This window comes from Tachysurus vachellii, chromosome 10 (genome assembly GCF_030014155.1).
Source record: "Tachysurus vachellii isolate PV-2020 chromosome 10, HZAU_Pvac_v1, whole genome shotgun sequence".
Taxonomy (NCBI): domain Eukaryota; kingdom Metazoa; phylum Chordata; class Actinopteri; order Siluriformes; family Bagridae; genus Tachysurus; species Tachysurus vachellii.
Window position 1 is genome coordinate 24,559,002 of NC_083469.1, and position 60,948 is coordinate 24,619,949.

The following is a 60,948-nucleotide window of genomic DNA, read 5'->3' on the forward strand; positions in this document are numbered from 1 at the left end:
ACGTGAATCTTACGCTTGGACCACAGGAGCACAGAGAACGGGCGTGACGACCCGCTCTGGTGATGATGGTGATGATGGTGGTGGTGGTGATGATGATGGTGGCCACGGAGAGGGAGACACTGCCCCACTGCATCCTGGAACTTCTGTCTGAGAGATCGGCGAGACAGCGCTTTTCTGCACATGGAGTCTATGTCTCCATCTCCGATTGCTGTGCAGCTGCATTTCCTTTCCCTCCGTCTCTGGGGACAGGAAGTTGAGCGGATGTTCTGCTCATCCGGTGTGTCTCCTTCCTCTCCTTTTGCAAGGGCGTCATGGCGCGGACCACGAGAGCGCTTCTTAACGCTGCGGATGTAGCTGTCCACACTCCAGCTACGCAGGTTTTTGGGACGTGCGTCTGAGGGTCTGGATTTCTTCTCTGACATAATGTGGAGGATTTACTTCACGTGCAAAGGAGGACAAAATCAAATATAGAGAGCAGTTTATAATAAAATAAAATAATAATAATAATAATAATATATATTATATATTAATATTTCAAAGTCATTACTCAGATCTCAAAAATAAAAGAAAAAACTAATATATTTCCTTATTTTCTTAAGAAATATTTGCTATGGTAAACTTTAATAATAACTTTAATAAATATACATGTTTCATTTATTTAAAAAGAACAAATTTAATATTAAATTTAGCAAATAAATAAAAAGATGCCAGGGGTTTGTTTAACAAGGAAATTAATCAGTCGTCCTATTTTACAACTTATTTAACACCTGAAATAATCTATAAATGTATTTAATATGTTTTTTCTAGTTTCCCGATAAAGAAAAACAGATAGAAAAACTCTGTTTCTTTTTGGTAATATATGTAATATATGAAATACTTTTTGTAAAGCTAGAGATAATGCAGCTCTAATTACTTCACAAGTTGAAAATAAGACAAAGGTCTTAAAAATAAAATCAGAAAACAAATCCACCAGTAATATAAATAGCAAAATGTCCCTAAATCAACAATAATTAAAAAAAGTCTTACCTTCAAACTCAACAGTGGCGTGTAAAATACTGTATAAGTTGTTAATATTTAGTCCTCAGGCTGTGAATTGTCCCATGGCGTCAAGCAGCTCTCCGTGTGCGAGTGTGTGTGAGTGTGTGTGAGTGGTGAACAGCGCAGAGAGAGTATAATGAGCACAGAGAGAGAACGTCTCGCCTTTAAAGAGCTCTCATGGAGCAATTCCTCAGAGACACGCTGACCCTTCGCTGAGAGTGCAGAAGGCACAGCAGCCCCCCCAGACACACACACACACACGGCGATAAACGTAACACACACACCGTGAACAATTAACAGTTAAACCGTGGAAGTACAGTCTACTATCTGTTTAGAAATCTATTCATTCTTAGAAAATAAAGATGTTTATTTCATTACTTTTTATTTTTATAACAGCAGCTCTGAAAGTAGATCTGGCTGCAAGGCAAATCACAGGTTTATATTAATACACTTCAAATGTTTTATTGTTATTACAGTAACAACTTACAACTATACTGTACTTGCATGAGGACATGTTTATTTAGCATTTATGGAAGAGTCTCCAGCGTCATTGATTTGTAACAGTTAAAGGTAAGGCTTTCATGTTAAGTTTCCCAAATACAGGAAAGTCGTTGGTTTCAAGAAAGGTAAGAAAAAACTTCAAGAAAGGTAAAAAAACATATTTAACAGTTATTTCTACCTGCTGTGATTAATGCTATATGGCTGTAAATGCAGTCTTAGAAATACTGTATTAGAAATTTTGTAATTGTAAATTTGTTATTTTCCTGCCTTGTGTACTCTATTCTTTTCTTGTGTGTTTAATTTATGTCATATTCACGGTGTAAGAATTTCATTGTACTGTATAGTGTTTACTGTCTGTTTCCTGTACATATGACAAAAAACTCTTGAACTCCATAAAATTCAGTCTTTTAGCCTCAGAAGTGACTTGATAATTTGTGGTCTCGATCTTGACTTGCCTCAATCGATCTCGATCTCGATCTTGACTTGCCTCAGTTAACTTAGTGTTGAATTTAAACTTTAGTGTTGACTTTCTTGTGTGTGTGTGCGACTGCGATGGGTTGGCACTCCGTCCAGGGTGTATCCTGCCTTGATGCGCAATGACGCCTGAGATAGGCACAGGCTCCCCGTGACCCGAGGTAGTTCGGATAAGCGGTAGAAGATGATTGAATGAATGAATGTTGACTTTCTTGCGGTAAAGCATATCCACAGTGTCACGTTAACGCCTAAAACTTCCACATATACAACGTAAATAAGTAAGTCCCTCTGGATAAGGGTGTCGGAAAATGCCATAAATGTAAATATGTTCCAACAGCCCAAGTCAAATGCCTATATATCAGCCTTTGTGTTCTCTATTTAACATGTGTTAAGGTACATTTGTGACCTCCAGTATAGCCTTGGCTAGCCACCAGTTTGTCTTCTAATGAGTCGATAGCAGCAGCCGTTAATTTACCCAGGCAATCTTGTTAGGACGGAAACGGAAAGAGCTCTTAACCAGCATTGAGCGCTTGATTTATTGATTTTCTGGTCGATATGAGTCTTCCTCAAAGCCGTGCACATCCGGCCAGTCCTGCTCTGTCCTTCTGCTCACCCATTAGCCATCACAGACGTCGTCCAGGTCTCAGATGCCATTTCCAGTTCCCGAAGCCTAAAAAAAACCTTCTCAGTGTCAGATATCAAAGCTTGAAGGACAGCAGCCTAAAAGGCCTCCATGATCAATTCAATAACTCCTTAGGATTTAGGGGTAATTAGGTGATGTCATTTTCAAACTTTTTTTTCCCCCTGCCACCACATCTCATGTTTGACAACCTTCCTTATTGCAATGAAATATTGATGTGATTGTTTGGTACTAACACACATTTGGGCATCTCAAGAGGCTGCAAGTTAATGATGTTGTTCTCAGTTAAAAGAGGTTGAGGTTCAGTTCATTTCAGGTTGTCTACATTTTATAAACATCAAATATGAATGAAAAAAAATTGTTTGTACCATTTTGTCCAGATGGAGTCAATCAGGCGACGTATTTTGATATTTTAAGTTCCTTCATTTTGCTCACATGTAGCTAAAATACACACCCTCACTTCACAAGAGATCTAAGTCAAAAAACATCTAAATCATAGATGAATGGATGGATGATAGAATGGATTTTTGGTTTGATGGAATAATGTATAGATGTTTGGATACACAGTTGGCTGGATGGAATGATGGACAGATGGGTAGAAAAAGTAATAAGTCTTTAAATGGATGGATGGATGGATCGATGGACAAATGAATGGATCTTTGGATGGATGGATGTATGTATGGATGGACGAATGGATACTTTGATAAACAGTTGGAAGGTTGGATGAATAAATGAAGGGATAAATGAATGAATTTTTGGATGGACTGATGGTTAGGTGGAAAGATGGATGAATGTATGTATGTATGTATGGATGGATGGATAGATGAAAAAATGAATCGGTCTTTGGATGGATGGATGGAGGGACAGACAGTCGGACGAATGGATCCTTGGATAGACAGTTGAAAGGATAATTGGATGAATGAAAGAATCTTAAGATGGTTGGATGGATTGATCAATGGAATAATGGCTCAATGGTTGGATAGGCTGTGGGAACGATGTATGAATAAAAGGATATTTAGATGGATAAATGAATAGATAGATGGTAGAACAGGATGGACCAGGTCAGAATAAAAAGATTCATGTCTAAACTGTTCTAAAATCTAACATACACTAAAATCAATAGTTCCTTTCATGTAAAGATATTTATTTAATTTCAATTGGCTCACATAATAGGATCCTGGACCCACTAATCCATAGTTTATTACTTATTCATTTCCATACTCACATATTATTTGGCTTCCGGGAAAGCCAGAGTAGGACAACAATAAATGGATAAAGTTTCAGTTTGATAGAGCCCAATGCACATAAATAAATGAATAAAAAATAGATAAATAGAACATAAACAAATGAATAAAAAAAATCAGTAATACATGTTATTTATAAATAAAAAATATATTTAAAATATATTATTTATTTACTTTATAATTTAGTTATATTTTAATTATTTATTACCCGTTGTGGTTTTAGATTAAAATGAAAGCGTAGGCATGTATCTATGCTTAAAAGGCTAGTCTCAAGATCATTTCTTGTGTATTGCATATCAGACTACAGAGAGAACAAATCTTCTCTTGTCATTGTAAAATGCATCCATGTCTCTGATCTGCACGTGATCCAGCTACGCCCAGGAAGTTGCTGTAACTCAGTATTCCCATTAACATGGCACAGTTTATCTTGGCAGTGGAAGAAATTGGGCCAAGGGGGTTTCACATATGCCAGCTATTACGCCGCCATCGATCTAATGAACAACAGAGCCTTCAATGGCATCATGAATATTTTATTCTGCTGTGTAGTCAAACGGGAACATGACAACCGTACAATGCCTCGCCCTCTTTTTATGACCACTTCCCTTTGTGCTGAAGCCTTAACACCTCCCGAATGGCACGTTTATGGCATTTAATGAGGATCATTCAGGAAACCAACCGTATAGACTATTCTCGTCTGCCTTGTAGACTATATATAAACAGCTGACTCACTCTGTCTGGAAGATAATATCATGTGACCATCATTCATTCAGCTCTTCTCAAGAATGGTGGCTCTTTCAGTGATGGAAAGAGGATAATTAAATCAGCAGGAGGTCTCTGGCTCTGTAGATCCCACCACATGCCCTCATTGATCCATGTCTTTGGATGCAGAGCTGAAGGAACTGCTGTAGGTGATTATGCCAGTGTACTGAGTCAGTAAAATCACATTATGGGTGCATATTTAAAGCTTATAATTGGTTACTGGGAAGTCTGCAGAGCTGACTACACATCAGGCAAACCTTGGAATTTGGTTAGCTGTTAGCTAATGTTTAATATTAGCAACAAAATCAAAACTTAACTAAATAAAACTAGGTAATTTAGCTAACTAATTTACAAAACTAGCCAATTTATCAAACTTGCAGTTAAGGCAACTTAAATTACTTATTTAGATTTGATTTTATCTTAACTGCAGGCCCGTAGCCAGCCTATTGAAAGGGGGGGTTCTTTTTTCAAAAAGTGGACCTTTTTTGCAGTTTTTCTCCTCCTTTTGTATTTAATTATGAGATTCAAATACTTCATTTTGGTGACCTTTTCTGCACTAATCTGTGCTGGATTAGCTTGTCTGCTGGTATCTTAACGAGCACGCTTTTTGATGCACCTAAATTATTTACTGCATTGTTGTAAAATTGCGTCCTCATGTACCACCTTTGTCAGTCCATACACAGTTCATAAGTTTAAAGACCACAATAACAACAGAATAGATTTAATGAACTTTACTGAAGTATTAATAATAATTATTTTCATCATCATTTCTTGACTCTCTGTCAATGCCTCTTTGCTTGTTGCTGTATTTGTCTTGACACTTATGGATTTAATACACTGGTCAGTTCCAATCTTCTTGGGTGCAATTATTACGTAACTAGTACGTCGTGTGTTAGCTGGGTAGGCATCGTAAATCAATTAATACACTAATCATTCCAGTTAATTTACCTCAAGCGGTTTCAGAGGAATAAAGACGCACACCGAAGGAGAGAAGCATTTCCAATGGCTCCAGTCTGCCGGTATTGGCCAAACACAAAAGTCGATATTGCACAGCCAATATCACTGAATATCCCCCTATGTTTTATTATTATAATTACGCTACGTTTATATGCATATTATATTGTAGACTATTGAGTGGATAAAATATAGAAATCCTTTTAATTAAAATATATATATATATATATATATATATATATATATATATATATATATATATATATATATATATATATATGCTTTGAAAAGTGTATTGCGAGAACTCTCTCTGAACTGCACGCTCGGCACACACACACAAACACACGTCCAGCTACAATAATGTATCATGTATCATATTAATTTGAAACAGCAACCCAGAACCTGGACCTTTGGCAGTGAGGGGGGTTCGAACAAGCTTATATATATAATACAGGTTTTTCCATCCCTGATTAACCCAGTGATAAGACATTGTCATTTATGTGTAAAGGTAAAAAAAGCAAATTTAACCAATAAACAACAATCAAACAAATCTTAGAATATATTGGTTGCTTAATTACACATGGCATATTATCAAAAGGAAAAAAGAACATACCTACCTAGCAATTTTCATTCATTCATTCATCTTCTACCGCTTATCCGCACTACCTCGGGTCACAGGGAGCCTGTGCCCATCTCAGGCGCCATCGGGCATCAAGGCAGGACACGCCCTGGACGGAGTGCCAACCCATCGCAGGGCACACACACACTCTCATTCACTCACGCACTCACACACTAGGGACAATTTTCCAGAGATGCCAATCAACCCACCATGCATGTCGGAGGAAACCGGAGTACCCTCCTAGCAATTTTAACTAACTAATTTAAAACATATAACTAGCTAATTTACAAAATTGACTAGCTAGCTAATAAGTCAATTAAAAAATACCTGCCTTGCTATTTTAACAAACTAATTTACAAAATGTAAATGATTTTAATAATTGTATTTTTTTTTTGCAATTATAATTAGTTTTCAATTAATGTGAGTAATTTGAATACAGTTGACATAACTTTACAAGTCAATTTGACAAAACTTCACAACTGGCTCGATATTTTTAACAACCTATTTACTCGCTAGCTATTTTAACTAGCTAATTTATTCAACTAGGTAATTAACCAAAATTTTACTTAACATACTACTTTAACTTTGACTGTGAATTTATCAAAGTATCTTAACTATAGTAATTAAGTACAATTAATAAAGAACAATTAATTATATATTTCTAAAAGTAATAATGGAAACAAACAAAAAAAGCCCAATTATCTGAAAATACAAGCATGTGGTTTAGTGTAATTTACTCTAACCTATAGACATGAACAAAATTCCAGTGTGTAGTTGAACACTGTGACTATATAGGGACTGCAGTCTTGGAGAACCAGGATAATTTTGTCTTTAGTACAATCTGGAATCATTGCTATCTCAATTAATCCCTCAGGCCCCAGGGAGACATTTTGCAGCCAGCGACCCCTTAAAGTCTTAACTAACCTCCAGGAACATATTCATAACATTGTTTCAATGTGTACGATAACATTTTGTTTATGCGTTAAACCCATAGTGAACTTTCCAGGATCTGGATACATTACCTGGTAAATAGGCTAACTTTTAAGTATTAGTATTAGTAAATAAAAAATATAATAACTTTGATAATGAAGAATTGTGTAATTTCAGACGTTTTTAGGTTTACAAAACAATTAATTATTCCTTGGTTCAAATAAATGATTTAAACGTATAGAAAATATAGCAAACTGTGAAAATAAAGCGTTCAAAAATCTTAAGACAAGCACTTTATATAAAAGCCCACGTTCCTTTTTTAACACTTTACCTTTGTTCCAAAACTACGGATGTGGTATGACTAGACAAAGAGATTTAGTTTCATAGTCTGGCCATTAGGAATAGACCCGCTGCATCTCCTCGAGTTATATCCTCCACTCAATGCAACGATCCGTACCGGAGTCATGTAAACTATTATATCAGCTTTCTGCCAGGCAGATTTTTCCCCCCCGCTGTGAGCTGAGCCATTTCCCGGTTCATTCAATACCTTCTGTCTGTTGGCCTGCAGCGCCGGTAACTGAAGATGAATTATGGAATAACTGTTATTGCTACATGTACTACTGCTAGTTTTTATGTCCTGACTTTAACTTCTCTGAATCTGTTCTTCCAGTTCGATCTTGTAAAGCTGAAAACCAAACAGAGAACTTTTCTGTTTATTTGACACTTTTACCTTCATCTGTTTTTCACTTTTTTATGAAAATTGGTTAGATTTTGGTTGTGAATCTAAAGAGAATTGTATAAATAGTTATTAATACTATTAATATTATTAATCTGGTACACCGTGCATACAGTGGATTCATGCATACTCCAAATCCTTACCCAAGACTCAGTTTACACCTGGTCACTTCCTGTGTCTTGTATCTACAGTATATTGTATTCTGAAGGATTTTAAACTCTTGCATTTACACGTTATCAAATACCATATGTCCTCACTCAGACAGACTCAAATATGATTTCTGAATAATTTCTGAACAATTATAGGAATAAAGCTAGTCAAACTCCACACATTTCATCCATCCATCCATCCATCCATCCATCCATCCATCTAACCATTTTCAAACCATCTAAAAAGTTCACTCCAAGGAAACAACTGGTGAAGTACTTGGAGACATCAGGTACCACAGCATACACACACCATTAAGAAAATCTTACATGTACAAAGCCTGAAAGGCTTTTACACAAACAAGAAGCCCCTTCTCAAAGCCTAGAATGTGCCCACCAATTTCAGAGGTGTCCAGTCTTAACCAAAAAGGGCCGCTTATGGGTGCAGGTTTTCATGCCAACTCGAGCAGAAACAGTTTTTTAAAAGCCATGATGGTATCAGGTGTAGCTTCTGCTTGACTGGAATAAAATCCTGCACCCACTCCAGTCCTTTGCGGATAAGTTTGGACACCCCTGGCCAAGATTAAGCCATTGGGAAGAGCAATTTCTGATTTGATCACAGCAGAGCCTGACTATTTTTTGGGAGCAATGGGAGCTCAAGTGGTTAAGGCACTGGGTTGTTGAGCAGAAGTTCAGGGTTCATGCCTCAGCAGTGCTGGACCCTGTGCTGGATATGTGAAGCAAGACTTCACTGTGTTGTAATGTATATGTATAATAATCACACAATGATTGGTGGAAAAAGAGTGAATCAGAAGAATATCAACCCAGGTGGGTGACACCATCATTCTTTGAAGGATTGTCTAGAAATACTGAAACGTAAAATCAAGACACGAGGCTGAAAGTTGGTTGCAACTGGGAACAAAATTGCATAAATATGGCTTGGAAAAAAATATATCTATTTATTCTATTTGTAATACCTAGATGTATGAATTGTCTCACAAAGTTGAATTAATCTGTCTGGCTCAAATATAACCGGTCTGGGTTATTTTTTTATAACCTTTGTTTCTTATATTTATACATTATTCTCTATTCTTACTATGCACCAACACACCAAGACAATTTTTTTGTACATGAAGACCCTACAGGATCTGGAAATAAACCTGATTCAGAACCAGAATCAGATTCAGGTGTATTACCAGGTACTGTAGGTTCCACATGCAACTACTTTTAGTGTTGGTTTATTCCCTTAGCCTGCGTTCTACAATGAAAAAAATGTGTATTCACACATGCACACTCCTTTTTTTCATTGTAGAACTGTTTATACTGCAGAATTGTTTATACTGTTGACTTCCAGGTCTCGCCACCTAGCGCTTGTGTGCCACGTCATTGCCCATCGCCCATAGTGACGGAAGCGGAAGTGCGCTCCTCTAACTCACTCACTCACTCACTCAGTCACTGCATCTGTAAACACTTTACTTTTACAACATTTGGGTTATAAACCGAACCTCGCTTCTGGTCGACGTATGTTCGAGTAAGTAACCGTCTGAATGTCATTGTTACGTTCGTGAAATGAACGGAGAACAGACACAGGTGGCTACTTTATTAATGTTAGCTACTTTATTAATGTTAGCTACTTTATTAATGTTAGCTAGTAGTGTTAGCTACTTTATTAATGTTAGCTACTTTATTAATGTTAGCTAGTAGTGTTAGCTCCTTTATTACTGTTAGCTCCTTTATTACTGTTAGCTCCTTTATTAATGTTAGCTACTTTATTAATGTTAGCTAGTAGTGTTAGCTACTTTATTACTGTTAGCTCCTTTATTAATGTTAGCTACTTTATTAATGTTAGCTAGTAGTGTTAGCTACTTTATTAATGTTAGCTCCTTTATTAATGTTAGCTAGTAGTGTTAGCTACTTTATTACTGTTAGCTACTTTATTAATGTTAGCTAGTATTGTTAGCTACTTTATTACTGTTAGCTCCTTTATTAATGTTAGCTAGTAGTGTTAGCTACTTTATTAATGTTAGCTAGTAGTGTTAGCTACTTTATTAATGTTAGCTACTTTATTAATGTTAGCTAGTAGTGTTAGCTACTTTATTAATGTTAGCTAGTAGTGTTAGCTACTTTATTAATGTTAGCTACTTTATTAATGTTAGCTAGTAGTGTTAGCTACTTTATTAATGTTAGCTAGTAGTGTTAGCTACTTTATTACTGTTAGCTACTTTATTAATGTTAGCTAGTAGTGTTAGCTACTTTATTAATGTTAGCTAGTAGTGTTAGCTACTTTATTAATGTTAGCTAGTAGTGTTAGCTACTTTATTACTGTTAGCTCCTTTATTAATGTTAGCTACTTTATTAATGTTAGCTAGTAGTGTTAGCTACTTTATTAATGTTAGCTAGTAGTGTTAGCTACTTTATTAATGTTAGCTCCTTTATTAATGTTAGCTAGTAGTGTTAGCTACTTTATTACTGTTAGCTCCTTTATTAATGTTAGCTAGTAGTGTTAGCTACTTTATTACTGTTAGCTCCTTTATTAATGTTAGCTAGTAGTGTTAGCTACTTTATTAATGTTAGCTCCTTTATTAATGTTAGCTACTTTATTAATGTTAGCTAGTAGTGTTACCTACTTTATTAATGTTAGCTAGTAGTGTTAGCTACTTTATTAATGTTAGCTAGTAGTGTTAGCTACTTTATTAATGTTAGCTAGTAGTGTTAGCTACTTTATTAATGTTAGCTAGTAGTGTTAGCTACTTTATTAATGTTAGCTAGTAATGTTAGCTACTTTATTAATGTTAGCAACTTTATTAATGTTAGCTAGTAGTGTTAGCTCCTTTATTAATGTTAGCTACTTTATTAATGTTAGCTAGTAGTGTTAGCTACTTTATTACTGTTAGCTACTTTATTAATGTTAGCAACTTTATTAATGTTAGCTAGTAGTGTTAGCTACTTTATTACTGTTAGCTACTTTATTAATGTTAGCTAGTAGTGTTAGCTACTTTATTAATGTTAGTTACTTTATTAATGTTAGCTAGTAGTGTTAACTACTTTATTAATGTTAGCTACTTTATTAATGTTAGTGTTAGCTACTTTATTAGTGTTAGCTAGTAGTGTTAACTACTTTATTACTGTTAGCTACTTTATTAGTGTTAGCTAGTAGTGTTAGCTACTTTATTAATGTTAGTGTTAGCTACTTTATTAATGTTAGCTACTTTATTAATGGTGTACATGACAGAAAGCTAAAGTAATTTGTCTTAATAATAAAAGAAAAAAATGCATATTTGGTTACTAATAACTTATTTCTATGGTTTATACGGTTGTATGATATAGCTAATGTTCGGTTAGATTGATTACTAAGATCCTTTTGTAGGCTTTTATATAGAACCTCTATGTTTCCTTCCATTAGTACAAAGATTTAGGATGTGAGCTACAATGTCTGTTTAATAGATAGATAGATAGACTGACTCTTTGGTTAAGAGTTGAGTTTAAGTGAGTGAGTGACAGAGGATGGATGGGTGGAAAGAAGAAAGGTTAAGATGGTTAAGAATTCTAGCTTTTTGAAAAGCTCCTGAAACCTTTTATAAAAAAGAAAAGAAGTTTTTAATAAGTGTTTTAAAAAAACCTATCCTGGAAACCCAGGACATGATGCGGGAAAAAAAACACACACACACATGCATGCCATTCCATGGCACCACGCACACACCTAGTTATACTAAAATAATCTGGTATTGTGGAAATCTGACCCTTCACGTCTGTCTACATTACTTTACACACCCTGTAACAGGCTGACATAGAGATGTGTAAATGATTAAGAGATTATGATTAATGCTGTGTAAATTAAGAGTCCCAAAGAGAACACTCATGATTTCATTTTCTGTGTACACACAGTGTTAAATATGTGACGTCTGTATAGAGCTGGATCCTCATGCAGTGTGTGAGTTATTTGACCAGGGAATGTTTGAGGATCATAGTACACTGAACAGAGTGGTCTGTGTGCCAGAACACACTGCCTGACTCATGTAAAGTTTGTGGGTGTGTAAGGAATAAGTTAATCACTGTTTCCCTGCTGAGTCTTCAGGGATTTCTAGAGAAAGCATGTTTGCCTCACACCATGTTCTCCCCATGGTTTGGGGTTTTCTTTCTCATTCCACAGACATGTGATGTAGGTTGTCTCTAGTGTGTGAGTGATTGTTCCCTGTGATTAGTTAGCATCCTGTCTTGGGTCTTCCCCACTTCTGTGACTGTAGTTGAATTATTGCTGTTGTATCTCAGGTTTTAAATTAGTGAGGAGCCTCACCACCTCCTTACTAATTTCTCATACTTCCACTCAGGGCCTGTGAGATGTTGCTCGACGAGACGCCACTCTTTGACCCTTCTGTCCTCCAGGAGTTGGACTGGAACAGCAGCAAGGTGTCCTTCTCTCCACCCATCTCACCCTTACAGCCTGGAGATGGACTTGTTCTTCGTCCTCTCCGCCCTGCTGACTTGGACAGAGGTACGCTCTCTTGTCCATCTTTCAATCTACCCTTGGTCTGTATACCTGCATGTGTTTAACACACATGTTTTTGTGTGTGTGTGTGTGTCACCTTGCAGGGCTGTATAAGGTACTGTCGCAGCTCACACATGCAGGAGACGTCACAAAAGAGCAGTTCAGAGGTACTGATGCTTGTTTAGTAGCTAGCTTGGTACCTTCTTTTTATACGGATTGGTCGGAATGTTAGATTTGTAAACTGATTTTATGGCAGTTATTAAAAAAGTCATAGAGCGTAGAATAGCAGTGCATTGTGGGTAACACCCACCGACTAAGTCTTGTTGAATGCTTTGCCGACAGCAAATTTTGAACACATGAAGAAAACGGGTGACTATTATGTCATCGTGGTCGAGGACACAAACCTAGGACAGATTGTTGCCACGGCGACGCTCATCGTCGAGCACAAATTCATCCATGCATGTGCAAAGGTACAGCACACTTTCTACCATTTCTACCACATGTGTGAGGGGATATAAGTGAAAATTGTTTACATTCCTATTCCAGTCACAGGAACCAATACAGTGATTGACTACATATTAAAACATATTTTGCATTGAAAGTACAATCTCTGAAGTGCATTTTTATGACCTGTTTTCTCCTTAGCGAGGGCGTGTCGAGGAAGTGGTGGTCAGTGATGTCTGCCGAGGGAAACAGTTGGGAAAACTGTGAGTTTACAACAAAAATTTTGTTATTTTATTAGCTTTTAGCAATACTAACTAACTGCAGTTAGAATGACAGAGGCCACACCTCCTCTACTAGTGCATATCTTTGTTCAGACAGACTTTGAAATAGGCCACGCCTCCTCCACTGAGACTGACATACACTGAGGCCATGCCTCTTCCACTAGTGCACACCTCCTTCATTGAGACTGACTTTCAGAGGCCACACCTCCTTCATTAGGAAAAGGGCAAAGGCCACTCCTACTTTATTGTGACAGGCACAAAAACCACACCCCCTCCACTAGTGTAAACACTCTTCACTGGACCGGTTCACAAAACACAAACTAAGCATTTGTGTTTCTATTTTAGACAAAATAATTGTTTAAAAGCACCTAATCCATTCAATGATTCGTGCAGACTCGTCGCAACGTTGACTCTGCTCAGCAAAAAACTGCAGTGCTACAAGATCACGCTGGAGTGCTCACAGAAAAACGTGGAATTCTACAAGAAGTTGGGTTACACGCCCTCAGAGGAGACCTACATGCAGTGCCGCTTCTTCGAGTGAGTCCTTCAGGGCCGTGACGGAGCGTGCAGCTCACAGTGACGAGACTTGCCGGTAGTCTGGGACAAATTAAATAAAGAAAAAAATGTATAAAAATCGAATTCTACAGCATGATGAAGGATTGCGGATTGGAAAGTAGAAAATGAAGTAACGGTTGCTTTTACTCTCAGGTGTTCTCTTCACTTGTTAGTCCATTTATGCTGGAAGATATCTTAAAGAAGAAGGTACTTGAATATTTACTTTAAAAAAAACAACAAAAAAAAAAAAACAGAGGTATACTTTTCTATTCTATACAGTAATTTATATTTTATGTATAATAAAAATTACCAAAATATTCTGTCGGGGAATGAAGAGTCAAAGCTGGGTTACAAATTCTCAGTATAGTTTCCTATCGCTCTTAATCTTTAGTTTTTTATTATTACAGTGATCATTTTCTTTGGGTTCATGATCACACTGCTCTTGTACGCGCTGAACGTGTATGTTGTCATATACTGAGCATCAGTACACGTCTAGGAATTTTCTTTTATTATTTATTAGCAGAATGTATACCAGAGAAAGCTGCAAATAAACCAATCAGATAACGCTACACTACTTATATTTTTATATCAAGTGTACAAAACTAATGTACAAGCTCTTAAAGGGAAAAAGGGTAAAATATGTTGTTGGTTTTTTTTTTAAATCCAATTAAATGGATTTTTTTCTGTTTACATGCATTATTTCCTCTTCACACCACTGTACAGAAAGTTACAGAATTTTAATCGCATTTAAAATAAAACTTCTCAAATTCTGACCAATCAGATTGGAGATTCCACTTTCTTTCCTGTCATTAAATGTTCGGGGCAATTAAAATAAAGTCAAAAGAAAATGTTATATAAAATATTTCGAAAGCAATGGTTCTGACTGCATTTTTATTTATTTATTTATTTATTTTTTACAAGAAACATGCTGTTGTAACACGTACTGCTTGTTGGTCTAGCCAATGGGGAGATGATGATCCTTTTACTCGGCATGTTACTGCAATTTTATTTAATAACTGTTCAGGGAAAATAGAATAGAATCTTCTAGAACTGATCTCAATGGACTCTGGTTAGTGGTTGTTTTAGATATTGAAGGTAGTTTTTTTCATTTTGGTTAATATATACATGGCCACAATAATTCTAAACTGAACCAAAATCTACTTCAAGAGGTTTCTTCTGTAATCTCTTGATGGTTTTCTAGGTTAAGACCCAATCGGCTTGTTTCGGATAACTTACTATTTGTTAAAGACTGAGCTGTTTTGGCTACACCTTTGGTCAAATCACGAAACTTTAAGAAATAAAGCATGTCGGAAATCATATTCCGATTTACTTAATAACGATAGATTCTGTAATAAAGTAAAAGATTTCATGTTGGAAATCAAGGACAGTAGTAACTTTAATTCTCATAAAGGTAGAAGGGAATTTCTCAAATTTAAAATTGGCGAATTTTCAATGAATTACTTGCCAAAGAAATCAGACAAACGGAACAAAATATTATTTATAAAATGAACAAATGCTTTAATGAAGGTGTATTAAATGATGCTAAATAAATGTGGCGTATAAATGATCTCTCTAGAACCGGACAGTCTTTACTTTAAGAAAAGCCAAAGGTTCATGTATACATTCTAAAGCTAAACGGATAGAAGAGGGTGAGAAAAGAACCCCGTTACGTTGTAAATTAGAAAAAAGACGACAATTCAATCCTTTCGCTAATGATAAACGGTAACGAATGTACAGATCCTATGTTAATAAGCAAGGAAATCTATCAACCTTACAGTGACTTGTATTCTTCCCAATAGAGTGTAATAGTTTCTTCGATAAAATTTGAAATTTCCGTCCTCACATTGATGATGATCGGGAAAGATTTTTTTACAAATTCTTTTGGAATGATACACAGATTATTATTAACCCGTTTAATACTTTTGTTGAATCTGGGTTTGATTGCATTTATACCTAAACCAGAGAAAGAGATCTGAGAGACGTGGATAACTTTCATACAATCACGTTGCTTTCTTAAAGGGAAATCTTTTCATAATAATATAAGGCTGGTGATGCCCATTATGCCCGCTTTGTCCACTCTGGTTAATCATGATTTATGAAATATATTTAGAAAAAACATTACCAGTCAGTCAACTAGCAGATTATATACTATTTTTTTTTTTAAAAACGAAGACCAAATTCCCTCTAGCTATATTTCTACTGTAGGCTTCAGAACTTCAACTAAATTTATGGCCTTACACTCCAATCAAATCACGACTATATTTAACATCCTAGTTAATGAGACGGTGAAATATCTAGGCATTTTATTTCAAAAAGATTTGAAGATTAGTATGAAAATAGGCTACACAAAGCCAAAGGAATATGCTGGTTTGGGAGGATTCTTCAATCTAAAGTGGAATATTTAACTAGACTGGTCTGTCCTCTTGCTTTGGCCACCACATCGGATATTATAAAAACAAATATACGCTTATTTGGAGGCACAGAACTTGTTATATTAAAAATGTTTTATGAAAACGATACGAAGAAGGTGGTGAGATAGTAATTAAATTTGAGAGTATGAATATTTTGTTGGGGGGCACGGTGGCTTAGTGGTTAGCACGTTCGCCTCACACCTCCAGGGTTGGGGGTTCGATTCCCGCCTCCACCTTGTGTGTGTGGAGTTTGCATGTTCTCCCCGTGCCTCGGGGGTTTCCTCCGGGTACTCCGGTTTCCTCCCCCGGTCCAAAGACATGCATGGTAGGTTGATTGGCATCTCTGGAAAAATTGTCCGTAGTGTGTGATTGCGTGAGTGAATGAGAGTGTGTGTGTGCCCTGCGATGGGTTGGCACTCCGTCCAGGGTGTATCCTGCCTTGATGCCCGATGACGCCTGAGATAGGCACAGGCTCCCCGTGACCCGAGGTAGTTCAGATAAGCGGTAGAAGATGAATGAATGAATGAATTAATATTTTGTTAAAATTGAAGTAGCTTCAAATGTCTTTAGGTCACACCGAGCTCTCGGTATTCGCTTTCTTCTCAGATGTGACTGATTTACTCAAACTTCTAGTGAACCATTCCAACAAGTCTTACTATGGTGGAAACTGGCACGCACACAACCCCACCCCCCCACCCCCCCCAATACACCTACCTGAAAAAAACATATATATTTTCCATAGACACAAATCAGTGTTTTATGAGGACCGGGTAAACAAATATCTTAGTGCAGGACCTAACGAAAGAATGCTAATATATTAGCTTGCATTTGATTAAAAAAAAAAATACTGTTAAATATTTCAAAACAGCCGCTTTAAAATATTCAGTGACAAATTTCTACATTTAAAATTTTGAATTATGAAAACATTTCTCTGAAAACAATGAACATTGCAGGAGAATTGCAGGACTGGCTGTATGAGAAGCGTGAGGTAGCTGATAATTATAATTATTAGCAAAATACTTTATACATAAATGAGATCTCCTTCTTTGTCTATTGTAGATTTATATGATTTAGAAATTGTATTATTTTGTTTTTAGAAATGATCGGAAATAATTTTATATTAACCTTGAATTTTTGTCCGATATTAATCTTTGTATAATAAACTTTTTGTACCATATTTATTTTCTGTAAAACTGCTTTGAGACAACGTCCGTTGTTAAAAGCGCTACGCTGATAAAAACTGAATCGAATTTAATTATTTCTCAGATGCCCTTTAGTAATAAGAAAAATCAAAATGCTTTGAAATTCTTTGATTGGTTTGTGTTGTATAATTTTAGATTTAAATTATATTTTCTTTGTTATTATTTTAAGTTTCGCCTGGAATTAATATGGTTCTACTGTGCTGAGCCTTCTATGTTAGAACTTTATTAATTAATTTATTTATTAATTATTATAATTTTTTTTGTAATATAAGAAAAACAAAATATATAGATAGTTGAGTGCGTGTGATATTTGGTTTTAGCTTTCATTTCTTACTGAATTTTATACACAAATGCATACATTCGTTGTTATTACTATGGGGTTCGGTATTAGGAATGTTTACCGGTGATAAAAATCGCTGTGTGTGTGTGAAACATGAAGACGAAAGCTCCTGAATGATTCCGCCATCTTTTTTTCTTTATTGAGCAGGTTGTTAATTCTCTCGCAAAAAAAAAGCATCGATTTTTTTTCCATCCCAAAGTCTTTCCCCACTGATGCACCGTTCTCAGCCTAACTTTCACGTTCTCTTGAGCAAATGCAATCATCTAGCGAAAATAAGAGTAGTTTCAAGTATCAAAAAGAGCATTATTGCAATACTGTCCCACTGCAAATGCAAAAATGTGTTAAATATTATAAAACTGCAAAAAACATCAGTGCATACGGCTCAAAAAAAAAAAAAATCCCCCAACAGATATTACATTTTCCTCGTTTCTAGGAGCAGCCCCTCCCTCCCTCCGTTTTCAAAAAAAAAAAAAAAAAAGAAAAGAAAAAAAATCCACAATATTTACAGTTTTAAATCCCATAAAAATGTAAAACAAAACAAAAAAAAATTCCTAAGCTTTAAAGTACGGTCTATCCGTTCTGCGCTGCCTGAACCTGCATACTCCCAAATTCATCATCGTCTTCTAGTGTTCGTTTCCGACTCCCTGTGAAAACAGACCGGATTTCTGTTAACAGACATTATCTCTAAGGGAAAATAATCCTGTAACATGCTATACAAAGGGCTTGATGATATAAAGTTAGAATAAATCTCATCTCTAACTATAAAACGTATCTCACTTATTCAATAACAGAAATGTTCGAACCAAAGCGTCAGAACCCGACCTGTCGTTCCTGCTTGAATGGAGAAAGATCGACCCAGCTGGATGGGTGACATCATCTTGATGGTTAGTCTGGCGAGATAGATCGCTTCATATTCCTACAGATACAAGATACACACCGACAGAACCTGATTTCTTATGTCTTCTTATTACAGCTCCAGTTCTCTTCATTGCTAATAGTGTCCGTATACCCAAAAGTTCATCCAAATGATCCCTTATTCTCTTTTTATCATTTACTTAAAAAAACATAGCGAGCCACATTAAAGGTGGGGTCTCCGACGTTTGAGAATGCTTCAGAAAACTGAGCTGGGCCTAAAAACTAAACAAAAAATCAAAACAAACGTGTAGCCAATGAGCAGAAAGGGGCGTGTCTTGTAAATGTGGGCAGAGAGTGTTCACTGCGCATGTGTGACATTAGCAGAAAGCGGTTTTAACATTGACATGGAGGATAAAAACAAAGAAATAAAACGAAGAAAGGCTTACGATAAGGCAAGAAGTAGGACGTGTTAATATAGGATCAGCTTTCCAGCGCTGGAGAGAACTGAAGGAGCAGGAAGTTGGTCACATATTCACAGATTGGAGTTTCCTGAGTCAATAACTCCTGAGCTAAACACTGTTACTACACAAATAACACCTCTTTTCTATCGTAGTAATGTAGAGACGCAGCTACAACCGTGTTTTGTGTAGTAACAGCGTTTAGCTCAGGAGTTATTGACTCGGGAAACTCCAATCTGTGAATATGTGCCAACTTTACTTAAGACGCCGAGGCGCTTTTTTCCTTCTCGATAGGTGAGTAACGTTGGTTTTGCTTTGTTACACAGAACTAATATATGTCTTTGTCCTTTACATGATTATGCTTGTGTGTCATTTTTGCTTGTTTGTTTATCTGTAATCGTATTGTTCTTCCCTTCAGCTATGATAAAGACATTTCTTTCCATTAGTTGCACTGCTTCTCTCTTTTTTACACTGTTTCTCTCTTTTTACACATCCCGAGGCATCCAGACATTGTACCAGCTCCGATCGTCTTCCGTGCGATGAAGATCTCGGACCTCCACTGAGATGAGGCCGACTCTGTGAGAATCCTGAGACATCTACAGATCTACCAGCTCCAGTTGGACTCTGTGATACTAAGAGGAGATCTGAACTCCATGTGATCCTTACACCAATACAGCATTTGTTGACTGTATATTTGTAATCACACCCTCTAGTGTCACCCATGAGGATGGGCTCCCCTTTGAGTCTGGTTTCTCTCAAGGTTTCTTCCTTACCAATTTAAGGGAGTTTTTCCTTGCCACTGCTGCCCGAGTCACCTCAGACTTGCTCATTGGGGATAAATACATATACATACATACACACTGTCAACTATATATAGCTTGAATTTTTATTATATTAATTCTTTATATTTCTCCTTATGTTTACCTTCTGATCGATGTTTATGTTCTGTAAAGCTGCTTTCAGACAATGTCCATTGTAAAAAGCGCTATACAAATAAACTTGAATTGAATTGAAAGTGAATAGTTCCCTGGGTTACGCATGTATGTGTGGGCGGTGCTATCAATACAGGGGTGGGACCCATTTGGGTTAGGGGCGTGTTTGTTTAGGTGATTTCAAATGTCAACATTGGCTTTCAAACAACGGAGACCCCACCTTTAATGGACAGCTCTCTTGCTTTATTCAGTGAGATGTTTATGAGAGATTTAGGATGAGGCACTCTTCATACCTGTAACTGATGCACAAAGCCTACGTTAGGGTTGATGCAGAATCTCCGCTCCTGGACGTGACTGAAAGCATCTCTGTGAAGAAAGACCGGGGATTGTAAAATAAATTAATAAATAAATAAACAAAAATAAATAGCACAAAATTCAAACACAGTCTTTAAATAGTACATTTTTGCATCATTACCTGTACTTCACGCCAAACGTTTCCATAAGGTACGCGATAACTAAGGCAGCACTGAAGGAAAAAAATTTACATTTATTTACATTGAATGTAGAAATAAACAAAATACTATACTAGAATACTAAAATCGTACCTTCTGGAAATCCCTGCATTTCCATGAACAAGAATCTTTCCTGTGGGGGAAAAATAAAAACGAGCAGCTATTTAAGACAAGAGTGAGATGATGCAGTACTATTGTTTATTATAACTGTTGTTATAATCAATCCCATAGATAAAACACATAACTGAATCAGTATCACTATGAATCATCAGTTACCTCCAGTCTCTAAACAGCCATCGATAAACTCTTTAGTCTGAGAGAGAGAGAGAGAGAGAGAGAGGAGATATGGAGGAGATATGAAGAATACACAATCATAATACACAAAGAGGATATTCTACATGTAATCGGATCAACAACATACCGTTTGGAAATATTTAATGATGTTCTCCACGGGGTTATCCGCAATATCTAAAACAAGGTATCTGCGAACAGTAAGAGCAAATTTAGGAATAAAAAGTAAGAGTGAAAATTGGATTACTGAAACTAGCATGAATCACACAACAAGCACAATGTTATCAAGAGTAACATGCAGAGAGGCCACGTCCTGTATAAGAGATACTGCTATCAAAACTGACAGGATCAAATGCCACGCCTCGTTTACTTTAAGTGACGAGCATGGAGGATATTCCTCCTTTACGCCAAGTAGCCACTTCTCATACAGAGTGATAAACGCAGAGGCCACGCCTTCATTAAAATCGACAAGTAAAGAGGTCACACCTTCATTAAGAGAGACAGATACATAAGCCACACCTGCTTAATTAAGAATGACAGATACATAAGCAACACCTTCATTAAGAGAGACTTGTACAGATGCAACACCACCTTCATTAAAAGTGACAGATACATAAGCCACACCTCCTTCATTAAGAGACTTGTACAGATGCCACACCACCTTCATTATGAATGAAAGATAAAGAGGCCACACCTCCATTATGAATGACAGATAAAGAGGCCACACCTCCTTCATAAAGAGTGACAGATACATAGGCCACACCTCCTTCATTCAGAGTGACAGATACAGAGGCCATGCCTCCTTCATTAAGAGATATACAGAGGCCACACATCCTTCATTAAGAGTGACAGATACAGAGGCCACGCCCCCTTCATTAAGAGTGACAGATGCATAGGCCACACCTCCTTCATTCAGAGTGACCGATACAGAGGCCATGCCTCCTTCATTAAGAGAGATATACAGAGGCCACACATCCTTCATTAAGAGTGACAGATACAGAGGCCACGCCCCCTTCATTAAGAGTGACAGATGCATAGGCCACACCTCCTTCATTAAGAGTGACAGATACAGAGGCGACGCCCCCTGTACTGGGACTGAAACTTATTTGTACGCATCTTATCCACTTTGTTTTATGATACAGCAGCATTTTAACCTACTATATAAACATACACGTATAGCAATAACTTTAGTGTGAATGACATACCTAAATCGGAGGGGAAAGTTAGGTTTGATGAAGTTGGCCTCGATGTCTTGTCGAACACACACTATGTGAGTTATGCCCTGCTTCTCCAGCATAGACAGCTATTATTAAAAAAATAAATACAAAAAAAAAGTAAGAACTATGCGATGATTAAGGAAATGCATACACACAGAAGCGGTTTATTCCACAAAATAATGCAATTACTATTTAGTCCCGAATGACAAATTGCACTTTTATCCATTTCTAGTTACCTGATCGTCCCTTACACTGTCGCACCATCGAGTGCATTGACGTAAACCTGTGATTTGAATATTCAAGCTGGAACTTCTGTCACTAACACTAAAATAACCCACACCCTCTAACCATTTCACTGTTCGTGTTACCTTGCTCTTCATCGCAGCAGAATAGGGCCCTAAGAAGAGTCCGGGGAGAATTTCCTAGAAAACAATGCATTGGGTTGTTTTAGTGACACGGCCAATATTTGTTTACTGTAAAACCAATAAGAGCTTGGAATTAAGATACACAATCATTTTCATCACCTGCATCTCTCTTCGCATGGGATATGACCAGTCCTGTAGGAAAACAAAATAAAAAACAAAATCATACAGGAAATCTTTGCCAGGTTAAATAAACAAACTGTAATGCTGCTTCTGAGACACTGGCGGCCGCGTCCCAATCCACTCAGTATCGACTACATACGGGCACTTCATCGAGTGTCCCTACAAATCCAACAGGCAGTGGTTTGGGATACGGCCATCTGCTTATCAGGTTAATAAACGTGACTAAACAGACGTGTAGCGAACAAACCACGCACTTTATCACATTCCAGGAAATTCCGACTTGTTTTTAAGACCTCATTGTCTTATCATACAGGGAAATATACACACGTATGTGTTTTATTCCTGTCAGAAACTACCATTAGCTCACCAAGCTAACATACCAGTTGGTCCTCCTTGCATACAGGAAGGGACGGAAACTGTATTTTATTTCCCTCGTCCATGCTGCAGCTTTATGAGGAGCGTCCGGTAGCCAGACCTCGACTATAAGATGTTTAAAGAATGCGCTTGACGTTAAACTAGCGTTAGCAGTTACACTGTAGTTTGTCTCGGAGCGCCACACGCGTGGCCGCCATGTTTGCTCCCCGTTTAGAAAACTGGTCACGTGGTACAGCGCTTAGGGAGTGTCTGACGTGTGCTGGTCTTCTTTTGGCCGTTGACGAAGAGTCTGAAGCTCAGCAAATTCGTGTCAAAAATCACGAATGCGTTCACACTATAACTGCAAGAGACGATCCGAATCCGAATCCGAATCCGAAGCTTTGATTTCCTTCACAAGGATCTGCTTCTGATTGACTCAAATCATTGGTTCTGTGTATAACTAGTTGTTAAAGTTGTTACACTTTGTTTCAGTATTTTGTCTTTCTAATAAGATTCGTTTTTTTTTGGATTAAGTAGTTAAGAATATAAACATATTCCATGACTGTTATATACACATCATATACTGTAACTTATTATAGATGTTTATTAGACTCAAAAATGCTCTATAAAGAATTTCAATGTATGGCTGAATAAATTGCCCAGACTCCAATAAATCCAAAAACTATTAAACAAACTGTGTTATTAGTTCTATAATTAATTGATCAAAGATGATTGGTTGAGATAAGGTAATGTTTACAATAGCTCTATGACGACAAAGTGTTTTTTTTTTTTTGTTGTTGCTGTTTTTATGACATCATAGGTCAGATGTAGTACAGATATGATCAGATTGTATTCATACATTGTATACAAACTAAGTATGATCTCATAATTAATTACAGAACCTTTCAGTATTAAACTATAATGTTTAATTGGAACACATAATTTGTGTTATCAAATAAATATGGAGTTTAAGAAAGTGCATTATTTCTAATATCCACGAGGAGGCGCTATGTAGCAAGATTTTTCTGCCTCTTTTCACCACAGAACATGATTCAGGCCCTGCACCTGAAGCCTGAATACCTTACTGTATCTCATAGATAAGAGGTTGGTAAACACGTTGATAATTTCATGTTATACAATGGACCGTGGGTTTTTTATTATGGTCATTAATCATCATAGTCTGTAATTTACATTACCCCTATAAGTTTAATGAAACAGGAGGCTTGAAATTTCTCTTTGGATAATAACAATCAAAATGAAAATTTATCTTGTTTTCTGCTTAACGAGATAAATTAAAAAAATGACAATTTATCTCCCGTGACCCGAGGTAGTTCGGATAAGCGGTAGAAAATGAGTGAGAGTGAGTGAGTGAGTGAGAATTTATCTTATCTGCTTAACGAGATAAATGAAAATGAGAATTTATCTCCTCATCTGCTTATCGAGATACGTTCTCATTTTCATTGTTATTTTCCGAAGAGAAATTTCAAGCCTCCTGTTTCATTAAAGTTATAGACCTCTAGATTTCATAGCATTAATAGTGAAGTGTTTTTAACCATACAACTGACAAGAGCGCTTTTATTTCTGAGTATTCTGACATTTCCAGTATGTGGCGCATGTGTTGATGGTGCATACAGTAAATACAATGTTTAATACATTTACATGGCTTATACAAATAAGCAACCTTGATCAGTGGTCATTTCTGCTTTTTTGCTGCTGATAAAACCAGAGAGTGTCTTTCTTCATTTGCATTTCATTGAGTGTGGTTAGAAACAACGGGTGACCTTTACTGTTAGGGCTTGTTTAGTGTGCTGTGCTGGAATAGGAAGTGCTCTCACCAAACAAGGGAAAGCTTTTATTACTAGATGCATGATATTAAATTCATTATGACATCATCATTATGGCCTCTTATCAGCCAGCTAGCTATAAATATTGCCAAGCAGAGACATTTAATCCACAGAATATCTCACAATGGGACTGTGAACTAATTAATAGTCCCAGTCATCTCAGTACCAAGCTAAACGTGCCCAGATGTTAGATTATGACATTTCAAAATGTCTTTTCTGGCTATTTGATTTGAGGATCTAACTCGGATAATACGCAAGTATAATAAATTTAAAACGTACATCAATCCATATAAATGTATCTCATCAACTGCATAGCAATATTCTCACAACCAGTTTAACAGGAACATCTGTACCATACATTATGCATCTAACCATCCCATCCATTTCTCTGGCTCATTTATCCTACATAGGATCACAGGGAGCATGGAGTCCATCCTAGGGGACCCATTTATACAGTATGAACAATTTAAAGATACCAATCAGCCTGACATGATTGTCTTTGGATTTGGGGGAACCGGAGAACCTGGAGGAAAACTCCATGCATACAGAGAAGAGGTGGGAATCGAAACAACAACCCTTCCAAGGTCTGAGGTTTCCATTCCCTCATAATTATGTGTCAGAATTGGGAAAAATGTGATCTTATAGAACCAGTTGTGGATTGTTTCTTCATTTTGGATAATCATTTTCATACAGTGACTCTAATTTTCTAAAAATCATTTTGCCATCTGTACCAGATCCCCTCTCGTGATCAGCCATATGCACTTACTTGGACTATATTACCTTGAAGCACCTCAATGATATTTTCATAATTTTGACATGAATGATGTACAAAAAATGATGTGTATCTTATCTGTTCTTGAATCAAGGGAAGTAATGTGTAAAGTGGCACAAAACATACCTTAATAATAGTTATAAAGTAAGAAAAAATGGTAAAAACTAGTTAGTTTCTTATATTATGCACTTGGACCTTCATAAATTTGAGCTAGAATTTCTCTAAAAAGTTAACTTACAGATTGCAAACACCATTTTTGATGTTTCAGATACTATGTAGAAGCAACAATTGTAAAATTTAAAAAATTGTAAATTTAAAGCTTCAGTTCAGGCAGATCAGTGATATGAGATCCTGCTTGACAGTTAACAATTTGTTGTTTCCATTTACTGCAAAACACTGGCAATGTTTCGACCCTACAAAAATCCAGTACTGGATCTACATCCGGTACACAAGGTATGGTATCATATTATTGTGCACAGAATGCAATACAAGACAATCAATTCTTGGCATAGACATAACAGGCCATGTTTTCCATTATGGCTGGCAAGCCTCCAGTCTGTAAAAGCCAATTATAAATACAACCGCCATTCCTTCCTGCTGAAGTATTAATGAGTGCAGATATAACATGGACCATGAACATACTGTATGGTATGTGATTACGTGCCTGTATCCGTTAAGCATAGCAGCACCATCACGTCTGTGTTCTTTTTAAATGAAGAGTATATGGATTTCCACAAAGCCACTGCAATCGTTCCATGCTCGGTGAATCAGACAGATATTTCTGAATCTGCTGGTTTGAAGCTTCCCTGAGGTGATCTTATACTCGTACTCACTGATGAATTGATTAGAAGTCCTCATCGGTTTTGATACGAAGAACATTTTTCCTGGTTCTCTACCTCGTAGGATGAGTTCATTTGTCTTTTCAGTGCTGTACAGTAATGTACACAAACAGGACTGTTTGGGATTTGGAGTGTAGATGTGATACGGATTTGAGAACAGCAATAAAACTTGTAGACTGTTTTCACCGGGTCGGTCATCCACAACTATGTGAAGCAGGGTATATTTAGGGTGAGGTGGATTTGTGAGAACAAAGAAAACTTATTTTGGGAGACTCTCAGTGGAATTGATGGAATTGGTGAGGCACACACACACAGACAAAGCACACTAAGAGGCAAGTTGATGCTAACATGATTGAAGCGATATACTGTAGAAAACCATCCGTATCAGTAACACACATCTACCTCTTCCATCATAGCCCCGCTCTAATACACACTAGTCACTAAAACACACTAGTCTAATACACACTAGTCGTACTAAACGCTATATGAGATGTGTTGGTTGTTAGAAGTTATCTTGCAGGCATGTGTCGATTTTTGGAATCAGGGTGAACTTTTTTTGATGGATAAAGTTGAACTCAAGTTGCTAATAGATAGACTCTGAGTTAATGATACAATGGTCACAATTAAACTGTGGTCATGTAAAACAAAATTCATTCTGTAACAAAAAGGCAGTCCTTATTTATGTATACTCGAATAATACACAGCAGAATCAGTTTAGTCTGATTATTTGGGTCAGGCTTACAGGCAGATTGGGTCAACCCCAAAGGGAGATCTTTTATTCTTATTCAAAGAGGCATGGAAGGGAAACAATCAGAAGACAGATGAAAAATGACTTAAAGTCATCAGGGAATCGGATTAGGAAACCAGGTGACTTCTAGGATATCTAGGATATCGCTAGAAGAATAGGCACAAAGACACTAGAAGATTAGACATCCAAGGACTGCTGAATAAATGCAATAATTCTACAACAGAATCCTGCACACTCGTGTTAAAGATGGTGTCCATTTAACAGACTATAACCAAACAGAGATATTTCCTCTCTTTTCTGCTTTTAAGTTATTGCTATTAATAAATCAGTGGAAGCAGGTACAGTATGCTGGTAAAACATGAACCAATGCAAGAATATACAGTATATGCACGAAATGCCAAATACAGGCTACATAAATATTCATTAATAAATATACTTTCCATTTCAAATACATTGCTGCTTTCTTATATATCTGAGATTCATTTACAGTCAACAGCTTGAAGGAGCAGAAGAATTTAAGGAGAATAAAGCCTGCATCAGGTATAGGTGAGTAATGCAGGCTGGCACCTTTGTCACCCATGGGTACTGTAGCTGTTCAGTTTCACAAAGGTCACAGAAACTGTGTGGGTCGCCCTCTTCCTGTTCACGCTGTGACTTTCTCCCTCCCCTTCTGTTCCTCGTATAAACCCAAACGATAAACTGTTCTGCTCTGCTCTCTAGCTCGAGCTTGTAAGTTCTGATCACTTCTGTTCACCTTTAGCACCTTACTTCACTTCTAACGGTAAGAAAAACTTCATTATGTCATTTGTACTCTTCTTATATCACTGAGAAGGACAACGGTATTCCTATTTTTTTTAAATGTATAACAAACTGATCGATCTCTTCTGGATAGATTTAATATAGAGCTCGGTGATCAGTTGTGGAACAAAGTGCACATTGGTGAACTACTGAACACCCTAGTAGTGAAAAATACCTGTTTATAAGAAAGAATATAAATATAAATATAAATATAAATATTAAAAGTCACCTAATTATAAGGAAAAGCACATATGAACACTGAGAAGCATTTGCATGTTGTAATAAACCCCCTCTGGTGAATGTCTTTTATTCAAATGACTATACAGCACAAAGTCAGGCTTTGTAAACACTGAGGTTTGTTAGTCGTTATTGTAAACCTGGCAGGACTGTTATATAAAGAATGTGTGCTTTTATACTGTAATGTATCTAATCTATTCTAATCTAATCTAAAATTAGTGCTAAATATGCAAGTTATAACAACTTTACTAATTTTCATCGGTTAAAGAATGACACTTTTCGAGTGTATTGTTGAGGAAACAAGTTCATACCGGTTACCTCTAAAATGAAAGCAGCTATAAACAGTATTTCTTTCCAAATTTCTGAAATTTTCCAAATCTTTCCAAAGTTCAGATTGTCATGTTACTGAAAAACCACAAAGTCATCTGTCAGGAAATCTTTCTCATGATACTTGCTAATAGACTCTTACATCCTTGTGTAATTTACTACATCAACGATAAGGTATCATGTCGAGCGCAGGCTTAAATTTACAGAAAAAGTCATGAAAATCTTTTTTTCGCAATCCTGATCTACATTTCAGCAATGTTGGAGTCTAGAAAGAACTGTAAGTATTAAACGTTTGAGACAATATCAGATTCAAAAAATCTTCTGGAAGCAGTCCATGGATAAAATATTCATATATTCACACATTTCAGTGATCACAGTATAAATTGTAAATTTATCATTCGCGAATGTATATTTAGCCAAGATACAAGGGCATCTAATCTCAGACCATTAGTCTATAAATCATATTATCAAGATATGTTTGATATCCAGGAATTTCTGCAAGGGCAATACGGTATGAAAACATTGTTTGAAAAGCTTCTGAATTGTATTCACATAAAATAAAAAGGCACAAAGCGGTGGATGAAACTTATTACTGTTATCCCCGCAAGTGGACTAGTCAGTTAGCAACCAATGCAGTAGTCGAATTTATGTTAGCTTTATTTCAGATGGATGGATTATTTTGGGAATGGTGGCTTAGTGGTTAGCTTGTTCGCCTTGCGGCTCCAGGATTGGGGATATGTTCCCCGCTGCTGTCCTGTCTGTCCATCATGCATGCATCCCTGTGCATAGGGGGTTTCCTCTGGGTACTCCAGTTTCCTCCTCGAGTCCAAAGACCAGCATTGTGCTGATAGTCATCTACTGTATAAATCGTCTGATGCATGCATGTGGTAGCTCAGTGGATAAGGTGTTGGACTACAGATCAGAAGGTTGTGAGCTCAAATCCCAGGTCCACAACCCTACCACTGCTTGACCCCTGAGGGGGGCCCTTAACCCTCAACTGCTTAGTTGAAGTATAAAATGAGATGTAATAATGTAATTTGCTGTGAAATGTCGTAAATGTATGTATGTAGTATGTGAGTTCCCTGGGGTAGAAACCAGTTTCCTTGCAACAAAAACCATCTAGGGCAAACAAGCTTTGTCTGGACTTAGGAGATAATCTCTCTATAAAACTAATCTTAAAAATACCCAGGATAACCAGCCTCACAATTTATCTTAATAATAATCATAATATCTAAAGGACCTATCTTGCTTCTGTCTCAACAGGATAGTCTGGTCAACGTGACAGTTATTTAATTTCAATTCTGTCTTAAAAAATTCTTTGTCAATCATTTGATTCTAAACTAAATTCAGCCAAGTTGTGTAAGGCTAAAAAGATTGCTGTAAAGTTTTTAAGCTAAAGTTGCCAAGAAGTAATGATTCATATACGCGTTTATCATCATGTAAACTTGGTTAAACGATCACACTAACCTCACTATATTTCTTAACAATACCATGTTTATATATGAATTTTCATAAGAGCAGGAATAAATATTTAATTTGATAATAAAATTTATTCCTAATACACAAATCTGAAGGCCGTCCTGTAACTGTGGCACGTTTCAGCTTCAACTTCAGCTAGCATTGCTTTAAGCTACTGTAAGCAAGCTATGAATAAATTTCTCTATTTTTATAGATAACAGTATTCTCAAATACTGTACATAATGTGTTTCGAATACTAAACAAGTTAAAAAGCAGTTTAAAAAGAGCGTGCAATGATCGAGTCACGATTAGCCAACAAATTCTTAGAAATTTTAGTGTCGTGTAAATTATTGCTTGTATTAACTAATTATCTAATATATTATCTAGATATATAGATTTGCTTATTTTAAAGAAAAAATACAGCCTGGGAGAATTAGCATTAGATTTATCTTTTTGTACTATCTTCATCGTTGGACTATTTATATTATACTTTCGTACGTTACCCACAATGCCTTTCAATTACCTACTAAAAGTGATGCCAGTGGTATCCTTAGTCCTTTATCAGAACCAAAATCACTAATATTTTATTATTTCATCAAGACTGTGTTCCTTTTTAACATGATTAACATGATGTGCCCCTAATATAGGCCTTCTTTACTACTCCCTCACCACATAATCTCGCTTTACTATAAATACCCCCAAGTATTTCTAGTATTTATTTCTTGTCATCACTTTCACACCTGCTCAGAATAGCTCAATGATCCCCTCTTCTCTTTCTGCTTTGATGAAAGACAGGAGTAAGCGCTAGCAGCTGACGGTAGCGTGGCTCAGTCCCTCAGGCGGTCTATTCTCCTCCTGTCCTTTCGTCCCTGACCCTCCGCTCACAATGGAGAGAGTTCAAAACATCACCCGCTCGGCCATACGCAGGGCGTCCGTCATCGAGGTGAACCCGCAGACCAAGCGCAACCTGCAGGAGCTCTTCATCAACTTCTCGCTCATCCTCATCTGCCTGCTCCTCATCTACATCATCGTTCTGCTGTTGTGAGGATGGAGGACGACGTGTGGAAAAGGAACCCGAGGACCCAAGAACAGGACTTTCCTCACTTTATTGCTAGCTTTCATCACAGTGTGTGATCATATTTCGAATTTAGGATTATAGAATGTTCTAGATATTTTTATTTCTTACCATTTTTCATATACCTTATCACTACTCCAGATGTCCATACTGTATGTTTATTTTTCACACACATTATTATCCTTAAAAAGAAAACAAAACAAAATTTCATTATAGGATACTGTCTCAAAAATAATAGGATCAAGTAAATAAAATTAAAGGTGCAATGTGTGATTTTTAAGTGTATACTTTTCTAGATGTATAACAATATATTGAATGTTCAATGTTCACAATATCGCTGTGCAATGGATCTCACTCATTTTGGTATCTGGCTTCTGCTTATGCAAATTTTTTTTTCTGACCCGAAATTGACCATCAACCTCATCAAAGAGCTGCTTAAAAGGAAACTTATAACAGGAGAAGGCTGGTCAATGTTTTAATCACTTTTGGAATCTCTTCTCTCCCAGCAGAAAAAAAATTTCAGCTATTAGAAAAATGATTTTTACACAATAATTTGGCTTCCAAAAAAAAAAATAAATCCTGTTTTGCTTTTGTTTCCTACTTTGTAAATAAAGCATGTACAAAAATCACATTGAAACCATATAGTTTGTGTAACCCTTTCTTTAGTAACCATATAAATCTAAAATAAAAAAGAATTACTAATAATGGATCATTGATCATTGTTCCAGTGTATCCCTGACTCTGAAGTTGATTGTTTTCTTATAATTACATGGTCTGAAGTGTTTTGCTTTGCTCATACATTATACACGTACACAATAATGATTACATTTAAAAAATACTAATAAACTTTTTTTTTTTTATCATTTTATAGTTACATTTTATGGTTTAATTCTTATTATGACTTAGGGTTAATGTTAGGGCTATTTTAAACAACTATTTAATAACTGCATTTAATTCTGTTTAAACAAAATATTGAATTAAATGTTAATTCTTAATAAAGGTTTATAAATACAGGCCACGCTACAGTATACTAACTGAATGCATTAAATGCAGATTCACACTTATTTCCTACTTTAGATTTAAAGATACAAACATAATTTTATAACTGATGGTTTATTGTTTGTAACAAGACAATATAATACAAATATAAACAATTAATTGTGCAATTAATTGTAAATAAAGTTTCTGGCAAGACAGTGTAATTTCGGTCCTTCAAGAAGAGATGATCTGATCTGATCTGACTAAATTGTATATTCCTCTCCTCACATATTGCATTAATGCCCAAGTCAAAAGTATGATAATAATATTATTCTTATTATTGTAATTATCATAATTATTATTGAAATAAAAACAGGAAGTGAAATTCACAGTGAAGTGCATAACACAGACTAATGGACGACTGAAAAGTGCTGTTTCACATGCTCTTCAGGTGGAAAGTGTCAGAACGAGAAGTATTGAGACGAGAGTTCCTGCGGCTCTTCGGGTGCTGCTGTCTGATCGTCGCTCTCACGAGGGCTGCCGGAGACACAGAACACACCGGGGTTAAGCTGGAAATAAACTGCTGGACAGTGAAGCGATAAGCAACCCAAAGCGTAAGAAGTAGAACAGAGAAACGTTCGTTGATCACAAGGTTGAATTTCACAATGCCACAGACATACGTTATCAGGAGTCCCAGAGAGCAAACCTGACCTTGCTGTCAAGTCTGGGGTGGAATGCTCTCTCATTCTCTCTCTCTCTCTCTCTCTCTCTCTCTCTCTCCACTGCCAACTACAGCCACACAAGCCTATTGGTAGAGTTTATTCCTCCAAGTTTTTCATTCAAACTCCGGAGTTGGCAGATGTACTAAGGGGATATGTCTACTGGGTGGGAATTGGCAGGAAATAATAGACAGAGAGAAAAATAGTTCCCCATTATTTACACTGGGTAAATGGAATCCTAGGGTTAGAGTTATCTTGTTTGAGACTTTACTCTACCCGGGGTTTATAGTTAATCCTGACTGTTCATACCCTAATCTTTGTGTTGTAGCAAAAACCTTGATTAGATAAATACAGCGTGCGGCGGCTTTAAATATCGGCTTGTTTCACCAATTTGTGTCACTGAGGAAAAACAAAAGGCAGGTCTGCCCTTCTACACTTAAGCTATCTGTCACAGCTTTTTAATCGAATCTTTGTTAACTTCCGCTATTTTTTTTACTGTAGTATATTTCTTCCTTGCTAAGGTGCACAATTCTGTGATGTTCAGTGTTTTGTCATCTGACTCTACCTACTGCCCCATTTTGTGAAGTGTTTCTATGTCCTGGTTTTCACATGATATGAGTCATGCTCTGGTCAGTTCCTGATTAGGTGTCTGTTAGAATTTAGTTGTAATGTTTTAACATTGCATTATTTTACAATGTACAGGATTGGCAACACAATGCAAGGGCAGCCCAACCCCAACCAATAACTCCAACACTAACTCTATCCTCAACCCTAAACCTAACCTCAACTCTATCCCCAAACCTAAACCTAACCTTAACTCTAACCACAACCCTACCCTGACCCAACCCTAAACCCCAACCCAATACTAACCCTAAACTCAACCCTAATTCTAAACCCAACAGTAAATCTAACCCTATCCCCCACCCTAAACCCCAAGCCTAACCCTACCCCAAGTCTTACCACAACCCTAACCCAACCTTAACTCTAACCACAACCCTACCCTGACCCAACCCTAAACCCCAACCCAATACTAACCCTAAACTCAACCCTAATTCTAAACCCAACAGTAAATCTAACCCTATCCCCCACCCTAAACCCCAAGCCTAACCCTACCCCAAGTCTTACCACAACCCTAACCCAACCTTAACTCTAACCACAACCCTAACCTGACCCAACCCTAAACCCCAACCCAATACTAACCCTAACCGCAACTCTAAACCCAACCCTAATTGTAGCCCCAACCCAACCCTACCCTACCCTACCCCAACCCTAGCTTCTTGGAATTTCTTTATACAGTACTGATCATTTTAAAACAGGTAAAATATGGCATTTTTTTTCCCAGAAGCATGCACATGAAATTTGTAGGAAGGATATAATACATTCAGACAGGATTAAAGTCCCAGAGATTTTCATTTTCAGTTTCATTAATCATTATATTATCCCGCATCCAAATGTTAAAGGAATCCAATTTGAATAGCCCAGGGGTCGGCAACCTGCGGCTCCGGAGCCGCAAGTGACTTTCATCCCTCTGCTGCGGCTCCCTGTAGATTTGGAAAATCAATATTTAATTTAAATTTATTTTATTTTAGTTTGTTACTTTAAAAAAAAATGTAATTCTAAATCCTAAGATTATGATGCTCTTGTAACATTAAAATAAACCGTGTTTAATTTTTTTGTTGCTCAAAATATGCGTCATAACTGCCGACTTGCGAAATCCGACACACAGAAGCAGACGCATTTTTTTGTTTTTTTGTGCATTTATGGTGCAGCCGGCAAGTTAAAACATTGAGACTGACAGTCACGCATTTGGGTCTTTTGTCACGCTCTCCTGCCACACATCGTATTTCTCTCGCAGAAAAACCTTTTGACTATTTATCATATATTTAATAAGCCTCAGCGCCCAAAATGTATCAGTCCGCACCGCTGTCTCTATGGAACCGGGCAGGAATCAATCGCGTCTCCCCTGGAGTTCTTAGTCGAGCCTGACACTTATCAGCCAATCAAAAAAAAGAGGTTACACAAAATCAGAAAATACCACTATCTGGGAAAGATTTAACGCAACATCCAATGAAAAAAATAGGGGTTGCGGGGGGGGGTTGGAGATGTCAACCTTGCCTGTCTTCAAAACTTGAGAGCCCTGGTCATGAATATGATGAGGACTCAATTAGACATTGAACATTTTATTTGAAAGTAACCTTCAACCCAGCGTATTTTTTGTTAAGGTTAGTTCAAATTGTTCAAAATATTTTTGTTTGCCTGAAGAAATAAAATTTAGTTTACTCTGTAGAAGTTCATTGATTTCATAAACACAACACACTACAGTTTTTTTTCTATACTTTCCATAAAGGTGAAAAACGATATATGCAGCGTTATCTTCATTTTAGATGTCAAATGGGTTTTGTGGCTCCCTGTGTTTTTTTTTTTCTGTGGGAAACGGGTCCAAATGGCTCTTTGAGTGTTTAAGGTTGCCGACCCCTGGAATAGACCATACTTTGAACTTTTTCTAAACCCTGTATTTAACCCTGGGCTAAAGGGTAAGGTTTTACACTGTTTACACACATTTGGAATCCTGCACAGACTCAAGGTTCTTTGTCTTATGTATGTTTTTGAGTTCCTAGTACAGGTATAACCTACATACATGTTATGGTCATGATCAAGATTGACATAGATTTTCCACAATTTGGACACTGCCATGCAGTTCCCACCTATTAGCTTGGACTACTCTATTGTGTCATGGGGCAATGTAATTATCTGATTGTGGGAAAGTCAACCTAAGCACACGCAAAACCCGCCTGAATGCCTGAATTATTGATGTAGCTCTAAAATTAAAGGCTGAACATGTAAACCTCCAACTTCCCATGTTTAACAAAACCTCCTTTTAAAAAATGAAAAGCAAAAACACAGAAGACATGAGAGAGAAAAGGAACAGACACACATTAGTATTGTTATGCATCACACATCCACAGCTAGAAACATGCAAATACTAAGACAAAAAAAACAATGGACACAAGAAAAGGAGGATATCTACTCTATGGCATGCTCACTTTTCCATTCCAATGCCAATTTTATTTTTTATTTAATGAGGGCGTTAAATTTTATTTTCGATCACAAAGTGTGTATGTGTGCTCCAGTGACTAGGTGGAGTTTAGTGAATGTGCTACACTCTCTGCTCATACTGCACATGATAGTGAAATAAATGGCCAAGAATGTCCATGCTTCAATTCAGTACGCAACACAAACACTCTTCATGTGCATCGTGTCAACAAGATGCCTTGAAGAGTGAAAAAAAAATGAACAGCAAACACAGTTATGGCTGTGTGATCAAACCAATGGCAGGTACGCCTCTCGTCATGGTGAGCGTGTGTGAGAGAGGACGGACGCTGGACGAAGAGGCGGGGCTCACCTCTGCGTGGGCAGGGTCAGGGACGGAGCTTTGTGCTCTGCGTGCTGATTGGGGGAACTTGGGACAGACTCTAGGCTGGTAGGCCCTTCCGTTTCCACAACACTTAGGTTTGGAGAGCTGACGAATCGGATTGCAGCTTTTCTACTCTTATGCTACATCGAAAGGACACAAACAAAACGTTTTTTTTTTCCCGTTTTTTCCCCCACTAATATAGGACTAGCTTTTAGCTTCCAGCTTGGTTAGCTGAAAGAAAGAAGACACCACTCGAGAGAGAGTGGCTTGGAAAGCAAAAGGCGAGATCGATGTAGGAACTAAAGGGTTAAAAGTATATGCTGACAAAGGAGATCACATGGACACTTCATGGAAATGAGAGATTAACAGTTAAGAGTCAAAAATAAAAAAGATATAAAATAAAAATAGAAAAATCTCATGCACAATAATACATTCCTATTTTTTTAGGAGATGGGATGCATCAGTATTTCAGGAGTCAGAATTTGGCTTAATGCAAAAAAGAAAGAAATAAAAAAATTAATAAAATAAAAATAAACAAACAAACAAACAAAAAAATCAGGGTGTTAACAAAAATGGCTGTGCATTTGAAAAATACATATTTTTGAAATAGGGACATGAACTAAGGGTTAAAAGGCACAGATTGCATTTGTTACACCTTTCTGTGTTTGTAATTAATTCCAAGTGACTTTATTATTATTACCTTTATAAGCGGATTAATGACCCCCACGTTAGGACTGGTGTTAAACACTTTATTGAAGCTCGTATCCCGATTCACCAACTCCAGCTGGTAGAACTTCTTATCGTCCTGAAACAAAAGAGTCAGGATGTAAAACCGTGTGTGAGAAGAACGTGTAAAGGCACGCAGCACTGAGCGCCCACTCACCACCAACTTTTTAACCAGAGACTCTCTTTCAGCCACCATCTCTCTAAGATCAGCGATCCTCTGCAGATCCTCCTGCCTGCTCTCGCGGTTTCGAAACTTATCCTCGGTGCCGTCCAGCCTACACAAACACACACAAGGGCTTTCGCATGTCATGCATTGTAAATGGAATAGAAATTGTTAAAAAAATATCTGTTAATATCAGTTGAGGTGAGGATGGCTTCGAGACCAAAACCAACAGAACTAGACAGCTAAAGTAAACAAAATGAAAATGTTATGACTGAAATCTCATTCACTCAGAAATAAACCCAAACATAAAGTATATACACTTATACACCTGTAAATAAACGTTACTTTATTTAGCCAGTTGCAATTAAGCTAAATTCAAAAATCGATATTGTAAAGTGCAATTAAAAAAAAATAAAACAGGTGATTTTTAGCTTACAGGATTTGCAGAGCGGAGATCTTGTCTTTCAGAAGCTCCTGAGCTTTGTTAAAATCCGACAACATGATTTGCATTTCTCTGTTATGGGTTGCGTTGAGCTCGCTGATCTCCCTCTCATGCCTTTTAGACAGATCTTGTTCATGCCCTCTGCAAAGACATTTAACTAATTTAATAAAGCAATCTCTAGATAAGTTACTACACTCAACATAATTACTTTAACCGTTTCAGGAAGTTCTCCTTGTGTCCATGTTCTCTAGTTTCTCCGGTTCCTTTCCACCCCCTAAAACATCTTTGTTGCACTATTGCAATACCAGCAATAAATAATACTACTGTACAATGTACAACCACAGTGACAAGGAAAACTATAATTTAATAACGAAAACAGATAGCTGCCCATCAACTCTGTGTGTGTGTATGTGTGTGTGTGTGTAAGTAATGAAAGATCTGATGAAAGGTTATTTTAATGCACTCAAAAATTCAATGTAATACAATTTCCAGCTGTTTAAAGAATCAATTTTAATAAATGGAGGGAGATGCTAGTAATGTTGTGAGCAGAGAAGGAGAGATGGAGCGAGAAAGAAATCTACAGTGATAAAGGAAAATCATTTGATAATGTTTCTAACTAATAAAGAACTGATAGCTGAAATAAGTGGGTGGGGGTGAAAGAGAGATAGAGAGAGAGAGACAAAGAGAGAGAGAGATCAGTCTTTTACCTGATACATGCACTTTAAAGCTCGAAAAACTTACATAATACCTGCTCATGTGGTCAGGCTTATGAAAAAAATTCTGCTAAGAGCAAAAGAGAGAGAGGGAGAGGGAGAGATAGAGAGAGAGAGAGAGAGAGAGAGAGAGTGCGAGAAAGAGCGCTTTACTCCGCCTCAGGCCTGACAGGGAAAATCACTTCCTCTGCCCTCCTAATGCCTGGTGAATTAACCTTTATCGCTGTGCTGCTGGAGAGTTTTTAGAAAAATAGCCCTTCAACTAAATTACTCCTCCACACAAACGCTAGACTTGCAAATTTATCCTTTTTTTCTTTTGCCCGAATACAATGAAAACATTTCATTTCACTTACGATTTTTCCCTCTGTACTTTTTACACGTTTGATTTCTCAAACCTACTCCATTTTATTCAGTTTTTCTCCTATATTATGATGTGCAAAAAGTCCCCTGTACAAAGAGTTTCTCAAATGCAACCCGATTAGCATTAAACTAGTGCCATAATGACGGTGGCTTATTGGTTAGCACGTTCGCCTCACACCTCCAGGGTCGGGGTTCGATTCCCGCCTCCACCTTGTGTGTGTGGAGTTTGCATGTTCTCCCCGTGCCTCGGGGGTTTCCTCCGGGTACTCCGGTTTCCTCCCCCGGTCCAAAGACATGCATGGTAGGTTGATTGGCATCTCTGGAAAATTGTCCGTAGTGTGTGATTGCGTGAGTGAATGAGTGTGTGTGTGTGCCCTGTGATGGGTTGGCACTCCGTCCAGGGTGTATCCTGCCTTGATTACCGATGACGCCTGAGATAGGCACAGGCTCCCCGTGACCCGAGGTAGTTCGGATAAGCGGTAGAAGATGAATGAATGAATGAATAGTGCCATAATGAATAATTAGCACTCTCCGTCATTAGCATTTTGTAACAAAGAGGTAAAGCTCTACCTAAAACCTTTCCCTGCCTCGTGATTGTTTTGTTACGTGATTGTGTTCACCTGTTCCGTGTTCAGCTCTGGTTAGTTTGCCTACTGCTACCTTGTTGCGTTAAAATATCATCCTAGAATGTATAATGTTAATATATCATTCCTAGATCTGTCTTTACTTAACAAATTGATTTTCTTTGAATTTTAAAGACAACCTGTGTGTTATTTTTCATCACTAGCCTATTAGCATAGATGAGTTATGTCATATTAGCGAATTACTAGCTACGAAGTATGACACGAAGTGTTTTCTTTTCAGACTAATAACACTGTAGTGAATCTCAGGAGCTGCCAGTTGGTCACTTTATTGTCTCTTTAATAACGACTGCTGAGAAGAATGCTTTTCATGAATGGCTGCCGTGTGTATTAATCTCAGACAATGAACCCTCTGGATTTTGTTCTATTGTTCCAATGTCACGGCTGGAACGTGTAACATCTGAGCAGCTGCTTCCAAACATGAGCTTTTTTTAGATCCCTCCATCTTGTTAAAGTCGTCTCTCATTGGTTCCTTATTGCTTTCGATGATACCAGAATCAATGTTCAGTTAGCAAATAAAGCAGCTGCTTTAAGAGTGTTATTTGGATGTGAGTGGGTTTTGGATTACTGTTTAGTAATCAGACCTGATCTGAAGATTGGCTTCGCTGCGGACACGCAGGACTTCTTTCCCCTTCAGCTCCAGCTCTTTGGTTAGCGTGCTGATGGTTTCGTTCAGAGAGTGAATCTCATGGTCCAAATCAGTGACACGTTTCTTTCTGCAGTTCGCCTCCTGCTGCAGGTCTGTGAGCTGAACCAGTAGATCCTGCTCCTGAAATTCATGCCACCAAAATCACAAAAGTGTCAGAGTCTCAAATGGGATAAACCATGACTGCAAGATGTTAGATGCTAACAACTAAACCTGACTGCTATTATTGCAATGGTGACTTACTTAAAACAAAAAGTAGATAAAACCTTTCAAATCTGTTTATTTCAAATCTGTTTATTTCCACATTTCCATTTTAGATCTATGTTGAATGTTGTTTGTCTAAGAGATAAACTAAATAAATAAATTAACAAGTAATGTCTAATTCATTGCTTATGTAAAATTCATAAATGAATTTTATTTCCTGAATTGAACGTAGCACATTCTTAAAAAATATTGCGTATTTTACTGCCCGTTTGCATCTTTAAACAGCCTTGCTACCATTTTTTGCAATTAAAAAAACCCCATCACATTCCCTATATTATATACTTACAAGTCTATAGTTAATTAGGGCGTTATAAATAGAATCAGAGCGCAGATCTGAGTCGGCTGAATTTTATATGCAAAATATTAAACAGGACAAAGACTAAGAGAGAAATGGTAGACAAAGACTAAGAGAGAAATGGTGAGAAATTTGGAGAGGAAAAAAAGGAGAGAGAGAGCGAGAGAGAGAGAGAGAAAGATTAATGTGAAAATGGAAATCTGCGAAGGACACTAACTTCTCCTATTCTTCATTTGCATCACTCACTTTCCAGTAAAGTGGGGCTTATCCCCAAGGCAAATTCATCACTGTCATGAGCCAGCTCAGGCTCCTGGGGGCTGCTGGGAGATGTATGGATATGTCTCGCTCTGTTTTTTAAGAAATCCAGCTTGTAAGATTCATCAAAGCTTTTGGAACCGAATCAGCACACTCGCTCCCACTAAACGTCTTTATAAGATTTACATGTTTCTGTCTTTATATCTTCCATGAAATATTCTAAACTCAGGTCAAAAATTCAGTAACAAAACCTACTTGTGCAAACCAGGATGTCTTGGTTACAACAACATAAAAAAATGAAGCAAAATTGCTGATTCTTGATGCTGATTGGTCCAAAATTATTAAAATGAAATAATTAATTTGTTAACAACTATTACTTTTTTTTTTTAAATAAAAAAAATGCTTTAAGAATATCTAACATTTAACAAAAATGTAGTTGTTAAATTTTTTTACAAATACAAATATGTTTATATTCTGTGCACTTCTGTAGGAACAAGATGCACAAGCTTTACATGAGTTGCATGTAAAAAATAAATAAATAAATGAAATAAAAAAAATAAAAAATAGATATACAGTTTGTAATTCATCTTTTTTTTTTCTCGAAGGAGTCTCCAGTGTCAGTGCTTCAGTGTAACAGATTTTTGGCTAGTGATAACATCCAGAGGGGACACGGTGGCTTAGTGGTTAGCACGTTCGCCTCACACCTCCAGGGTTGGGGGTTCGATTCCCGCCTCCGCCTTTTGTGTGTGGAGTTTGCATGTTCTCCCCGTGCCTCGGGGTTTCCTCCGGGTACTCCGGTTTCCTCCCCCGGTCCAAAGACATGCATGGTAGGTTGATTGGCATCTCTGGAAAATTGTCCGTAGTGTGTGATTGCGTGAGTGAATGAGAGAGTGTGTGTGTGCCCTGCGATGGGTTGGCACTCCGTCCAGGGTGTATCCTGCCTTGATGCCCGATGACGCCTGAGATAGGCACAGGCTCCCCGTGACCCGAGGTAGTTCCGATAAGCGGTAGAAAATGAGTGAGAGTGAGTGAGTGAGTTATGTTGAGCAGATTTATTATTTATAGGACACGAGTTATTGAGTTTAAGGACGTGAATAAACCTTCTGACCAATCAGAATTGAGAATTCAGCACTGGGCAGTTTGTTAGTGAAAATGAAGTGAATGAGGAGGAGGTATGTATAGATGTGTGTGTGTGTGTGTGTGTGTGTGTGTTTTACTTACGTGTGTTCTGCAGCACTCCACTGTTTTGTCCAGTTCTCTTTTGGCCACTGTGTTTTCTTGCAGGTGTCTCTGTCTCAGGTGTTCAATAGCTGTAGCATGCAGGTGATTCAGCTCGGATCGAAGAGAGGCTTCAGCCACACACACACACACACACACACACACACACACACACACACACAGAGTTTGTACAAACCAGACTATATACTGTTTTTTCACCAGACTTTACTGTTACCACAGCTATAACATTTTTAATGCTTAATTTATACTTAATTTAATACTTAACATTTATATCTATATTTAATGCTGTGAAATGTCATTAAATCAAGTTGCTCCAGACCAGATATGGGATTATGGGATTTTTTAATATGGGATGTTTTAATTGGAGTGTCATCTGTTCCTACAAGTTCCTGTATAGGAGTATATGGTCCTGTAAACCGCTAGAAGTCTTGCCACTTTCATTATACAACAAACAACAGACAGCATCTGCTGCTCAATGTATCTGAAATCAGGTCACCTTGTTGATTGATATTATAGGCTGTAGAAGATGTACAGAGCATTAATAAAGGTGATTGGCACACAAAATACACACACACACACACACACACACACACACACACACACACACACACACACACACACACACACACACACTATAGTGTGTAGTCCTGAACATTGTCATGTATACCCAACAGTAACAGATTCTGAGCTCACTTCCTGAATCACATCATGGTATGACCATGATGGTTACTGAAGGGTGGACTAATGTGTTAATGTGTGTGTGTGTGTGTGTGTTCATACCCAGCATGGCCTTTCCCTCATCTTCGAGCTCAAAGCGCAGAGTTTGCAGCTCCTGATCAGACTGTTGCTGCAAAATCTCCAGCGTCTGTCTGTGCGCTTCTCTCAGAGCATGAAGCTCCTCACGCTGCTCCTGCTTCAGCCGGTCCTCCAGCTCCTAAACACACACACACACACACACACACACACACAAACACACAATATTACTCCATCAGTAATAACTGTATATCCTTGTGAAGAAGTTGTTGCTAAAGAAACGCTAATATATTCAATGTCCATGTTAATATAAACCAGTGATGTACCTTGTAGCATGACATGCACGCAGATACACAACATTACAAAACCTCTATCTCTACTTATTTTTGTTATATAACAAATCGTGACAAATCCGTCTCTTATGCTGTCCATTGCCGAATCGACTGCCTGCTGTGTAGCTGCTCTATTTTAACCAAGCGCATCCTACAGTCCACCCACAAAAGCCCCCAAAAAAAACAGGCCATCCAAAGCACATCACATACTGTACACAAGCATCACAAGCAGCACTGGGAGATGAAAGCTTCCATTCTGCTCATGTTATTTATTTAATTGTCAGTAATCCAAGCCAAAAAGCAGCTTATAGAAAGGACCCTCACCAAATGAGGGAAAAAAGCTCTTAGGCTTTGCATAATCAGGCTTTTGCTTGACCTAGGCTCATTTCATCATCAACTACACCATCATTAACCTTTCACAAGGTCATAGATTGCTCCAGAATTCTCTCCTTCCTAATACTGAGGTCTACATTAGCTACTAGACACATGTAAGTGAATAAGACTAAACATTGAAATTTTTCTGTTCTGCATACATTCGGTACTACAGGAACCGTAACGAAACACGGAACAGATGTCAGTGCAAGGAAAATTCACCATGTGCTGCATTTAACTGGAGGTCGTAACTTTGTTATTTCATGCATATTTAAAAAAAAAAAAAAAAAAAAAAGCAAAAAAATGACATCAAAACTATTTCTATTATATACATATTTTATTTATTCATGTATGTATGTATTTATTTATTTATTTATTCATTCTATTGATGGGTACATCAGCTACTTTCTTCTTATAATTTTCATTATATTATTTATTTATTTGTATATTTACTTTTTTATTTGTTATTAATTCTACTGGAGGATAATTTTACTTCTTTCTTCTTGATTATTTCCATTCTATTATTTATTTATTTATTTATTTATTTATTGGCAATTCAATTGGCAGATAATTTTGTGTCTTTCTTCTTATTATTCACATTTCTATAATTTATTTATTTATTTATTATTCTATTGGTGGATAATTTTGCTTGTTTCGAGAAACTGCAACAGTTAAAATATATCTAGAAACAGAAAATGGAATTCAAATTTAAATGGAAATTTCATTTTCTCAGTTTTGGTTTCTTGTAATCTTCTAATAGGAAATATTCAATCAGTCCACATATTTTACTTGTTTAAGGTTAAGATGTCATATTTTGCAGTGTGGGAATTCAGAAAGGTCTCACTCTGTGTGTGTGTGTGTGTGTGTGTGTGTGTGTGTGTGTGTGTATGTGTGTGTGTGTATTTTTCTATATTTACCCTGAGCTCAAGCTGGCGTGCCTCCTCCAGCTCCTGCATAGTGCAGCAGTGGGCGTCCTGCAGGTGGCGCTCTCGTTGTTGATGCTCCAGCGCTACCTCGTGCAGCTCATGTGCCAAATGCTGTCGCTCTTGAGTGAACTGAGACTGCAGCTGCTGTAGGGCGCCGTTCGACTGCGAGAGCTGCAGCTCCAGACTTTGCTTCAGTAAGGAGATCTAACACACACACACACACACACACACACAGTGTGACAGACACGTGAACAAACACGACCTAACAAACAAAAGCAATTAAGAATTAAAACCCAGGGAAAAAAGGAGCAAAGTCAGGAAGACTATCTGCTGCCATGTTATAGTTCACTGGACCCCTGATGCATCAATACCAAGCAAGAAGTATTTCCCTACTATGTAACCCTACCCTTTCTTGACTTTCTTAAGGCTCAAGTACTCAGTACACACACTTAATCCACCAGTGAGGTTAATGAGCTTTTTTGTTTTTGTGTATGTATTTGTGGCATTATTCCATCCATCCATCCATCCATCCATCCATCCATCCATCCATTTTCTGTACTGTTATAATATTACACAGGGTGAAAAGACAATTTAGAGATAACAATCAGCCTAAAACGCATGGCTTTTGACTGGAGGAGGAAACCGGAGAACCTGGAGGAAATCCCAAAAGCATTTGGAGAACATAAACAAGCACACACATACACTTGCTGCCTGATGTATTAGGACGATGAATCGGACGTAGCGTTAAATGAGTCAATAAAATGAATTTTTATTTCTTTTGGATGCCAGGATCATTTCTCCCCCCTTTCATTAGAAAGCATTTCCAGAGCTGAGCTTTTTATATAACGCAGTTTACAACATGACTCATAACGCCAGAGATGGCTGACTGATCACAGCATCACTTCTGTCCTAGTAGAGATCAATACATGATTTTCCTGAATCCTTTATTCCCGGACAATACAATTTTAATCTCAGCAGTAGAGCAGGTCAGCGCACTTTTTTGTTTCCCATCTCATAATAAAATATTAACTTCATTCTTTCTAAAACATAGAGATGCACTCTGAGACCTTAATATAGCTGTAGGTGTTTATGTAATATCTGCAGGGCCACCTGAAAAAGAGATCCTCAGATTAGGGTGTTATGGCCTGCGTCTTGTATGGCATCTTGTTAATAACACAGAACTAAATTACATCCTGCAGAAACTGAGATGCAATATACAGATCTTTAGGAGCAAAAAAAAAATCAGATTTCTTCTGTAGCTGCGTTTCAGGAAATCAGATTATGTTGGTTATGGAGCCAGAGAATCATCATCTAACTGCGGATTTAAAGATTTTAATCTGGCTTGGATGTGCTAAGGACTAAAGGTTTTACAGCATCACAACAGAGCCACTGTTCCAAAGGGTGTAGATGTTATTGTGAGTTTTTATTGAACATGCTGTGTGAGAGTCAGTAAGTTTTTTGACAGAGGAGCATGAGCACTTTTTTCTGCTTATATAGACAACAGTAACTATAAACGGACAAAAAGTCCACGACTCATTTGTCGATTCCTTTTAATTTCTCGATTGTTTTTAATCCTGTGTGTAAAGACTGTAATTCAATAAAGAATGTAATTAGTAGCGAAACATTAAGGGCTGAAAAAGAACATCAAAGAATTGCACTTCCTGTTGAAGGAAACAAAACACCCCAAATCAAACGAACGCGATCTCAAAGACGACAGGAGGGACTATCGACCGCCAGGCAGCAGCTTTTCCCTCCTCCTTAGTGACAGAGCGAGACTGAAAGAGCTGTCATATTCCTTCACGTTTCTCAGTGAGATGAACGGAAAACATACCCCGCTAACTGCTTTGAGATTTGTGCCACCTGATGAAATATTGGAATGAAATTTTTCTGACAAAATAACAGGTAATCCCTGACAACATCTAAGCGCCAAATAGAACTTCATTTAGGATTAATGTCTAAGTGAGGGCTGAATTACAGCATGTTGTCCGCCAGCGGGCACTTAATACAGGCGTCGGCTTGAAATGTGGGATGGAGAAATTACAGAGGACAAAAAATCACACTGGGCTGCACTAGCTACACACACACAACATACAATCACTTAAAAACAGTACATGTGTGTGTGTCATATATCATGAGTATCTGTAATACCACAGACACTAAATGTCAAGCTAAGTATTTCAGCTTTTTACCCAAACAGCAAAAATAAGCAGTCACTTGCTATAAGCAGATAAGCAGTAGCTTGCAAATAAGCAGTAGCAGTAGCTTGGCTAATCAACGCTTATTTTCATGCTAGCTCGCAGCAACAGCAGCTCATAAATAACCCCCACCCAGGGGAATGCATTAGGCGTTCATCTTGTTGGTTCAGTCACTATAGTGTATTAAATAAGTAATAGAAGTAGAAAGAACATTTGGTGCATTCGAACGTAATCTCAGGTTATACTCAACGGGTGTCTTTAAAAAGACATACTACAAATCTCGTTTATGCTCTTAGGAAATCTTTTCCTTTAATATTTTTGCTTTATTTTATTTCTACTAACAACTGATACCGTGTGAAACTATGTGACGTAATCCTGGTGTACATTAAAGGTGGGGTGAGGTGTTTGAAAGCCAATGTTGACATTTAAAATCACCGAAACAAACACGCCCCTAACCCAAATGGGTCCCACCCCTGTTTTGATAGCTCCACCCACACATACATACGTAACCCAGGCAACTAATGGAAAGAAATGTGTCTTTATCATAGCTGAAGTGAAGAACAATACGGTTGCAGATAAACAAACGAGCAAAAATGACACACAAGCATAATCATGTAAAGGACAAAGGCATATATTAGTTCTGTGTAACAAAGCAAAACCAACGTTACTCACCTATCGAGAAGGAAAAAAGCGCCTCGGCATCTTAAGTAAAACTGGTCACATATTCACAGATTGGAGTTTCCTGAGTCAATAACTCCTGAGCTAAACGCTGTTACTACACAAAACACGGTTGTAGCTGCGTCTCTACATTACTACGATAGAAAAGAGGTGTTATTTGTGTAGTAACAGCGTTTAGCTCAGGAGTTATTGACTCGGTAAACTCCAATCTGTGAATATGTGACCAACTTCCTGCTCCTTCAGTTCTCTCCAGCGCTGGAAAGCTGATCCTATATTAACACGTCCTACTTCTTACCTTATCGTAAGTCTTTCTTCGCTTTCTTTCTTTGTTTTTATCCTCCATGTCAATGTTAAAATCGCTTTCTGCTAACATCCGCACTGAACACTCTCTCCGCCCATATCGGCAAGACCTGCCCCTTTCTGCTCATTGGCTATACGTTTGTTTTGTTTTTGTTTAGTTTGGCGTCCCGAAATAGTTTTCTGAAGCATTTCTCAAACATCGGAGACCCCACCTTTAATGTAGTGTACGTGATATCTGGACAAGTTTCTCATGTAATTCAAAGCAGGCGGCGAACTGTAGCTCTGACGTAATATTTAAAAGCGATTACAGCACCTTCTTACAAAAAAAGCCAAGGTATTTTAATATTTAAACAGAGTGCATGAAGGTGTCATTTAAAACGGTGCACAAGCAAAGTAAGTATGGAGTATTGCAACTAATAAACTGAGACTTTTCAATTATGCAAATTACTAAAATGTATTACAGTAAAATATCACATGGTAAAGGTGATGCTTGCTCTGAGAGACATAAAGCATGTTTTCAAACTCTTCTACCTATAGTACATGAACTCAGAGATGGACTGGGATTGTCTATTGCTGCTGTGATTGACAGAGAGAGACAGACAGACACTAATACCATCCCTCACAGCTGTAACACAGCCAAATCTGCTCTCTCGGCTCCCAGCCACAGCTGGCGCACTTAATAGTTGATTGGAGACCGAGATGAATTAATTAAACCAGTGGAATCAGGTATGTCTCCTGCTTGGTTGGATAGAAAGCCTGCAGCTACACAAGTCCTTTTGTGGATAAGCTCGAGGAGCCATGCTGTAGAGCAGTACACATTTTTCTAATATACTAAACAACATTCTTACAATACTATATAATAATTCTTTTCAAAATATTTAAGCTTTGAATCATTAAATCTGTATGGTTTTAATTGGAAATAATACCACACTAAAATAAAAAAAGATGGGAAGAGGGTCGCCAAAGCGAATCATCTCTCTCCACCTATCCCTATCTTCTGCATCCATAACACTTGCACCCACTAGCTTCATATCCTCATTAAGTACATCCATATACCTCCTCTTTGGCCTTCCTCTTTGCCTCCTGCCTGGCAGCTCCATGTCCAACATTCTCCCCTAACCCTAACCCTAACCCTAACCCAATATACTCACTCTCCCTCCTCTGAACATGTCCAAACCATCTTAATCAAAGCCTCCCTAACTTTGTCCCCCAAACTTCCAACATGAGCTGTCCCTCTGATGTACTCGTTCCTAATCCTGTCCAATCTTGTCACTCCCAAAGAGAACCTCGACATCTTCAGCTCGGCTACCTTTAGCTCTGACTCCTGTCTCTTCTTCAGTGACACTGTCTCTAAACCATACAGCATGGCCGGTCTCACCACCGTCCTGTACACCTTCCCCTTGATTCTCGCTGATATTTTCCTATCACACAGAACTCCTGACACCTTTCTCCACCCATTCCAACCTGCCTGCACTCGGACTGTTGACCCCAAGAAACTCCTGTACCTTCTTCACCCCTTCACCCTGTGACCTTACTGTTCCACTTCCCTCCCTTTCATTCACACACATGTACTCAGTCTTACTAATATTAGTAGGAATATTAAAGCTGCAAAAATAAGGAACTTTATTCATTTATAAAATAATACTATATCCATATCATCATATTCATATTCATATCATCAGGCATGTTATTTCATTCATATCCTGAATTTTTCATATATAAATATATCTAAATATCGATATATTTCTTTTCCTCTGTTCTGTGCAGCTAATCTCATTTTATTTCATTTTACTTTAAAATCTTTTTTATTTTATTTCATTTTTACTGTTCTATTCCTATTCTATTTTTATTCCATTTGACTATTTTAATTATATTTAAAGACAGGATAAAAAAAAATTCTGTTTATAGGAACATAAAAATAATGCCTGTTTACCGTGTCCGTATCACACCTTCCAGTTGTTGATTGTTTTCCTCTAACAGCATGTCTTGTTTTTTCCCTTTACTAACCACTCTCACTCACTCATCTTCTACTGCTTATCCGAACTACCTCGGGTCACGGGGAGCCTGTGCCTATCTCAGGCGTCATCGGGCATCAAGGCAGGATACACCCTGGACGGAGTGCCAACCCATCGCAGGGCACACACACACTCTCATTCACTCACGCAATCACACACGACGGACAGTTTTCCAGAGATGCCAATCAACCTACCATGCATGTCTTTGGACCGGGGGAGGAAACCGGAGTACCCGGAGGAAACCCCCGAGGCACGGGGAGAACATGCAAACTCCACACACACAAGGCGGGGGCGGGAATCGAACCCCCAACCCTGGAGGTGTGAGGCGAACGTGCTAACCACTAAGCCACCGTGCCCCCCCCTTTACTAACCATGCTTTACTTAATATCAAATTCTCTTACGAATATTAACTTAATGATTGCCTAAAAAATTAAAAAAGATTTAAAGGAAAAGAACTGTCTTTACACAGAAATGATTGATTTATGTGTTGCAGTGCATGAAAATGTAATTCATTAAAAATTATTTGAACATGGAGAGATAACGCCGTCCATAAAGTACCTGTCAGTCACCGAGTCGGACCGAGAAAATAAATCAGTCTATATTTGCGTCTTGGGATTTTATCTCATTCTTTTCTAATAACATATTGTTGGTTGTTATCTCTTCCACTCTGTATAATTGCTCACTGTCTCATGACTGTCGCATTGTACAGAAATCGACACATGCGTCATGATGATTGGATTATGCATAGAACAACGCTGGCTTCGCATTATTAATCTCACTCATATATAGCAAGCAGTGACTCATCAACTCATTTAATGCCGAGCCTTCACATAGACGTCAAACGGCGCAGTGAAGCAAATTGAGACAAATGAAGACAAATGACATGCTTTCACACGATGCGTGAACTGCGAGAGTGCGCTACCTGCTCCAGGAGATCCTCCACTCTCCTATGCCAGCTCTCTCTGGCTGTCATGATCTCCACGTCTTTCTGCTGAGATAGCTGGCTGAGTGCTGCTTGTTTATCAGCCTCGTATTCATCTGTCAGCTCCTCCCTTAAAGTCTTCAGCTCAGCTCTACATACACAAACACACACAGACACACACACACACACACACACACACACACACACTTTTAATACCTTCCTGAGGTTCTTCTGTAGCTAAAAATTCCAACAATATCACCAGCTTTTCTTTATTACGATCAACACTTGAGTTTTACCCTCCAACCGTGCTTTGTGCACAAGGGCATTGTCATGCTGGAACAGGTTTAGTGAAAGAAAATTGTAATGCTCCAGCGTTTAAAGACATTCAGAAAACACAAACATTTGGCCATATAATGTATAAACTGTGAGAGCTTTCTGATATGTGGATCCTGGTTGCACTACCTCAGAGCATCTGTCCACTTGTTATCGAGCTCCTTTGTAATTTTATCCATTTTCTGCTTCTCTTCAGCTTTGATGGCAATGATCCTGACCTCATGCTGCTGCTTCTGGCTTTCAATCTCTTCCTGTGAAAAACAGAAACAGGGTTTTTTATGTGTGTGTGTGTGTGTGTGTGTGTGTGTGTGTGTGTGTGTGTATGTGTGATAGATCATTATTTCTAAAGACAGAGTAATTACAGTTGACTGCACACAGGAATCATTAGAAACATTTGTTTTTCTGCAATCTAACTCTAGACATATGGAAGAAAATTAGCATCCTGGGCCACATTCACAACTGAATAGGGCTTAATTTTGCGTTTTCAAACGCAGGATTGTTCACCTCGCAGTGCTGTGATACCCAGCTGTGCTGTGCGGTTAATAATACATACATACGGCATCAATTGTGACATCTTTTTTTTTTTTTTTTTTGCCAAAAATGAGCCACTACGTATTCATATCATGCTTTTCTTCCTGAATAGTCGATAATTCATAGTTTGTCTGACCGCTGAGTGATTAATGGATGCAGCACTTTGGTGTAAAACAGTATGTTCTATTCTTACAAATGTGTGTCTTGATCTTGTTTCTATCTTGTTGCTGGAAACCTATTTGTACATGTAGCAACTGCATACAGCCCTAGTACACAGAATTCTGCTCGGACGTTGCTCAACTTGGATATCGTTTAATATAAATAAAAGCATTTAATAAATGTAAATGTTAATTCATAGATATCTGTAAATAAATATCTATCTATAGGATGTTTTCTGAACATGTAGTTATAGAGGTGACATGAGCGCATACTCAGTACGCATTTATTAGATATAATCTAAGAATTCAGAGAATTCTAATCAACATTCATAGCAGGGGTTAATAGACGAGCAGATGGTGTAACTGCAGGCAGATTTATTAATGATATCCAGGCACGGGCTGGTAGGTCAAAGACAAAAACAAGACAAAGTATTTTAACAGGGACTAGAGTAAGAAAACTAAACCAACTACACACTGTTGTGTGACATGTCCTTGTAATGTGTGTGTGCATGCTGGTTAGAATCTGAACTGTAACTGCCTTTATGCAAAAAAACATCTGTTCTCCCTACCAACCTTTGGCTGCAATTTCAGGTCTTCTGGGATGTGTCTCTATCAGCTTTGCACATCTGGATCCTGACAATTCTGCCCATTATTTGTGCCAAAATGCTCAAGTTCTGCCAGATCATTAGTGAACAGAAGTCTTCACAAACATTTTGAAGCCTGCACCGAGTGACTGGTCCATCCCAAATATTTGGTTTTGGACAGCATCAATGCAGCTTGGCACCCTACTGTAAGTTTATTATCCTGTTGGAAGTTCAATCTCTACCCCAGGCTCAAGTGTCTGGCAAAATGGAATAGGCTTTCTTTTAAGATTGCACCATGAATCTTGTTTTCAACCCTGACTGATTTCCAATTTCAGTTTATTCATTGTAAGGAAATGCATTCCTGTGACATGATGCTACCCCAACCATACATCACTGTAAGGATGCTGTTTCCAAAGACCAAGTTCAAAAAGTTCCACTTTGTTTCATTAGAACCTTTTTCCACATGACTGCTGAGTCCCCAACATGACTTTTGCTAAATCCCAAATGGAAATTGAAGATTGTCCATGCTAGCTGAACAGCTTCTATTTGAGATCTCTCTAGTACCTTCAGAGTTACTCTTGGCCTCTGCTTTCTTCTCCCATGACTTCTTTGCCCTGCCAGTGAATTATGTTGGGTGGCCACTAGGCAGAGTCATGCCACACTCTTTCCAAATAATGGATTAAATCGCACTGATTGTAATTTTCTATTATCTAACTTCTGATGGAAATCGGTCGCTCTATATATATATATATATAATTTCTAGTCACTGTACATCGAAAATAGAGAACATAACACAATTCGCAACACCAGTCTGTCATGGACATCGTGGCAGAGATGACTGAATAGATTTTACTTCTTTCCGACCTACCTGTAGATCAGTAAGGACATGACTGGTTTCTCTCACTCTGGCTCTTGTGGCATCCAGCTCAGTGAGCAGCTTCTCCTGGTTTTCTTTTAGACGAGAGATGTGATTCTCAGCTGAATCCAGGTTTGCCTCACCCTCCTTTACCAGCTCCTTAAGATGAGATACCTAAAAATTGGCAGGCAAAATCACTTAATCGTCAAAGAAATAAAAATACCTTTATTTCCCCATAATGTTTTTATTTATTTCAGAACGATAGATAGATAGATAGATAGATAGATAGATAGATAGATAGATAGATAGATAGATAGATAGATAGATAGATAGATACAGAGATATTGATGAGCCCCCATTCTACATTGGCTTTCTTCTTATATTAAAAGGTTCATTTTAAAATTTCTGGTAGCCCTGATTGGTTTGTTAGTCCTCATGTGCTCTGTTTCTTTATCTTGCCTGGTCTATGTCGATATTGTTTACAGTAAACTCCACTGAGTACATTCAGTCATTGTTCTTGCCAAATCTCAGGCTTTTGGTAAGCACCCAAGTACCCTAAAACTACCTTACAGGGAAAGCTTCAGTCAGTGCCTGAAGGACTTTTGATGAGCTTTCTTATGGCTAAGGACCTACATCAGATCAGTGGTCCTGATAACAATGTTGAGTGTCTTGTCTCAGGAACGGAAGAAGAGAAGAGCCAAAAAGGGACCAAGTCTAATCACCTAATTAACAGATTTTCTTGTTTCAAATAAGGATAGCAGGTTTCCTCCTGTTTTCTTCAGTTTGAAGGGGTTGAACTTTTTCCTGAAGGTCCCCGTATTTCACACGATAAGAACCACAGGACTGGGTCACGTCCTCAGACACATTAGGTTCTTACTTTAATGTTCCCATTTCTGAAGCATATTTCAATATTATTTTGCATGAATCAGGACATGATTAAGAATGCTTAATCATGTGTATATTATCATGCTTGCCAATGAGGTTTACCCGGGACCCTGTCTGAGGTATAGCCTTTTCGTAAAGAATGCTTGGACTGATGACAGCAGCTGAATTGGTAATTCCCCTAGCACTCACAGAACTCCAGGCATTCCTGGGATGGATCATTAACTTGCAACAGGACTCCAATCATCATAAACTCAAAAGTTCCTGTCTCAGAAAACAGAGCCCATTAATTGGCCAGCTTGCATGGCAGAGTAGTATGAGTCCGGTTGGAGGCTGTTCCCTACTGGAGAAAGATAATCATCTTTTTCATAATCATGGTCCAGCTGGTCTCAAATCTTTCTTGACAGTTCTAATATATCGCTTTGTTCAGCTCTGTTCAACCATGGTTGATGGTCAGTTACAGTATTTTACAGTTTGCACAAAAGGTGAGTGTGAGTTTTTTTGCCACGCATGATTTACTCTCAGGTGGGCCTTACTACAACCTTCTCACAGACACCATTTCATTTGGTGGTGTAATGGTTGACAGACCTTCTGTTGAAACTGGGCACACATCCAGGGCAGTAGCGTCTGCACCGTGTAAGATCTGGGAGGTTTGAACAGGCACACAATTTGCTTTTTGGTAGAATCTTTCTCATTATCTATTCTCTTCCCTACTGTATACTAGAGCACTTCATTGTCAAGGAAATTGCGTCTCTCTGTAGGGCACTCATTCAGATTCATCCAAAGACAGATAGATTCCCTGCAAGGACTAATCACGCAAAGCCTGCTACTCTTTCTATGTGGCAGAACTGGATTTCCATAGCCTCGAATATTTTGGTTATTTAGTCTAAAGTTGTTATTCGGTTGTTAATATTACAACTGATTCAATTTGTATATTTTTGTGTATATTTCTTTGAGCTTGTTCTGTTGTACTTTTGATTTACATGAGTCCTGGGGTGCAGTGGGATAGGGGTGGGCTTAGTGGTTAGCACGTTCGCCTCACACCTCCATTGTTGGGAGTTCGATTCCCGCCTCCGCCTTGTGTGTGTGGAGTTTGCATGTTCTCCCCGTGCCTCGGGGGTTTCCTCCGGGTGCTCCGGTTTCCTCCCCCAGTCCAAAGACATGCATGGTAGGTTGACTGGTATCTCTGGAAAATTGTCCGTAGTGTGTGATTGTGTGAGTGAATTAGAGAGTGTGTGTGTGTGCCCTGTGATGGGTTGGCACTCCATCCAATGTGTATCCTGCCTTGATGCCCAATGACGCCTGAGATAGGCACAGGCTCCCTGTGACCCGAGGTAGTACGGATAAGCGGTAGAAAATGAATGAATGAATTGTGTGTTTCCGTACCTCTTGGTTGGCAATATTGAGCTTGGCAGTGAGCTCCTCACGGAAAGTGTCCAGCTGCTGCTGCATGCGACTCCTCTGTTCCTCCAGTGAGAGATGCTGAATCTCATACTGCTGTTTCATCTCCTGAGAACAGGAAAGAGAAAGTGTAAACATGCAGAAAAACTGGCAAATTGAAAGCCACACACACACAGGATTAGCATGGATGTGTTGATGAATAAACAGGTCTAAGACCCTAAAGAATTGTTAATGGAAGAAATGTCCTCCAGATGAAATTTGGACTGGATCCATGGGTACATGTCACACCTTCGTATGCATAACGAAAATCGTAAGATTCGAATTCATCTGTTTTTTTTTTGTTGTAATGATTCTTTTGTTGCTACAGAAACAATATCGTATCAGAAAGAGCACCTTAACATCAACCTATGCAGCTTTGTCAGAGCTGATTATCAAAAAAAAATCAACCCACTGACTGTATAAACAAGAATATTGGAATGCAAATTGCAATGCAGTATCATTTAGCACTCCAGAATTCAAAGGAAAGTGTAAATGAAGCTAATGCATCACACACCCAACACGCTTTGCTCCAGCTGATTAAATAAACACACCATCTTATTCTGAAAGCCATTTTTAATATCGGTATCTTAAGAAGAGCATCCAGGATCTGAGACATATATCTTATCTTCTCATAGTTAGCATATAATACTTTCATACCCTTGACAAGCCTTCAAAATTTGAGCACCTACATTAACAAGCTGGTCCTTCTCTCTCTCGGCAGCACTGTGTGCACGTTCTAGCTGAGCTCTGTGCTTCTCCATAACCTCATTAAGAGCCTCTGCTTCGTTTTCTTTAATGTGAATAGCCTCTTCTTCATATTTAGATCGAGCCTGAGCCAAATCCAGCTCATAAGCTTGCTTCTGCTCAAACAAGGCCTGTGAAAAAAGCACAGATGGGATTTAGTGCACAAGGAAAGTGGCACAGCCAAGATTTCATTTCATAACTTCCACTAAGCATTGTTGTCTTTAATACCTCTAATTATCTGTAATAACCTGTAATGATGTAGTTCTTACTACAGCTATTATTACAGTACCATTACTAGTATCTAAAGGTAAAGCTGAGGACGGATTAGTGCTCCAGTATAAATCTAGTGATATCTATAAAAAGAGCTAGGACAGGAAGAACAAAATGACCCACTTTTTCCAGGTTGAGGATCTGCATGCGCTGCTGTTCGTCTAAAGCCTGGCTCTGACTCTGCAGTCTGTCCTTCTCCTCCTCCAGCTGGACGATCTTCTCCCGCAGACGGCTCTGCTCCTGCTGCAGGTCCTTAATCGTGGCCTCGTGGCTCATCTGAGTGGCCTGCAAAGTGCCGATCTGACCTGAGACAGAAAACATCAACAACCTGTCAGATACATAGAAAAAACTGAGAATAGACATTTGATCGATAGATAGATAGATAGATAGATAGATACAGTAGATAGATAGATAGATCCAAAATATGAATTAATAATATATGCCATCATCATGGATCAGCTGCAGTGAGCTGTTTTTAATTAAACTGCATGTCAGTACATAAACACAATGTAAAAATATCATTATAAATGTAATTGTAATGTAATGAAGTGACTCCACTGAAATCCCTGAAGTTTAAATCCCAGAGTTGTTAACCAGGCATAACAATGAGAAATCAAACAGCAATTAATAAGCGGGATTCTGTGCCATCCGTCTTGTCTCTATGAGATTGAGTGTGTGTGTGTGTGTGTGTTTGTTGGGGACTGTAATTGTGTCCCTGAGGCAGTTCATTTACTGGCTTTGTGAAGGATTTCAGTGGCCTGCTGTTGCACTCTATCTCTGCTTCCCTCCAGCTCGTACTCTGTATCCTTCAGCTGCATCACCCAAATCTCTCCGTCCTGTATAGCCTCCTCCAGCTGCTTATGCAACTCCTGTCCATGAAAAAAATTGATCATGCATTTAATTCAGCACTATTTAAAAAAAAATCTTAAAAAACATTTAATGAAATTAAAAGTTACATTTGCATCATACTTTCAGACATTACTAAGGGTGCCAATAATTCTGGAGCTGCTTACTTTTCTCTTTGTCTCACTGGCCCAAGTCTTTTTTATTTTTTTTATTATAGCTACTTTCATCTGTGTATAATGTAACGATTACTATAATGTAAATCTAATCTATAAATTTAAGTCTGTGAAGTTGGTTGAAATGAACATACATTTTATTTCAAAATATTAACAACTGAATAATAAACAATTGAATGAATGCATCAGAAAATATATCAACTAATCAGATTCAGTGAGCAAATGAATAGACTTCTGTTGGAATCTTAAAGTCTTCTTTATTTTTTAAAACAATGCTTTTCAAAGTGAGGGTCTGGAGACTCCCAGGTCTGGAGACTGTAGACTCCCAGGGGTCCATGAAGCATAGACAGGAAGATCTTCTAGTTATTCATTTATTTTACTAGCTCTTTTAATTGTTTGTTTGTATTAAATTCATGCTTCAGTAATAAAAAACTTTTAGCTCCTGTAATTCTTGTACTTACTTAAACAAGAAGCTCGAGACATGAACTTCTTTGATCTTAAGCAAAACCATACATCATTTGATCTAACTGGATTGTAATGTACTAGCCCAATATGGATCATCACCTTAATGGTGACCTCTGCGTTATTGAGAGAGGCCTGGAGCCTGTTGGTTTTGTCCCGGCTCTCGCGTGCCTCCTCCTGTGCACGATGCAGATCGGAGCGAAGTTTACACAGCGTTCTTTGCAGCGCAGCCTCCTGCAACTGAAACTCCTTCCTGAGCTCCACTTCACTCCTTTTCCAGGCTAGCAGTTTCTCGGTTGTGAGTTGCTGCGTGCGCCTCATAGCCTCAAACTCATGCTCGTAAAATGCACGCAAATCGTCCAGCTTTGCCTCGTACTCCTCCTCCATGTTCTCCTTCTCCTGCTTCAGCTCCTCTATAAGCTCCTCTAGCTCAATCAGCTCCTCCTGATCTACACACGTGGAGGCGCTCTGGCTCTGCTGGTGGTTCTCCATCAGCTCCTGCAGCTCATGATGATGGATGGATTTGAGCTCATCCATCGCTCGCTGTTTCTCCTGCTCGATTCGGGCTTCCAGTTGGCTGAAGGAGCGCAGCTTCTCCTCAAAGTCGCATCGGAGCTCCTCAGCTTCGTGCTGCATGGAGGTGACGTGCTGGGAGTGCTGTTCTTCAGAGCTGAGGCGCATCTCCTCGACACGACGTCGGTACAACTCGAACTCAGTAAGCGCCTCGTGTTTCAGCTGCTCATGCAGCTCCAGAGATTCCTCCAGAGCGTGAAGCCGTCGCTTCAACTCGGCTTCGGCTCCCATTCTGTTCCGGTACTGAAGGATCTTCTCACGTGTCTCGCTCAGGACGTGCTCAAGCTCATCGTCATGAGTGTCTTTCAGGGATCTGATAGCTTCTTCATGCTCATCGTTTTTGGTGTTCAGTGCATAAATGACCTGTGAAAATTAAACGACAGAGAGTCCTTATCTAAAAACTCCTATGTTTCAGCTTTGCGCACTTTTTCTTGTTACTATATATACACTCACCGGCCACTTTATTAGGTACACCTGTCCAACTGCTCATTAACGCAAATTTCTAATCAGCCAATCACATGACAGCAACTCAATGCATTTAGGCATGTAGACATGATGAAGACGATCTGCTGCAGTTCAAACCGAGCATCAGAATGGGGAATAAAGGTGATTTAAGTGACTTTGAATGTGGCATGGTTGTTGGTGCCAGACGGGCTGGTCTGAGTATTTCAGAAACTGCTGATCTACTCTGATTTTCACGCACAACCATCTCTAGGGTTTACAGAGAATGGTCCGAAAAAGAGAAAATATCCAGTGAGCGGCAGTTCTGTGGGCGCAAATGCCTTGTTGATGCCAGAGGTCAGAGGAGAATGGCCAGACTGGTTCGAGCTGATAGAAAGGCAACAGTAACTCAAATAACCACTCGTTACAACCGAGGTATGCAGAAGAGCATCTCTGAACACACAACACGTCAAACCTTGAGGCAGATGGGCTACAGCAGCAGAAGACCACACCGGTACTAGTAAGGTGTACCTAATAAAGTAGCTGGTGAGTGTATATTATTTTTGGTCTTATTAATAAGAGACAGGAAAAAAAGACAGTCACAAGGGAACATGTTCATAGCTGCTACAGCGTAAGTGCATATATCATAGAAGGAATAAAACACATGTAGGAAAGCTGCGATGTGGCTGATTTATGTCTTACATTACACTGGGGAAAACTTTGCTTCTTTTTCTCTTCCAACTCAGTAACTACTTGCTTCCTGCTGCTTCAGGGTTTCTTACTGCGGTGAACAATGATTCTCCTTTTCATCTTTAATTCATCCCACGATCTTTCTCATTCTGGCTAATTAGCATACTGTTAACTGTTTGACTCAGTATGCCTTTATTATTGCCAGCCTATGATTATCCAAAAAGAAACTGTTTCAGCGTTGTAAATGAGCTCATTACCAGTTTGGGATTTTAAGTTACATAATAAAAGCATGCAGTGTATTTAGTGAGTTGTATAACATTATACAGATTGCTGTCCTGCCTTGAGGTCTCAAATATACAGAAGATTCATCTCTCTCTCTCTCTCTCTCTCTCTCTCACACACACACACACACACACAAACACACACGCACATACGCACACATGCAACATGTTAAAATATCAAGATTTACAGTGTAAAACAATGCATGTATGCATGCAACAAACAAACAAACAAAAATAAAAAAAAAATTTGCATATGTTCAGGTGATTGCAGAAGACTAATGATGAGGTCATACTGTGGCTTGACGTCGAAAATACACAGCCAACAAGCAATATGTGATGCGAATGTGAGCAGTGTGCGATGATCATCGTGCATAAACGATAACGCAGACCTTTGTGAGCTGGGCAATTTTCTTGCTCATTTTCAGGTGCAGTTCGTGCGTGTACTCCATCACGAGCTCCGACTCGTACAGCAGTTTGCATGATGTTGAGGACGGACTGGTTCCCGATGCACACGAGGCAGGAGCAGCAGGGTTTCCTGGAGGAGGTGGAGGTGGAGGTGGAGGATGCTGTTGCTGCTGCTGTTGCTGATGCTGCTGCTGCCATCCAGCTCCCGTCGCCATCTTCACAGCTTCCCATTCCCTCCGTTCACAGCATTATTATAGAAGATCCGGCGTGAACGATGTTGCACCACAACTACACAAGATCACACAAAGGCATCTCGAGTTTTCCTCCCCTAGTGCCAACAAAGCGCGTGCGTTAAGACGCATCCACAATCCAGAGGCGTCATGCGGTGATCGGGGTGCGCGTGGCGAATGAGGGATGAATGCGTGTGATGCGTGAAGAGTGAGCGTTGATCATCACCACGTCGTCCTGTGCAGCGTTTTTTTTAAATAGCAAAAAAAAAAAAAAAAAAAGACACAGGTCACGTGACTGTGCTGCGCGCTGAGGGCTGACATCATATCGCTCCTTCCACGCTGCTGCGTATCGGCGCGTGAACGTACAACTTTTCATTCATAACACAATCAACAAGCATCTGATTACTCTGATTACTCTGATTCATGTTCTCCAGGTTTCTATGACATACACACTGGATGTGGTGCCAGTCCATTACAGGACGCATTAATTACCACATTCACACAGTCTAGCCAAACAATTAACACAAATCAAGCGTTTTATTATTATTATTTAATTTTATTTTTTGTCATTCCGCTATATAGCTTGTATATTCAAAGGTGCAACATATAACAATATGCAAGACTACATACAATGCAATACAGGGCAGTGTGAGATGAGTGCAGGTGGGAAGGTTATAG

At 38.3% G+C, this 60,948-nt stretch overlaps 5 protein-coding genes across 6 annotated transcripts in view; 2 read left to right on the plus strand and 3 right to left on the minus strand.

Annotated features, from left to right (window-relative positions):
* Positions 1 to 1,120, minus strand: part of socs4 (suppressor of cytokine signaling 4) — a 2,243-nt gene extending 1,123 nt beyond the window's left edge. The window contains exons 1-2 of the mRNA XM_060879421.1: positions 1,027 to 1,120; positions 1 to 437 (exon numbers count right to left, since the gene is read on the minus strand). The exon at positions 1 to 437 is cut by the window's left edge and continues 1,123 nt beyond it. Of these exons, the coding sequence (XP_060735404.1) occupies positions 1 to 422 (422 nt within the window). The 5' untranslated portion in view covers positions 423 to 437; positions 1,027 to 1,120. The remainder of the gene's footprint in view (positions 438 to 1,026) is intronic.
* Positions 1,121 to 9,437: 8,317 nt separating this feature from the next.
* Positions 9,438 to 14,580, plus strand: gnpnat1 (glucosamine-phosphate N-acetyltransferase 1). The gene is made up of 6 exons (XM_060880447.1): positions 9,438 to 9,572; positions 12,370 to 12,533; positions 12,632 to 12,694; positions 12,870 to 12,997; positions 13,173 to 13,234; positions 13,646 to 14,580. The coding sequence occupies exons 1-6, from the start codon at positions 9,565 to 9,567 to the stop codon at positions 13,791 to 13,793; spliced, it is 573 nt and encodes a 190-aa protein (XP_060736430.1). The 5' UTR covers positions 9,438 to 9,564; the 3' UTR covers positions 13,794 to 14,580.
* A 3,294-nt stretch (positions 14,581 to 17,874) lies between these two features.
* styx (serine/threonine/tyrosine interacting protein) lies at positions 17,875 to 23,191 on the minus strand. The gene is made up of 11 exons (XM_060880448.1): positions 22,951 to 23,191; positions 22,550 to 22,582; positions 22,394 to 22,447; positions 22,014 to 22,111; positions 20,939 to 20,999; positions 20,794 to 20,830; positions 20,611 to 20,650; positions 20,481 to 20,531; positions 20,299 to 20,371; positions 18,583 to 18,676; positions 17,875 to 18,404 (listed from the first exon to the last, which is right to left on the minus strand). The coding sequence occupies exons 1-11, from the start codon at positions 23,008 to 23,010 to the stop codon at positions 18,331 to 18,333; spliced, it is 675 nt and encodes a 224-aa protein (XP_060736431.1). The 5' UTR covers positions 23,011 to 23,191; the 3' UTR covers positions 17,875 to 18,330.
* Positions 23,192 to 27,770: 4,579 nt separating this feature from the next.
* On the plus strand, positions 27,771 to 31,732 carry LOC132852126 (cardiac phospholamban-like). 2 transcript variants are annotated; one of them, XM_060879178.1, is made up of 2 exons: positions 27,771 to 27,908; positions 30,739 to 31,732. In XM_060879178.1, the coding sequence occupies exon 2, from the start codon at positions 30,834 to 30,836 to the stop codon at positions 30,990 to 30,992; it is 159 nt and encodes a 52-aa protein (XP_060735161.1). In that variant the 5' UTR covers positions 27,771 to 27,908; positions 30,739 to 30,833; the 3' UTR covers positions 30,993 to 31,732. The 2 variants fall into 2 exon arrangements, with proteins under 2 accessions (XP_060735161.1, XP_060735162.1); XM_060879179.1 differs by having other exon boundaries at positions 27,778 to 27,908; positions 30,743 to 31,732.
* A 407-nt stretch (positions 31,733 to 32,139) lies between these two features.
* fam184aa (family with sequence similarity 184 member Aa) lies at positions 32,140 to 60,461 on the minus strand. The gene is made up of 17 exons (XM_060879232.1): positions 60,025 to 60,461; positions 57,753 to 58,586; positions 56,903 to 57,038; positions 56,293 to 56,474; positions 55,845 to 56,030; positions 55,102 to 55,224; positions 52,846 to 53,007; positions 50,834 to 50,955; positions 50,372 to 50,522; positions 44,253 to 44,465; positions 42,659 to 42,812; positions 41,861 to 41,988; positions 39,764 to 39,948; positions 37,460 to 37,606; positions 37,018 to 37,135; positions 36,835 to 36,939; positions 32,140 to 32,537 (listed from the first exon to the last, which is right to left on the minus strand). The coding sequence occupies exons 1-17, from the start codon at positions 60,253 to 60,255 to the stop codon at positions 32,529 to 32,531; spliced, it is 3,186 nt and encodes a 1,061-aa protein (XP_060735215.1). The 5' UTR covers positions 60,256 to 60,461; the 3' UTR covers positions 32,140 to 32,528.
* Positions 60,462 to 60,948: the final 487 nt, after the last annotated feature.

Bases quoted from the DNA above. Each gene is read 5' to 3' on its own strand.
- gnpnat1 (XM_060880447.1), top strand. The intron at 12,534-12,631 runs GTACGCTCTCTT...GTCACCTTGCAG, and splicing joins CCCTGCTGACTTGGACAGAG to GGCTGTATAAGGTACTGTCG. The intron at 12,998-13,172 runs GTACAGCACACT...TTTTCTCCTTAG, and splicing joins TCATCCATGCATGTGCAAAG to CGAGGGCGTGTCGAGGAAGT.
- fam184aa (XM_060879232.1), bottom strand. From the start codon at position 60,255: ATGGCGACGGGAGCTGGATGGCAGCAGCAGCATCAGCAACAGCAGCAG. The intron at 58,587-60,024 runs GTCTGCGTTATC...TAATTTTCACAG, and splicing joins AAATTGCCCAGCTCACAAAG to GTCATTTATGCACTGAACAC. The intron at 36,940-37,017 runs GTGAGTGGGCGC...CTTTTGTTTCAG, and splicing joins CTCTGGTTAAAAAGTTGGTG to GACGATAAGAAGTTCTACCA.
- styx (XM_060880448.1), bottom strand. From the start codon at position 23,010: ATGGACGAGGGAAATAAAATACAGTTTCCGTCCCTTCCTGTATGCAAG. The intron at 22,448-22,549 runs GTGATGAAAATG...ATTGTTTTCTAG, and splicing joins CCATGCGAAGAGAGATGCAG to GAAATTCTCCCCGGACTCTT. The intron at 18,405-18,582 runs GTCGGGTTCTGA...CTGTTTTCACAG, and splicing joins CATTCAAGCAGGAACGACAG to GGAGTCGGAAACGAACACTA.
- LOC132852126 (XM_060879178.1), top strand. From the start codon at position 30,834: ATGGAGAGAGTTCAAAACATCACCCGCTCGGCCATACGCAGGGCGTCC.